The 71,774-nt window shown below is 41.7% G+C and overlaps 3 protein-coding genes across 9 annotated transcripts in view; 1 reads left to right on the forward strand and 2 right to left on the reverse strand.

Annotated features, from left to right (window-relative positions):
* The first annotated feature begins 13,482 nt into the window (after nucleotides 1-13,482).
* LOC130849571 (protein LMBR1L-like) lies at nucleotides 13,483-14,948 on the forward strand. 3 transcript variants are annotated; one of them, XM_057728554.1, is made up of 2 exons: nucleotides 13,483-13,638; nucleotides 13,788-14,948. In XM_057728554.1, exons 1-2 carry the CDS (start codon nucleotides 13,483-13,485, stop codon nucleotides 14,946-14,948), a joined length of 1,317 nt encoding a protein of 438 aa, XP_057584537.1. The 3 variants fall into 3 exon arrangements, with proteins under 3 accessions (XP_057584537.1, XP_057584538.1, XP_057584539.1); XM_057728555.1 differs by lacking the exon at nucleotides 13,483-13,638 and having other exon boundaries at nucleotides 13,863-14,715; nucleotides 14,878-14,948; XM_057728556.1 differs by lacking the exon at nucleotides 13,483-13,638 and having other exon boundaries at nucleotides 14,038-14,112; nucleotides 14,169-14,948.
* A 4,600-nt stretch (nucleotides 14,949-19,548) lies between these two features.
* Nucleotides 19,549-55,468, reverse strand: PPEF2 (protein phosphatase with EF-hand domain 2). Its single transcript, XM_057727737.1, has 18 exons — nucleotides 55,345-55,468; nucleotides 53,834-53,954; nucleotides 53,247-53,384; nucleotides 48,530-48,657; nucleotides 48,321-48,378; nucleotides 47,306-47,481; nucleotides 45,884-45,998; nucleotides 44,229-44,275; nucleotides 43,292-43,458; nucleotides 42,799-42,835; nucleotides 42,563-42,712; nucleotides 29,512-29,898; nucleotides 28,327-28,512; nucleotides 27,101-27,243; nucleotides 24,031-24,137; nucleotides 22,971-23,134; nucleotides 22,149-22,236; nucleotides 19,549-19,796 (listed from the first exon to the last, which is right to left on the reverse strand). Exons 2-18 carry the CDS (start codon nucleotides 53,868-53,870, stop codon nucleotides 19,549-19,551), a joined length of 2,376 nt encoding a protein of 791 aa, XP_057583720.1. The 5' UTR covers nucleotides 53,871-53,954; nucleotides 55,345-55,468.
* Nucleotides 55,469-70,194: 14,726 nt separating this feature from the next.
* NAAA (N-acylethanolamine acid amidase) overlaps nucleotides 70,195-71,774 on the reverse strand; it is a 25,004-nt gene continuing 23,424 nt past the window's right edge. For 2 of the 5 annotated variants that reach the window (XR_009052859.1, XM_057729690.1), the window contains one exon: nucleotides 71,340-71,594. The gene's annotated coding sequence lies outside the window, so the exon portion shown is untranslated. Of the gene's footprint in view, nucleotides 70,470-71,339; nucleotides 71,598-71,774 lie in introns of those variants that run through there. The other 3 variants (XR_009052858.1, XM_057729688.1, XM_057729689.1) reach the window with 2 other exon arrangements.

Below are 71,774 nucleotides of genomic sequence, written 5' to 3' on the forward strand. Positions count from 1 at the left end.
TATGAAAAACTCGCCAAAATATATTGCTTGGTGAAAAAATCAAGGAACAAATTATATAACTTCACATGTGCTTTTAAAAAGATATATTCCTCTAAAAGAATGAAATTAGAACACTTCCTAACACCATACACAAAAATAAACTCAAAATTGATTGAAGACCTAAATGTAAGGCCAGACACTATAAAACTCTTAGAGAAAAACATCGGCAGAACACTCTATGACATAAATCAAAGCAAGATCCTTTTTGACCCACCTCCTAGAATAATGGAAATAAAATAAAAAATAAACAAATGGGACCTAAAGAAACTTAAAAGCTTTTGCACAGCAAAAGAAACCATAAACAAGACAAGAAGACAGCCCTCAGAATGGGAGAAAATATTTGCCAATGAAGCAATGGACAAAGGATTAATCTCCAAAATATACAAGCAGCTCATGCAGCTTAATACCAAAAAAGCAAATAACCCAATCCACAAATGGGCGGAAGACCTAAATAGACATTTCTCCAAAGAAGACATGCAGATGGCTAATGATTACATGAAAAGATGCTCAACATCACCAATCATTGGAGAAATGCAAGTCAAAGCCACAATGAGGTATCACCTCACACTGGTCAGAATGGCCATCATCAAAAAATCTAGAAACAATAAATGCTGGAGAGGGTGCAGAGAAAAGGGAACCCTCCTGCACTGTTGGTGAAAATGTAAATTGGTACAGCCACTATGGAAAACAGTATGGAGGTTCCTCAAAAAACTAAGAATAGAACTACCATATGACCCAGCAATCCCACTCCTGGGCATATACCCAGAGAAAACCATAATCCAAAAAGAAACATGTACCACAATGTTCATTGCAGCACTATTTACAATAACCAGGACATGGAAGCAACCTAAATGTCCATCAACAGATGAATGGATAAAGAAGATGTGGCACATATATACAATGGAATATTACTCAGCCATTAGAAGGAATGAAATTGAGTTATTTGTAGTGAGGTGGATGGACTTAGAGTCTGTCATACAGAGCGAAGTAAGCCAGAAAGAGAAAAACAAATACTGTATGCTAACTCATATATATGGAATGTAAAAAAAATGGTACAGATGAACCAAGTGATAGGGCAAGAATAAAGATGCAGATGTAGAGAATGGACTTGAGGACACAGGGCAGGGGGACAGGCAGGGGGGTGCGAAGGGGAAGCCGGGACTAAGTGAGAGAATAGCATTGACATATATAAACTACCAAATGTAAAACAGATAGCTAGTGGGAAGCTGCTGCATAGCACAGGGAGATTAACTCCATGATGGGTGATGCCTTAGAGGGCTGGGATAGGGAGGGTGGGAAGGAGTCGCAAGAGGGAGGGGATATGGGGATATATGTATAAATACAGCTGATTCACTTTGTTGTACAGCAAAAACTTGCACAACAGTGTAAAACAATTATATTCCAATAAAGAGCTTAAAAAAAAAGCTAGTTTCTCAAATCAATGAGAAAAAAAAAAGATATATTCCCATATGCTTATGCATACATTTAAGCAATTCTGGAAGGATATATACCAACTGTTAACAAAGGTCTCTCTCTAGAAGAATTTTTTCATTTTACACCTATTTATATTCTTTGAATTTTTTTACTGTATATATTACCTTCATAAAAAATATGAAAATATATGTCAGTAGTTGCCATTGAGTTTAGTGGGTTTTGAAAAGACTATATTTATTGCCCAAAGTGAGGATAGTTTGCAGAGTAATATTCAGGAAACCACTTCAGAGGAAAGATTTAGAACATACTGCCGCTGATATTCCAAGGATGACTTTGGATCCTGAATTATCCTCCCTCTTCTCAATTTCAAGGTGAATGATGCCCAACTACTACATTTTCTGCTCTTCAATTCCAGCTCTTGTTGCTCTGCCTGTATCTTTATAAGAAATCCCACCCTTCCTCCACTTACTTGAGTTAACAAGAGCTAGTTCTTTTCAACCAAAACACCCCAGGTAAAACAGATATTTAAAAAAAATGATAGTTTAACTTATTTAGATTCTTAAGCATATAGATGCTGTTATGTTTTCTGACCAAGACTCTAGGAAATATACTATTATATTAACTTGTTCTTAACTGAATCAGCTGAATTATATCTAAGGAGACATTTGTGATTAGTAAGGGCTTATAACCAATTATTCTCAAAATAAAACAAGGAAAGTGAAAAAGAGAGACACTCAGTAACGTTTCTGAGAGAGTAAATGAAAATTATCTGGAGGCCTCACTCTCCACTGTGGTGGAGGTTGCGGGTAGGAATGACAATGCCCACAGGGAAAGAACCATGAGAATTTCATCAGAAGGAGATCAAGGCTGGGACTGGGCGATATGGGATGGAGAGAGGCTTTGACAGCCAGCAGTAGTTCTCAAGTGAAGGGGCATGGACAAGCTGCTTCAGATTTATCTGGGGGAGATTTAACCATCTGTACAGGGCTGAATAATGGCCCTCCCCAAAGGTGTCTAGACCCTAATCACTGGGACCTGTGAATGTGTTATCTTACATGGCAAAAAGGACTTTGCAGGTGTCATTAAGTTAAGATCCTTGAGATGTTGATAGCATCCTGCATTATCCAGACGGGCCCAATGTAATCACAGAGGCCTTTAAAGAAGGAGGAGGGAGCAAAAGAGGAGGTCAGAGTGAGGTGATATGAGAAGAACTCAATGTGCTGTTGGTGGCTTTGAAGACAGAGGAAGGGGCTGTGAGCCAAGGGATGTGAGCAGCCTCTAGAAGCTGGAAAACACAAGGAAACAGATTCTCTCCAAGAGCCTCCAGAAAGGAAGACAGCCTTGCCGAGCCATGTGCTGGATTCCTGACCAACTGAACTGTAAGAGAATAAATTTATGTTGTTTTAAGCCACTATATTGGTAATTTGTTATACTAGCAATAGAAAGTAAATATGCCATCTACAGGTTCTGGGACCCCATCCTAGGTGCTTCTGATCCAGCATTTTTTACAAATCTGATATTTGTCCAGGTTTGGGGAACCCCGCTCAGAATATGCTTTAAATCCATGTAGGAGAATGTATCTAAAGAATGTAAGTCTTTAACACTTTTTGTAGATAAGACTTTTTGGAGATGTCATTTTTCTAAAGCATGTCCAACCAAATACTCCTCCTGATAAAGGAGAATGTGTGACAGAGTGACCAGGAAATCCAGAAATAAAGTTGTGTAATACTCATTTTAAGTGAATTTGATGTGTTAATACTTTGCCAAGTGCTGCCATGTTTGCTATCTACTTCCTGGAACAGTTAATTCCAAATTTATCTCTCAGATAAAGAGATTAATTTTTGGCATTTTTTTGTAATTACAACACTTCTTGTTTCAAAAATTAATACATCCAGCCCGTATTTGGTGAGTATTCCTGTGAACGAGGCACCCCAAACCCTCCTTCCTCCAGGTGCTCCCCTTGGGGCTGGGTCAGAAGTCCAGGCCTTTCCAAGATGCCAGCTGGCCCTTGGTTCTGTGCTCCCACCGAAGAGTGAATTATCCTCACTCTTGGGGTAAACACACAACATGATTGCAGTTTCACCAAAACTGCTGCTTTGCTCAGACACTGTGTTCACATTGTGTCATTAAAGACATTAGAATCTTATTTTTTGTAATGAGAGGCTCCAGCCTGTTTGTCCGTTATAATTTTTGCTCTGATGAAGATCTAAACAAAAAATAGAAACCCTCTAAGGTAGAGGTTTTCAACATGGCCACACATTGGACGTACTTTTTAAAATAATTGTTGATGCCCAGTTTGCACCCCTGGACATTCTGGTTCTGTTGATCCAGAATGGGCCCCAGGTGTCAATTTTTTTTAAAAACGCGTGCCTCCCCAGATGATTCTAATGTGGAGAACCACGTTGTAAGGGACTTTCTGTCTAGGGTGCCTGTCTGCCTCCTTTCCTTTTGAGATCTGAGACACCCGAGAATTCCTGCCAGTGGTTGTAGGGAATCCTCTTGTTGGAGGGGCTGACGGCAGGCACTTCGGCCTCTGCAACATGGTTTCTTCCTGGATGAGAAAGCTGACAGGACAACTCACTCTTTCAAGTAGAGTTAGGGATGCCCAGTGACCTTGTTCTTGTTCCCAGTGGCTTGGGAAATGGGCACATTCCTGCAGACCACGCCAAGTGATAGCCCAAAGACTGAACCTGCATGAACATCTGGCACAAGAAACAGCTGTGAGCAAATGCACTGATTAGGGCCATGTTCATAGCTCTCCAGGGAAGCATACTCTCACTAGCTTACACAGGCACTTTTGGAGAACTGTTGTTTTGGGCCGATGGTTATGTAGCGCACGCAATAGCTTAGAGCGCCCAGCTGTTTCCGTTTGCAGATACGTAGCAGTGACGATTAAACAAAAACTAGAATTCCAATGAATGCTGTCAAGTCCCACACTCGACAGACATGACGAAGCAGTTTTCCATGTGTCCCGTCAGTAAGGTGGTAAATACAGAGGAAATATTTGAAATGCCCTCCAACCAGATTGGGAGGAAGGCAGGCATCCAATGGGTGAAGCAGATGCTCCTTATTTAGGCTGAAGAACCTATCCGTACCCCAACCATAAACATAAATGGGGAAGGAAGGCCTGAGCTGGTATGGGAAGCATTTGCTTGGGAGACTTGGCCTAAAATAAGCAGTCAAAACAGGGAAAAAATGAAGAGGCCCTCAAGTAAGATCTGTCTGCCTATGTAGAGAGGCAGCCCTGATTTGATATAAAGGGTTACAACTCAAGATCAAGGTGCTGTCTGCAGGCAAAGAAGAATTGTGTTTGCTCTGAATACAGTATCATGTTGTTCCTGTGAGGATCACAGAGACAAGGGATATAGAAATGCCTTATGTAAACTGTAAAGTGCAATATGGTTCATTACCCAGAGGACCTTGCTACTCAAAGTATGGTCCGCAAACCAACATCATCAGCCTCACCTAAGAGCTGGCTAGAAATGCTACTGAGAGTGCTTTAAAAATTTTTTTTTGTTTTAAATTGTGATAAAACATACATAACAAAATTTGCCATTTTAACCATTGTTAAAAGCACAGTTCGGTGGCATTAGGTAATTCACATTGTTGTGCAACCTTACTGTCCATCTGCAGAACTTTTCATCTTCCCAAACTGCAACTTGTACCCTGAATACTCAAGGTCTCCAGGTGATTCACATGCACAAAGTTTAAGAAGCACTGGTCTGGCAGATTTCTGGCAGTAGATCTTGTATTAAACTTAATCATAGTTTACTATGCAGTAGATGCTGTGCTAAGCATTCTTTGTCTCAATCCCCTTTATGCTTTATCTCATGTAGTCCTCCCAGCAACTTTATGAAGTATTATCAGGAGCCTCACTGTACAGATAGGGATACATTTAAACATTTTACTCAAGAATGCACAGTGGGGAAGGGGTGGTATCGCTTAGCTTCTGTGGTTCCAGAACATATGCTTTCCTTCTTCTGGACTTCCTTGGTACCCAGAAAGATCCCACCCAGCTGCTTGCATTTGAGAATATGTATTGAGGAAGAAAGATGCCTGGATATGTAAAGCTAAGAAGTAAAATAAGATGCCACAAATTCTGCATCCAGGAAAGAGACTTGGAGAATCTGGGACACTGCTTTCAGGGCATTATTTTACTTTGTTTCTCCAGAAACTTTACTCTCAACCTGATTTTCTTTCCATTCTCAAGCGTTCAATGGATCCTATTTCTCTCTTTTTAGAACCTTCTGGAACAAACTGGAAGGTCAAACTAGAAGTGTTTGTGGGGAATTCCGTGCTGGGTAGACTGATGTGGCTAGGCTCACTGCTCTCCTCCCTCACACCCTGTGGTTTCAGGGCTCAGTGTGACTCAGGGGTGCAAACTCTGGAAGGTCTGACTTGCAATGTGAGTCAGGAACCCTGACCAGTCTCCTTTGTTCATATCTGAAACTGGGACGTTTACAAAACCCCGAAGCTTTTATAATCAGAGAAGATAAATCCCCTGTAAGGAAGAAAAACACAATGGAAAATTCCATAGGAAATCCCTGAAATTGCCTGCCACTTTTGTCAACCACTGGGGAGTCAGGTGAGGCCAGATGGCCACAATTGGTGCACAGTGGGACAAGTCCTTGTCCTTTCTAAGAGTGAACACCTAGAGGGTGTCTCTAGTCATTAAAAGTTGCTTGAAAATTATGTAAACCAAGACCCAGGCTTCTTTGGTTTGTTTTTTAATTTTTATTGGAGTATAACTGACTTCAAATGCTGTGTGTGTTTCTGCTGTACAGCAAAGTGAATCAGTTATACATAACATATGTCCACTCTTTTTTAGATTCTTTTCCCATATAGGTCATTACAGAGTATTGAGACGAGTTCCCTGTGCTACACAGTAGGTCCTTATTAGTTATCTATTTTATATATAGTAGTGTGTATATGTCAATCCCAATCTCTCAACTTATCCCTCCTGACCCCCTTTTCCCCCCGATAACCGTAAGTTTTTCTATATCTGTGACTCTATTTCTGTTTTGTAAGTTCATTTGTACCATTTTTTAAAGACCCAGGCTTCTTAAAGGTTGCTCAGAAATACTCATTGATCAAAAATCGATTAGATGGATGCTTCTCAACCCTGGCCACACAGTGGAATCAATCACTTGTGACGCTCTAAACAAACAAGATCCCTATGCCAAGAGCCACACCCAGAGACTCTGACTTAGTTGGTCTGAGGCTATGCCCAGGCATTGATATTTTTAATGTGTACCCAGGGTTGAGAAACACAGAATGAGACAAAGCCGGTTAATGTGCCATTATCTTTGTATTCACAGTGCCTAACACAGCATCTGGCCCTTCATAAAATGTTTATGAAATATACATGTGAATAAATGAACTAGTGTTACCACATAAACTACTGTTAGCACTCCGGTAGTTTGTCATGGGTTTCAAAATATTCTTTTATTGGCTTCTTTCATTTAAGTCTCCTGATTTCCCTGGAAAATACTGATGTGATGCCCATTTACAGATGAGGAAACTGAGGCTTAATGAGATTAGGTGATTTCCCCTCCCAAATCCCACAAAACTGATAAACGAACTGTGTTTAACTCTTGCCCGCTGCAAAATTTACTGACTGCTGTGGTTCTCATCTGGCTCTAGTTGTGCCCTGAGAAAGTTTCTCTGATTGTTTGCTTTGGCAAGTATGTCATTTATTCCTCCCATCTTAATGCTGATGTCTAATTTTAAACAATGCTTATAGTAAGATTCAAACAAAAAAGTAAAAAGAACAGTATAATTAACTCATGTAATCACCCAGCTTCAACAATGATCAACTCGGGGCCAGTGTGATTTCATCTACACCCTCACGCACTGCTCCTTAGTTTGAAACAAATCCCAGTAAATATTTCAGTATGCCTCTCTAAGGACTTAAAAACAAAAAACCTCAATATCATTATCATGCCTAAAAACTTAACAGTAATTCCTGAATATCATCAAATACCCAGACAGTATTCACACATCTGATTGTCTTTTTTTTTTTTTTTCCCCAGCAGGTTCTTGATTAGGGATCCAAATAAGCTCTATACGTTGCAGTTGCTTGATGTGGCTCTTAACCCTCTTTTAATCTAAGGGTTTCCCCTTCATCTCTTTTTGTTTGACTCCTTATAATTTATTTATTGAAGAAAGCAGGTCATTTGTCATGTAGAGTCCCCAGTCTGGGTTTTGCTGACTGTGAACTCCTGTTGTCTTTTAACAAATTCCTCTGGGCTCTGTAGCACCTCTGTAGATCCAGAAGTTTGATCAGATTGGGGTTGGATTTCCTCCCACCCCCAAACTCCCTCCTAGCTGCTGGACAGGCTTTGCCTGAAGGTAGAAATTTTGGAAGCAAAGTCAATTGTCAGGGTTAGGCAGCGAATACACATAAACTCATGGCCCAGAAGTAAGGCGGGACCTGCATGACTGTGGCCATGGTGTGGCCAGCTTCTGCTGGGAGGATCCCTTTCCCAGATTAGGGTCCAGGTCCAGCCCTGTCTCCCTCGGGTGTCCTGCCTCCACCTGTGCATTTGCATCTCTCCTTTCCTGATCTGCACCGCTTGGCACAGTATGTGGCACTGGCTGACGTTCTGTGGGGACTCTTTCCTCGGAAGTAAGCGTTTCCCTGAGACCGGATAACATCTCTATTACTAGCTAGTTGGTAATGAGGGATCAGCATTTTCTAGCAGCTGCGGTTATGACACAGAGCATTTGCTCAGAGTGACATCTAGTGGCTTTAAAAATATAATGTATTGAGGTGTAGGGGCCCCTGTTTAAAGGAACATCAAACTGTAGTTTGGTTTTAAAGTGTGTATTTTTTAATTACAAAAATATCTCATGATGATGGGATTCACCTGGGAGTCCAGTGGTTAAGACTCTGTGCTCCCAATCCAGGAGGCCTGGGTTTGATCTCTGGTCAGGGAATTAGATCTCACATGCATGCCACAACTAAGAGTTCGTATGCCACAACTAAGAGTTCATATGCCACAACTAAGGAGCCCGCCTGCTGCAATGAAGACCCACCCCAGCCAAATAAATTAAAAAAAAAAAAAGTATCTTGTGATCATAAGAAAAAACCTTAAAGGGTAATGAAGAGTAATAGCCTTGGCAATTAGATTTGCTTCCAGAATTCCACTCAAAACTTTCTTGGTGCACTGTGTGAATAGAAAGTGGAAAGTCTCACATAAACCCACACCCCAGGAATAACCATAGCTAAAGGTCCATAATTCTCTTTAATTCTCTGACTGCATAGTGTTTCATAATTTTTTTTTATTTTTTTTATTTTTTAAATTTATTCATTATTTTTTTGGTGGGGTGCATCAAGTTCAATCATCTGTTCTCTTTTTTTTTTTTTTTTTTGGCACACGGGCTTAGTTGCTCCGCGGCACATGGGATCTTCCTGGAGCTGGGATCGAACCCGTGACCTCTGCATTGGCAGGCGGATTCTTTTTTTTTACTCTTTTTTTTTTTTTTTTTTTTTTCTTGGCGCATGGGCTTAGTTGCTCCGCGGCATGTGGGATCTTCCTGGAGCAGGGCTTGAACCCGTGTCCCCTGCATTGGCAGGTGGATTCTTAACCACTGCGCCACCTAGGAAGCCCCCAAACATCTGTTTTTATACACATATCCCCGTATTCCCTCCCTCCCTCGACTCCCCCCCACCCTCCCTCGAGTCCCCCCATCCTCCCCCTCCCAGTCCTCTAAGGCATCTTCCATCCTCCAGTTGAACACCCTTTGTTATATAACAACTTCCCACTGGCTATCTATTTTACAGTTGGTAGTATATATATGTCTGTGCTACTCTCTCGCTTCGTCTCAGCTTCCCCTCATAATTTTTTTTTACCCCATCCCTCATTAATGGACTGTGGGGTAGATTCTAATTTTTTTGCTATTACAAACAATGCTGCCAAGAAAATCTATGATATATGTGATTTTTGAATCACTTGAGTGTTTCTGAAAATAGTTACCTAGAAGTAGAAATACTGGGTCAAAGAGAATGAGCAAAAATAAATAAAATAAAATTCATGTAAAAAAAAAAAGAGAATGAGCATTTTTGGGCACCAATTTACACCTCTACAGGCAATGTGCAAGGGTACATTTCATGTGCTCACAACATCAGCATATTATCATTTACATAAAAATTTGCATGGCTTGTTTTTATCTTTCTGTTAAAAAAAAACAAGGGATTTTTTTCATTGCCATGTTGCCATGACTAGGTTGGGTTCTGTGTGATAACAGTTTTTTCTGACTGTTAATCTTCCTAGAAACATTTCATGCTGAATTTGTATCCTAGTGGTCGATTCCATCCTAGAAACAAGGAAATTTTTGACCCTTATTAATATTCATTAACTCAAGTGATATTTGTGGAGTGTCTGGCCGGTTGCTGGAGACACAGTGTGAATAAGACATGAAACCTGCCCTGTGTTACTAGGGAGCCGGTGGAGCTGGCACATAAGCCAGAGTCACTGTGAGTGTGCAAGTTGGGCTTTAGTGGAAGGAATCCAAGGAAAGCTGGATTTAGAAGATGGGTCCCTGGAAGGCCTCACACAGGAGAAGGCATCTGAGCTGGGTCTTGAAGGATGAGGCAAGGCCAACAGGTGGGGAGAGTTGGGTGGACGTGTGCAGTTCAGGATCAGGGAACCAGTGTGTGAAAGGTAGGGCATACGTGGGGGAACCATAGGAAGGTCCAAGTGGCTAGAAAGTGTTTGGAAGAAGCTCATATTTGAGACTGTAGAGATGGGCACAGGCTGGACCATAGAGTTTGGACTTTGTCTGCAAGTCTTATGTTTCTCAAACTCTAGACTGTCTTATTTTATTATTATTTTTTAATGTTTTGACCGTGCTTGCAGCATGTGGGATCTTAGTTTCCTGACCAGGGATCAAATCCACACCCCCTGCATTGGAAGCACAGACTTTTAACCGCTGGACCTCCAGGGAAGTCCCTGGACTCTCTTATTTTAAAAGAAAATATTACCTCAATGCTGTAACTGAAAAATCAATATCCTTTGCCATAAGTGTAAGATACCATAAAAACAACTTTAGTAAAAAAAAAAAAATCCAAGTGAGTACATTTGAAATAGTTTAAAATTAAAATAAAATAATAATGAATCTAATGGTTATAAAAAATGTGCCCCTAAAATTCATTTCATCTGGGAAAAAATAATTTATCATCAGTCAGTAATTAAAGAGATTCAGCTGTGTCCTTTCGTTTCGGACCAAGATGACGGTTCTGTCAAGACAATTCTGTGTTTCTGATTTTGTGTGAATTAGCCCCCGGGATCTCACCACACCTGTGTGGGTCTTTATCACCACCCCCCCACCCCGCCGCCTCATAAAGAGCAGGATGGCAGGGAGCGCAGATGACCTCTCAGATCCCGTAGCTGGGAATCGAAATCCATGTCTTCTGACTCCAGACCCTCACACCAGGCCCATGCTTGGTACAAGGGAAAACTTTCTAACACTTACATCTCTCTGAAAACAGAACTCGGCTGCCTTTCGGAGCAGTGACCTCCTGCCTGGAGCATTCCAGCACACACCTACCTGGGAAGTGGTCTTGAGGCTGTACTTAGTGTCCAGAGATGAATACATTTATGACTGTCTTAATCATTAAATACAGATTACAGGAGGTTTTGAGTTCTGTAGAAGTAAACATTCAAATTTACAGCAATGATTGTTAGAGATGTATGGAACCCTAATTATAACTGCATGGGAGTTATATGTCCAGCAGCAGTAGTAATTGCTTAGAAAACAAACCTCCAAAATATTTATTTGTAGCTTGAAGATGTCAAAAATCCCACAATAGAAAAAGACTATTAGTATATCCTTAGAAAACAGTGTTTCTGAGAAGTATGAGCCCTTCCAGACACTATCCTTTGTTGATTAACACAGCGAAACTTAAATTCCTGGGATTGTCAATGTCTTGGGTTATCTATTGCTAGATAACCAATTATCCCAAAAGTCAGTGGCTTTAAAAAACAATAACTACTTATATTTCACCGTTCTGTGGATTAACTGAGCTCAACTTGTTTCTGCTGCTCCTCATGTTATCAGCTGCAGCTACCATTAGCTGGCCTGGAATATTCAGCAAACCTAATTTTGTTCAATTATAGGTAGGTTCCTGGTGGTCTTTGCCTGTATAGTATTGACAGCATGAAAAGTTTATTGATATGGTTTCAAATTCCCTGTTTATACTAACCTTTAAGAACTACCATTTGTCAAGTTTTGGTATAGTATCAAAGAATATCCACAATTATCTGAAAAGGCTATTAAAATACTCCATCCTTTTTCAGCTATCAGTAGTTATCTGTATGATGCTAGATTTTTTTCCTATATTTCAGCCAACAAAACATATCTTGGCAGATTGACTGCAGAAGCATATATGAGAAGCCAGCTGTCTTCAATTAAGCCAGACATTAAAGAGATTTGCAAATATGTAAAAATGCCACTCTTTTCACTAAATTTTGTTTGTTTGGGGGTAAATAATTAATCTTTAAATGTTATTTATTAATTTGGTTTTGATAAAGTACTGTGGTTAAGTAAGATGTCACCACTGGGGGAAGCTGGGTGATGGAAACCTGGGATCTCTTTGCATTATTTTTCAAATTCTTGTGAGTCTATAATTACTGCAAAAGTTTAAAAATATGTTATTTGTGTTAACATATAAGTATAGTTTTTAACATGATTAATAAGCATCTAAAATATTTCTCAGTTTCAATTTCTAATACAGTAAACATCAACAGTTATAACTCACATAACTAAAAGCTTTTTGGAATCTTCAATAACTTTTAACAGCGTAAAAGGATCCTGTGATCAAAAACTTTGAGAATCACTGCAGTGTAAGTAAGGGAGGAAGTGGGGAGACTGGTGAGAAATAATATGGCTTAGACTAGGGAGGCAGCAATGGAGGAGTAAGAAGGTGTCCAATTTTGGATGTGTTTTGAAGGTAGAGTCAACAAGATTTGCTGAAGGATCGGATGTGGGAAACAAGAGAAACAGGTGTTTGTTTTTAATAAATTTATTTATTTGTTTATTTATTTGTGTATTTATTTTATTTTATTGGCTGTGTTGGGTCTTTTTTTGCTGTGCACGGGCTTTTTTTAGTTGCGGTGCGCGGGGGCTACTCTTCGTTGTGGTGCGCGGGCTCCTCATTGCCGTGGCTTCTCTTGTTGGGGAGCACGGGCTCTAGGCGCGTGGGCTTCAGTAGTTGCAGCACATGGGCTCAATAGTTTTGGCTCACAGGCTCTAAAGCGCAGGCTCAATAGTTGTGGTGCATTGGCTTAGTTGCTCGGTGGCATGTGGGATCTTCCTGGGGCAGGGATCGAACCCATGTCCCCTGCATTGGCAGGTGGATTCTCAACCACTGCGCCACCTAGGAAGCCTGTTTTGTTTTGTTTTTTTGCATAAGAAACAGGTAGAATGAAACTGACATTTAATCAGATAGGAAAGATAGTAAGAGGAATAGATTTTGGGGGGAATATAAGGAGCTTATTTTAAAAATGTAAAGTTTTGAGATGCCCATTAAATATCCAAGTGGAGAAGTATGTTTTTAATATGATTATATCAGGCTTTCTTGGATCTGTTAATACTACTTGGGGTTATTTGGAAGTTTCCTCATTTAAATCTAAAAATGTTACGTTTCTGAGTTGGCCTCTTTGGCCTCTCATATTTACAGTTATACCAGAACAAATAGCAGTTAATGTCTTACCAAATAATCACCCTTCACTATTGCAGGGTAAACCAATTAGATAGGCAGTATTGGAGCCTGGCTGCACGTTAGAATCACCTGTGAGCATTTACAACACTCTGATAGCATGGCCTCTTCCTCAGATTTTGATTTCATTGTTCTGGAGTGGGGCCACAGGCAGCCTATGTTTTAAAAGCTCCCCAGACCAGGAAAGGCTCCTTCCCTGGGTCCGGGTGCTTGGCGGCGGTGGTTTCATCCCCGCCGGTCCTCCCCGGGCCCGGAGACACCCCCGCCCCAGTCATGCTGAACAGAGTATGGCAGCATCTGACTACGAAGTGCTATCCGTGCGAGAGCAGCTAGTCCACGAGAGGGTCCGCGAGTGCATTATCTCAACACTTCTGTTTGCGACACTCTACATCCTCTGCCACATCGTCCTGACCCGCTTCAAGAAGCCTGCCGAGTCCACCACAGTGGGTGATGAAGATGCCACAGTAAACAAGACTGCGCTCGAGCTGTGCACCTTCACCTTGGCAGTTGCCCTGGGTGCTGTCCTGCTCCTGCGCTTCTCCATCATCAGCGACGAGGTGCTGCTCTCACTGCCGCGGACTACCACATCCAGTGGCTCAATGGTTCCCTCATCCATGGCCTCTGGAACCTCGTTTTCCTCTTCTCCGACTTGTCCCTCATCTTCCGCATGCCCTCTGCATACTTCCTCACTGAGTCTGAGGGCTTTGCTGGCTCCAGAAAGGGTGTCCTGGCCCGGGTCTACGAGACGGTGGTGATGCCGATGCTTCTCACTCTGCTGGTCCTGGGCGTGGTGTGGGTGGCGGCAGCCATCGTGGGCACCAAGGCCAGCAGGGAGTCTCTCTATGACTTCTGGGAGTACTGCCTCCCCTACCTCTATTCCTGCATCTCCTTCCTCGGGGTCCTGCTGCTCCTGGTGGGTACTCCGCTAGGTCTCGCCCGCATGTTCTCGGTCACTGGGAAGCTGCTGGTCAAGCCCCGGCTACTGGAGGACCTGGAGGAGCAGCTGCACTGCTCAGCCTTTGAGGAGGCAGCTTTGACTTGCAGGATTTGCAGTCCCACCTCCTGCTGGCCTCCCTTGGACATGGAATTGCTGCACAGACAGGTCCTAGCTCTGCAGACACAGAGGGTCCTGCTGGAGAAGCGGCAGAACGCTTCAGCCTGGCAGTGGAGCCTGGGCTACCCCCTGGCCATGCTGTGCTTGCTGATACTGATGGGCCTGTCTGTGCTCACTGTGGCCATCCACATGCTGGAGCTGCTCATCGATGAGGCTGCCATGCCCCGGGGCATGCAGGGTGCCTCCCTGGGCCAGGTCTCCTTCTCCAAGCTGGGCTCCTTTGGTGCCATCATTCAGATCGTACTCATCTTTTACCTGATGGTATCCTCGGTTGTAGGATTCTACAGCTCTCCACCCTTCCAGGGACTGCGGCCCAGGTGGCGTGATACAGCCATGACGCAGATAATTGGGAACTGTGTCTGTTTTCTGGTCCTAAGCTCAGCACTTCCTGTCTTCTCTCGAACCCTGGGGCTCACTCGCTTTGACCTTCTGGGTGACTTCGGACGGTTCAACTGGCTGGGCAATTTCTACATCGTGTTCCTCTACAATGCAGTCTTCGAGGGCCTCACCACCCTCTGTTTGGTGAAGACCTTCACCGCAGCTGTGCGGGTAGAGCTGATCCAGGCCTTTGGGCTGGACAGACTGCCATTGCCGGTCTCCGGTTTCCCCCGGGCATCCAGGAAGACCCAGCACCGGTGACCTCCAGCTGGGGTGGAAGGGAGAAAACTGGACACTGCCATCTGCTGCCCAGGCCTGGAGGGGTGCCCAGGGGTGGGTGGACCTCAGGACCTGGAATCTGAGAGGGTGGGTGGCAGAGGGGAGCGGAGCCGTTGCACTGTTGCATAATCTGAGCCAGAGTTTGGGACCAGGCCCCCTGCTTTTCCAGATTAACTGTGGGTCCCAGCATGGGATGGGGCTGGGTGACTGGGTCTGGCTTCTGGTCCCAAATTCGTTTACACGTCAGTCTGCCTCACTGCTGTTCCCGGCCATGCCTGTAGCCATGTTTACATGGCTTGATGTGCAGTAGGCTGGGGTGGGGGCAGGGGAGGGACTGAGCTGGAGGCAGATGTGGGAGGCAGATTGTCTCCCTTGCCTCTGGCCCAGCAGAGCCTAAGCACTGTGCTATCCTGGTTGGGTTATGGACCACTGGAGAGACGAGGGCATAGGGAGGAAGAGGCCACAGCCATCAGCAATAAAGTTGATCCCAGGGTTAAAAAAATAATTTAAAAATAAATAAATAAAAGCCCCCCAGATGATTTGAATGAGCCATTAAGGCTAAATCACTGGATGAGAGTCATGATTTTGCTATTTCTTCCTAGCACAATTTAAAAACTCCTTTTAAAAAAAATTATTTATTTTTTTTGCCTGTGTCGGCTCTTAGTTGCGGCACATGGGATCTTTTGTTGTGGTGCATAGGCTTCTCTCTAGTTGTGGTGCACGGGCACCCCACAGCATGTGGGATCTTAGTTCCCTGACCAGGGATTGAACCCATGTCCCCTGTATTACAAGGTGGATTCTTAATTACTGGACCACCAAGGAAGTCCCTAAAAATTCCTTTTAAATTAAAACTCCCTTGACGCCAACCCCCTATTAATTCACTATGCTAATTGATAAGGGGAATTTTCTCTGAGCCTTGAGTGTCCAAATGGGACTTGCCCACAGGACACAGACCCTGAAAGGTGTAAACGGCAAACAGTGAGGGCCCCTGAAGAAGGAGCCAGAGCAACTGCTTCCCAGGTAACTGATTCGAGTGAGCAGAAGGGCCTGATGTGAACCTGTGACTATGCTATCTAGACTCAAGAAAGGAACTCGGAGTTCAGCCATTGACCCTCCAAGCTTCCACTACGACCAGCCAATCCTGAATTAACAAGCCAAGGACGTGTTTAGACGGACCCATCATGTTACCTTGTGAGGCTCTGTGGCTCTTGCCTTTATAAACCCCACCCTTGCCTTTGGTTGGAGAGATGGTCTTCATGGGCTGCTGTCCGCAATGATTCCATTAACCCCCCAGGGCTCAAACTCATCATCCTCTTGGATTTATTTTGAAACCTGAGTCCTTGTTTACCTTTAATCACAAAGAAGGCAGGTGGTGAGGGTGTGTGTGTGTGTGGGTGTGTGTAAACAGCACATAGTTTATTTGGTGGAACAGCATTCCTGGGTATGCCTGTGAGGGTGTTTCTGGATGAGGTTGACATTTGAATCAGTAGACTGAGTGCAGCCGGTTGCCCTCCCCAGTGTGGGTGAGCCTCATCCAATTCGTTGAAGCCCTGACTAGAATAAAAGGCTGAGCAAGAAAAAATTCTTTCTCTGCTTGACAGCCTTTAAGCTGGGACATCGGTCTTCTCCCACCTTCAGACTCAGACTGGAACCACACCGTTAACTCTGGGGTCTCCAGCTTGCTGACTGCAGATCTTGTGACTTCTCAGCTTCCATAATCATGTGAGCCTTACAGGAAGTCTTTCTATAGACTAATCTAACACTTGACAAAGTAATCCCATTCCTGGGAGTCTAGCCTAAGAGAATGTATAATTCAAAAGATTTTTATGAAACAAGCTATATGCACGAAGTTATTAACCATAGTGTTATTTATAATAATGAAAAACTGGAAACAGTACACATGTTTAACAATTGGAGAATAGCTGAATAGATTATATTGCATCTATTTGAAATTATGCAGCCGTTAAATGAATAATCATGAAGAGCAGCAACACAGATGTGAATTTATAAAACAAAAGCAGAACATTAAATTATATACACATTATAGCTCTAACAAGAAACAGTAAATAATGAAAAGAATCCATATGTTTGAGTCATGGGATTACACAATTTTTCACAACTTTGCTTTACCAATAAGACATTATAAAACAGTAAATAAAAGATATGCAATGAAAACAATGGAGAGGTTGCATTATCAGTGCCTCTTAACTGGGATAGACTTCAGAATTTTAAAATACTTATGCCTGGGTCCTACCTTGCGAAAATTCTGAGATGGGGCTAGGGCTCCTATGTATTTAAAAATAACACACACACTCTAACCTCATCCCCCATCCCCAAATACACAGGTGATTATTTTTTGTATTGAAGTATAGTTGATTTATAATATTGTGCTCATTTCTGCTGTACAGCAAAGTAACTCAGTTATACACATTTATACATTCTTTTTTTATATTCTTTTCCATTACGGTTTATCCCAGGATATTGAATATAGTTCTCTGCTATACAGTAGGACCTTGTTGTTTATCAATTCTATATGTAATAGTTTGCATCTGCTAATCCCAAACTCCCAGTCCATCTCTCCCCTGCCCTCCCATCCCCTTGGCAACTGCAAATCTGATCTCTATGTCTGTGAGTCTGTTTCTGTTTCATAGATAGGTTCATTTGTGCCATATTTTAGATTCTACGTATAAGTGATATCATATGGTATTTGTCTTTCTCTTTCTGACTTACTTCACTTAGTATGATAATCTCTAGTTGCATCCATGTTGCTGAAAATGGCATTATTTTGTTCTTTTTTAACAGCTGAGTAGTATTCCATTGTATACATGTACCACATCTTCTTTATCCAGTCATCTGTTGATGGACATTTAGTTTGTTTCCATGTCTTGGCTATTGTGAATAGTGCTGCTATGAACATATGGGTGCATATATCTTTTTGAATTATAGTTTTGTCTGGATATATGCCCAGGAGTGGGATTGCTGGATCATATGGTAGCTCTATTTTTAGTTTTCTGAGGAACCTCCATACTGTTTTCCATAGTGGCTGCACCAACAGTGTAGGAGGATTCCCTTTTCTCCACACCCTCTCCATCATTTGTTATTTGTACCACTTGATAAAGAAACTGTCTTTTTCTCATTTTATATTCTTTCCTCCTTTGTCCAACTGACAGTAGGTGTGCAGGTTTATTTTTGAGCTCTCTATTCTGTCCCACTGATCTACATATCTGTTTTGTGCCAGTACCACACTGTTTTGATTACTGTAGATTTGTTTGAAGTCTGGGAGGCTTATGCCTCCTGCTTTGTTCTTTATCCTTAGGATTGCTTTAGCAATTCTGAGTCTTTCATGGTTCCATATGAATTTTAGGATTATTTGTTCTAGTTCTGTGAAAAATGTCATGGGTAATTTGATAGGGATCACATTAAATCTGCAGATTGCTTTGGGTAGTATGGCCATTTTAACAATATTAATTCTTCCAATCCAAGAGCATGGGATATCTTCCCATTTCTTTTAATCATCTTTAATTTCCTTTATTAATGTTTTATAGTTCTCAGCATGTAAGTCTTTCATCTCCTTGGTCAGGTCTATTCCTAAGGTTGTTTTTTTGTTTTTTTTTTTTTGGTGTGATTTTAAAAGGTATTGTTTTTTTTCACATTCCCTTTCTGATATTTCATTGCTGGTGTAAAGAAGTGCAACCGATTTCTGTATGTTAATCTTGTATCCTGCTACCTTGCTGAATTCATTTATCAGTTCTAGTAGTTTTTGTGTGGTCTTTAGGGTTTTCTATGTATGGTATCATGTCATCTACATATAAGGACAATTTTACCTCTTCCCTTACAATTTGGATACCTTTTATTTCTTTTTCTTGTCTGATTGTTTTGACTTTGACTTCCAATACTGTGTTGAATAGAAGTGGTAAGAGTGGACATCCTTCTCTCATTCCAGATTTTAGCAGTAAGTCTTTCAGCTTTTCACCATTGAGTATTATATTGGCTGTGGGTTTGTCATAAATAGCTTTTATTATGTTGAGATATGTTCCTGCTATACCCACTTTGGTAAGAGCTTTTATCATGAATGAATGTTGAATTTTGTCAGATGCTTTTTCTGTATCTATTGAGATGATTATGTGATTTTTGTCCTTTGTTGATGTGGTGTATCACATTGATTGATTTGCATATGTTGAACCAACCTTGTGAATTTGGGATGAATCCCACTTGTCATGGTGTATGATTTTTTTAATGTGTTGTTGGATTCAGTTTGATAATATTTTTTTGAGAATGTTTGCATCTATATTCATCAAAGATATCAGCCTGTTTATTTTCTCTTTGGTGGTATCTATCTGGTTTTGGTATCAGGGTGCTGGTGGCTTCATAGAATGTATTTAGGAGTGTTCCTTCCTTTTAATCTTTTGGAAAAGTTTGAGAAGGATCAGTAAAAGTTCTTTGTATGTTTGGTAGAATTCACCTGAATACACAGATTGGTAGGCAAATTCTCAGCATAAAGTTCCACAAAGCTATGGAGAATAAGGAGATATTCCCACAATGAGCTTACGATGCACCTTGGATGATGGGGACCAGACTGGCCTTAGTGTGCACCTGGGCTGCTGCAGTTACTAGTGTTTGTGGCTTGCAGGCAATCTGAGGCATCACTCTTTGAGCAGGATTGCTCCACAAGGCGGAATGCCTCCAGGAACTCATTGATGTCAATGTGGCCATCCTTGTTGAAGTCAATGCTCCGGGCAAGGTCACAGATGCAGTCATCTGCGATGTCAATGTTCATATGAGAGCTGAATAGCTTCCAAGTCTGCCTGAACTCGTCCAGTGAGATGAACCCTTACCAGAGAGAGCAAGTCACTTTAGTGAGTCAGTCTAGTTTTCAGCGCTCATTTCCTCTGACATTCTTACAAGGATACCCGCTCCTTACTGTTAAACAAAGACACCCAAGGCCTAGTATCCACTTTAAACTCCCAAGAGGATTGCACTAAACCACTTGATGAGTGGTTCTGGGCTGGGAGCAATTTTGCTCCTCTCCTTATAGGGACATTTAGAAACGTTTTGAGACATTTTTGATTGTCATGACTGGGGTGGGGGTAGGGTGTTACTGCATCTAGTAGGTAAAGGCCAGGGATGCTACTTAACATCTTAAAATGTACAAGATGAGCCCCAAAACAAAGAATTACTCAGGCAAAATGTAAGTAGTGTCATTGCTGAGAAACCCTGCATTAAATCATCCCAAACATATGCTAATTTAATCTGCTTATAAAAAACCTTTGGACCTGTACATCTAAGGTTAGCTGACTCTTTTTCTTCTTTTTTTTTGGCCACACCACATCGCTTGTAGGACCTTAGTTCCTGACCGGGGATCAAACTCGTGCCTTCTGCAGTGAAAGCATGGAGTTCTAACCACTGGCCCGCCAGAGAATTCCCTCAGTTGACTTTTTACAAGAGGTCTGAGACCATTCAACAGGTGAAGAATAATTTTTTCAACAAATGGAGATATCCACATGCAAAAAATGAAGCTAGTCCCCCTACCTTGCACTGCAAATAAAAATTAACTCAAAATGGATCAAAAAAGACCCAACTGTAAGAGCTAAAACTGTAAAACTCTTGGAAGAATACAAAAGTGTAAACTTTATGACCTTCGGTTACTAACTTTCTTAGATATGACACCAAAAACACAAACAACAAAAGAAAAAACATAAGTTGGACTTTTCTTTAAATTAAAATTTTTTGCGCATCGGAAAACACTACCAAAAAAGTAGGGATAACCTGTAAAATCAGAGAAAATATTTGCAAATCATAGATCTGATAACAGCCTAATATCCAGAATATATAAAGAGCTCATACAACTCAACAATAAAAAGAAAACCCAATTAAAAGAGGGCAAAGGATTTGAATAGACATTTCTCCAAAGAAGATATACAAATTTCTAATAAGCACATGAAAGATGCTCAACATCGTTAGTTATTAAGGAAATACAAATTAAAACCACAATGAGATGTTTCACACCTACTAGGATGGCTATAAAAAAATTTTTTTAATGGAAGATAAGTGTTGGTGAGAATGTGGAGAAATTGGAACCCTCATACACTGTCAGTAGGAATGTAAAATTGTATACCCACTGTGGAAAAACAGTTTGGCAGTTCCCCAAAAAGTTAAACATCGTTTTACCATATGGTCCAGCAATTGCAGTCCTGGGAATACATCCAAGAGAATTGAAAACATATGTTCACACACAAAGTTGTATATGAATGTTCATAACAACATTATTCATAACAGCCAAAAAGTGGAAAAAATCCAAATGTCTATCAACTGATGAATGGATAAACAAAATGTGATATATTCATACAGTGGAATATTATCCAGCTATAAAAAGAAATAAACTGATACATGCTACAACATGGGTGAACCTTGAAAACATGCTAAGTGAAAGAAACCACACACCAAAGGCCATGTATTATACAAGCCTATTTGTATGATATGTCCAGAATAGGCAAATTCATGGTTGCCAGGGCCGAGTGGAGAAGGGACAGGGAATGGGAAGTGACTGCTAATGGGTATGTGTTTCTTCTTTGGGTGATGAAAATGTTCTAAAGTTAGATAGTGAAGACAGTTACACAAGCTTGTGAATACACTAAAAAAGCGTGGAGCTGCACATTTTAAATGGATAAAGTATGTGAATTATATCTCAAAAAAAGTCATAATATTTGAAAAGGCCTTTGGAACAATGAGGAAACAGGGTCAGGGCATACAGGACCTCCCTGTACATTTTTTTGTAACTCCGTGTGAATCTATAATTATTTTAAAATTTAAAATTAAAAAAAAATAATACTTTGGGAGTAAGATTGCAAAAGCCCTCCTGTTCTCGGCATTCTTCATTCCTTTGTGGCTGTCTTTGATAGAATGGATAAGGGATATCACAGCTGTTGTCATTCTTCCTATAAGTTCTCATTCGGTTTGTCTGCATTCTTCTCTGCTCAGCCCTCTTCTATAGGGCCAGCTCATGTCGCCCAAATACTGCCCTAGTCTCCGCCCGTTTATAAGCACTGCCGCTCATTTTCCTCCGAAAGTGCTTGAGTAGAAAGCTAAATAATCAGGGAGGAAAAAAAAATCTGGAAGGAGACTGAAAGGTGGGAGGTAAAATACTTGCTGTGTCAGAAGTGACAGGATAATGAGTGCCTTTACCTGAATGATCACTGTCTATGATCCTAAAAATGGTCTCCAGGTTGGATCGGTTTCGATACAGTGTTTCCAGCAAACTTGACTGTATGTTCTGCAAGAAAAAACTCATTTTCCTTCCACCTCTTATGTTTAGGCTTCTCCTGATAGATAATTAACACACAAGCAACTCTGACAGTAAGACTCTTGAAAGAACCTGAAGCTGTTTTATAATCCCTCCACCCCAACCCCCTTCAGCCTACTAAATAATCTGATGGTTTAAGAAGTACCTAGCCCATGACGAAAATATTCTAAAATTGACCATGGTGATGGTTGCACATATCTGCAAATATACGGAAAACCATTGAACTCTGCCCTTTACATGGGTGAACTGCATGCTGTGTGAATTATATTGCAATAAAGCTTTTTTTTTTTTTTAAATACATAGCCCAGGGCCTATTACACGTAAGTATTTACTGAACAAATACTTTTTGAAATAGGGAAAGGAGCATTGTTTCAAGGAAGTCAGGCAGACCTGGGTCTGAGTTCCAGTTCTACCGCTTAGAAACTCTATTATCCTAGGCAGGCTATCTAACCCCTGTGAGCAGTGTTCTCTTGGGGATGCTGGTGCTGATTATACCTACCTCTCGGAGGCAGTTTTGAGGAAGAACTGAGGCAACATTTGTAGGTCACTTAACCCAAGTTTGACACATAGAAACTCAACAAATAGCTGTTTCCATTCATCTTCCCTTTGGGGTTCTCACTGTTTGGTTGTTCCTGACTCAAAGTTCTCCATAAGGGGCCGCATGGTCCACAATATGCCTTCATCCACCCTGTTCACACCCTCACCTCGTGGCTCAGCTGCTCTTTGGCCAAGTTGTCCAGCCAGGACTTGTACTCCAGCTTGTTATCTGCCGAGCTGCTCACCAGCTGCGGCCTCAGCATCCGCCAGGGCAGTCCTAGATGCAGCACAGACTCCACGGCGGCTGCCCAGTCACTCAGGGTGATGCGACCTACAGGAGAGAGCTAACTTGTCGACACATCACCTGTAGAGCTTGTGTCCTGACGTTCTTCTGACTGTCTGCTGGTAATAGAAGTAATGGGTACTGTCACCGTTTTTGTTGGTTACGGTAGAGTTGGCTGGAAAGTAGCGTTGCCAGATAAAATACAGGATACCCAGTAGATCTGATTTTCAGACAGGCTACAGAGTATAAGTATGTCCCAAATAGTGCATGGGACATACTTATATTTAAAAACTGTTTGTTGTCTATAATTAAATGTAATTAGGCATTCTGTTTTTATTTGCCAAGTCTATTTGGCAATACTACTGGAAGTCACACAAGACTTGTGTAAATATCATAAAACACTGTGTGTGTGTGTGTACACACACATGTATACATGCAATTGGTTATTCTATGTGTATGAAAAGATAGTCCTATGATATTATGACTGTTACTGCTATTTTTTAAATAGTCAATGTCCATTAGACATTCCACTGAGTTGAGAAAAGACAAAATTTCCAGCTTGGATAATAGAACACGGAGCAGATAAGCACACCCTTAACAACAAGAAACCAAATCATTGATCCTTTGTTAGTCTTGGACCCACTCTTGTAACCTGTCCCCCTGTTGCTTTTTGCTTATTTATGGCCTTATCACCCTTCCCTTGACTCCACTTCTTTTCACCATCTTTGTTTATATTTAGCAAAGTTTACATTCTATTAAAAGCTTAGAATTTAAAAATTTAGAAAAGATAGCTAGGATGTTAAGTTGAATAAAATGGAGGAAGTAGTCAGAGAGGTCTTCTGGTCAATTCAGTCCTTAAACAAATATTTATTTGCTAATTACTGTGAGACAGGTTTTTTGGCCAACTCCCTTCCTCTATGAATAGTTTACTTGATTCGTCTTACCAGTTTTATCTTCATCATACTTCTTAAATTCAATAAGAAGATTTGAGGAATGGGCAAATAACTTTTCCCGCAGGGCTCTCAGAGCTGACTCCTCCACTCTGCTAATCCTGGGACAGGAGATGAAAAGAAACATTTAAAAAAATTAGTATAGAAGAAATAGTCATGGGTTTTTACTACATTTCTCCTTTCTTTTTCTTAATGTTTCAGCCTCCCAAGAGCTCCATCTCTCATTTCTGCCCAGTGCCCTCCTGCTTTTCCCTGCTGTGCACAAACAGGTTTGGTCTGGGAAATGCTGCTGTCCTTCCCAGTGTAGGACAGTGGTTAGAGCAGACATTCTAGAGAAGCTCCACCTCTGTGGTAAAGTTATCTAATTACACTGTACCTCATTTTTTCCATCTGCAAAATAGTGACAAAAATGGCACTTAACTCATAGGATTATTGTGAAGATTAAATAAGTAAATTCATGTAAAGCACTTAGAAGAAAGCCTGGCACATAGAAAGCACTCATCAAATGGTATCTATCATAATCATATGCGTTCCTTGTAATTTATTATTATGTTAAACAGTCACAAGGCAGGATTAATGAACAGCAAAATAACACTAATTTAATTTTCTTATTCTTACTGGGTCAACAGAGTAATACTGGGCACAGTACTTGGCCCAAAATAACTAATAAATATTGATAAATATCTGTTCAATAAATACCTGTAGTTGAATGAAACAAGAATATAATAAGAGATAAAAGGTAAATATATACTTTGTCCGGTCTCATTGAGGAAGCAGTCATTCTATAAATGATGACCAGATAACCTATCTTTAGAAGTGCTAAAAACAAACAAACAAAAAACCCATTTTAATCATGTTTGATCAAAGTCTTCCTTGAAGTTTAAGGTACTTAGCATAATAGTCCCATAGGCCCCCAAAAATATGAGCTGCCTAAAATTCATCTCAAATTTCATGAGTATGTCAGTGTATATACTTTTTTTTGGAGAGTCTGTTGTTCTATCATAGGCTAAGAGAAGTATGGGACCCCCTAAAAGTTTAAGAACCACTGGTTGGCAAAGCATTTAAACTATTTCTGGTAAACTGTACTCGTTGATGGCTGTCATGCAAGGATGGAGTATAGCAGTATCCTTGAGAGCTGTCTGGATGCACAAGGCTCTCTGTCTCTACATCAAGCAGCACATATTGAGCTCTGCATGGATCATCTGATTAATCCTCCAACACCCACTGAGGTAGGTACGAGTATTATGCCTATTACAGTGTATGTAACCAGCTAATAAATGATGGGGCCAGGAATCAGTCTTGACAGGTGGACTCCAGGCTGGCTAAACTATAATCATGAGATGTAGATTTAAACCAAAAGCAAATGGATTTTGAATGAGGGTTCCTCTAGGAAAAACACATGATCTTGAGTTGATGGACAATGAGACATTTGGTCAGAGACATTTTCCCCCTTAGGTCTCCACTGTGGTCCAGATGGTTGAAATTGTTAGACAAGTGACTTGTGCATAAATTAGCAGATGTTGTACCTGCTTTAAGTCAATCAATGAATATTTTAAAAAGCTGAGTGTTCTTTAATTATGGTATTAAAACATGTTATTTATAGGATTCCCCACAGTGGCTCCTCTTGTAGTGGCAACACCCAAATCACATGGAATCATGGCATTCGAGGTGCCTGGGGCCCACCCCTGGAGATTCTGATTTGGGAGGGCTGGAATGAGGCTCCAATAGCTGATTTTTTATAAAGCTCTGGAGATGATTCTGCTGCATAGCAGCTTTAACAATCATCTGATGAGTTCAAATTTTCATGTAATACTTCTTTCTGAGTGATCCTGGCTCTGATTGTGTAAAACTTGAGTGTTTAATAACTTGAGTATTTAATAACTCAAGAGTGATTTAAAGTAATGCACATAAAAAATTTTTTTTTAAATTTATTTTTGGCTGCGTTGGGTCTTTGTTGCTGCGTGCGGGCTTTTCTCAAGTTGCAGAGAGCAGGGGCTACTCTTGGTTGTGGTGTGCTGGCTTATTGTGGTGGTCTCTGTTGTGGATCACAGACTCGAGGTGTGTGGGCTTCAGTAGTTGTGGTGCACGGGCCTAGGTGCTCTGCGGCATGTGGGATCTTCCTGGACCAGATTTTTAACCACTGTGCCCCCAGGGAAGTCCAAATAATGCACTTTTATAGCACTCACACAGGCAGATGCTAAATATTCCTGTGTTCTTTTCCCATTAGATTTCTGCTGACATTGTTTTGATATCTAATTTAGTTTGATAATTAAAAGAAGCTTGTTCAGCAGCACTACAGCTGTGTCTTTCAGCAGCTTATATACTCCAGGGCCAGCTTCTCAGTGGGCAGTGGTATAGAGTTGTTAAGTATGTGGGTTCTGAAATAAGCCTGTCTGGGTCAAGGCTTACTTTCATCACTTACTAGCTGTGTGACCAGTGGCCACTGATTTAACCTCTGTTCCCTAATGATCTCATCTATAAAACTGAAATTAGTAACACTGTGTATTTCAAAAGCTCATTGTGAAACAATATATAAATTCTTTATAATAACAGTGTGTAGTAAGCTCTCAACTAAGATTAGAACTCAAGAGTTATCTCAACAGAAGCCATTTAAGTAATACTATATGCTCCCTTCCCAGGAAGAAAGGGACACTGTTACCAAATGTGTGCACTGAAATCCATCTGCCAAATCCCCAGATGGTGAAAGAAACTTTGTCTGTGGTTGACCAAGTATCACAAACATTTCAAGGATGAAAGAAAAAGGAAGAGTGACCCTGGAAAGATTTAGTGGCCTGGTATATAGATTTCACCCAAGATATACCCACTGAGAATAATTTCTTCAGGAAGCAAATTTGTCACTTCCATTAATGATGGGTAGGTAGAGATTTTAGAGTGTATGGAGGAGAAAGAAGAGGCCCTGTTTTAATGTCTATTTTGGTCCTACTGCCGACATAGCTAAATTTTGAATTGACTTAGAATTTGGATAAATGTAATGACATTTGCACTTCAAAGCTTCCAGTCACTATAATTCTGTCTTCGAAAATCATTCATTGAAAAGTCTTGCCTTTGCCTCATGGTAAGCGTGTGGGTTGCCTTGTTAGTTTGAAACTGCACGATGTGTGGGGTCAAGGCTGGCCCCAGTTTGACATAGGCTCCTCTGTTACTGCCAACTTCGTAGTAGTTGGAGGCAGAAAAGATGGTTAACACCTAAATCAAAACAGAAGAGAGACGGGCATTCAGGTACACTGAAGAACTCTTCACCCTCAATCCTATAGGCCCCAACCCAATTTCGGAGGCGGCTCTTCCTTTTTGATCTCATCTAGGTTTTTTTTTGTTTTTTGTTTTTTTTTTAACATTAATGCTAGTAGGGCAGGAGTTATGACTCAAGGAGTAAACACTCAAATTCTGATAGGACATCCACAACATATTTTCTTCACACTTTTATCCCTTAAAAAATAGCAGGGGTCATAGAAAACACTTCATTGGGTTCAACTCAGAGGCAAGCTAGGTCTGATAAATGGGGCTGGTTGTTACATTTAGCAGACAAATCAGTTATTAAAGCTGGTGTGAAGCTTCAGAGCAGAGTTCCCTAAGGAGTGTTGGCCTCCTGAGATGCTCTGTGAAAAAAAGCTTCCACTGTCAAAACATTGGGAAATGCTAGACACTGTATCCCTTCTTGGAGATTTACAATGAATATTAGGAAATTAAAGGCTCTCAGAAGTCCTGCAATAAAGAAACTTATACAACTGTTTAACATTCCTATTAAACATTTCTTACATGAGTTGATGTCAAACTTTTTCCCCCAGCATGGAAACCTGTATTTCTCCTGTAGTGATGGTATTAGGCTAAGCAAACATCGTATGATTTGGAGATGCCCAAAGAGTTAGCCAGGATAATTTGCTCCTGAGGAGACAGACAATCCTGAATCCCTGCCTGGGGCGCAGTGCAGAGATCCTGGTACCCTATAGTGTAGTTTGAGACCTGTGACAGTGAGCTGTGTGACAAAGAATAGAGATGTGGCTGGGAAAACACTGGGCATATTTCCATCCATGAAATGGGACCATATCTGCTCCTTACTCTCATCTCAGGGTATTGGTAAGTGGTGGCCTCAATCAAATTTTGAGTTTTAAAGAGGCTACAAAAGTCAAGGATAAATGACTGTAAATGAGCTAGTTGCTCTCAGCAAGTGGATAACAAACACAAGGCACAGCCGACAGAGAGAAGAAGCCTCAAGCCTGAGCTCACCCATGCCCTGGAGGGGCGACAGGGACCCTGCCTGTGCCTGCCCACCTTGCGGCTGTGGCAGAATTCATAGCCTTCAGGTTTGCACTCATGTGAGCGGATTAGGAACCGCAGATTGTATTTCTGTAGCAACTGCTCTGTCACATTAGGCCCAAAATAACAGCCGCCTCCTCGAACGGTGTTGGCCTTGCAGCCCTCCTGAGCCATGGGGTCACTCCACAGTATATCCACCACCTGGAGAGAAAAGGCATATTTGCAAAAGGAGAGACTTGCATTTTAAAGTTTCAGTTCTAAGTTGATGCTGAGGTCCAGATCGATAACTCAGGGAGAATGTAACCCAAACTCACCATCTGTCTCTTGGAAGTTTCTAGCCTGAGTCACCTGCGGTTCCTCATCTTTCTCACCACCCTCCATCCAATCAGCAAGTTCTGCTAGTTTTAGCTCTTAAGTAATTCTGAATTCTCTCCTTTTCTTTATTGAATGAGGCATAAGAAGCTGCCATTTTTTTATAGGTCAAAAATGGCTGAACACCAATGAGTTCACATAGCCCTGTGAACACGAGGACACAAGGTCACCAGCAGCAGCATCTCCCACCTGGATTACAGGTCTCCCTGCCACAGTCTCGCCCTGGTGAAACAGCCCCACCTTGGGCTGCCAGAGTCATCTATTTTGGCAAGCACCGCACATGCCTACTCAGTATCCATTCTCCCCTGTCCTTGCTACCAGAACTCTTACTGGGGTATGTGGCATGGCAACGTGCCTGGCTAAATACTTGCTTTCCCACTCTCCCTTGCAGCAAGGGGTGGCCATGTGATGCAGTTCTGAAGATTTTGGAAAAGGCTTTAGTTGCCTGAAAACAGAGGACAGAGCTGCTGATGTAGCCCTTTTGGCCTTGAGCCACAGCAGCCATCTGATATATATGTCAGTTATATGTAAAATAGCATCCAATAAATTGTGGCTTACCTTCTTACCCCAATGATGCTAGGTCACTAAACCAAGTGTACTCAGACAATAGAGCCCACCTGCTACGTCTTCCCATCCTTTTTAAAACAAAGTATGTCATTGGGCTAATACCAATATCTTTCTGGGGTGTTCTAACCGCAGGGAGGGAGAGGAAGAGGGGCAAAAAAAACCCACTCTGAATTTACATGGAAGGAGGAGATTTGTTCGTGGTTTTTTTTTTAAATCCTTGCAGCTTCCTGAGTCGCAGGGAGCAGCGCCGGCCGCACCCACCTGCCTCCGCTCCTCCTGAGTGGGCTCCAGCTGCTCCTCGGCTTCCGAGTCCGCTTCTGACGCCAAGGGCGAGGGCTCCTCCTTCTCGCTGATCACCGGGAAGCCCGCTTGCTGCCGGCACCTCTCCAGCTCCAGGTCCACGGAGCGCCGCACCCGCCGGGAGAGCTCCTTGGGGTCCAGGGGGACGCTGCAGGGGACGCTGGAGGAGCGCCCGGCTCTGTGGGCCTTCTGGGTGCTGGGGCGGAGCGGCGAGGTGGGCAGAGAGCGGCTTTGGGGGAGAAACCACGGGGAGGGTCTCCCGGTAGAGCTCGTCTGGTTGGCTTTTCCCTTCTCCTCCGCCTGTTTCTTATTCTCCTTTCTCGTTTTGCAGCTCATGGTGGAAACAATCTAAAAATGTCCAGAAAAGATACAGATGCTTCAGTGAGCCCGTTGATCCTTTTTGAGCAGCCCTTTGGCATCAAGTCGGTGCTTCCCACATTGCGCTTCAGGGATTGTCCCGGGGGTTACAAGGTCAGCAGAGCTGGGAGTAAACCTTTAGAAGCTTTTATAGCAATTTGATATTGCTAACATTCAAGCATATGATCAGTGGGCTTATTTCTTGTTTGTTTGTATTTCATTTTTCTAAAAATTCACATTTATTGTATTTTTACAAAAGTATTGATCTGTGACAAATTAGAAGTTTATGAAACCTCATCCACCACAGATAACTGGAGAAATGCTAACCTAGGTCATTGTTTCTAGGAACCTAGTGAGTTTTAGACAAGGATGGGAAAGGGCACCTCTCAGGAAGGTGAGCCCTTATTGACTTTCCTGTTGTTCCACAGATGCAAAAACAGAGGAGAAGCAATGCAGCCTATGGTTGAGAAATGTTGGAATGGGAAAAACATGGATGCTTGCTTGGGAGAGGGACGGGGAGGGGAAGGGACCTAATCGGGAAGATAACTCTTCTTGCCAAAGGGACTGAATGTGGTCCCTCTAACTGCCTCAGAGTCATCATGGTACTGGGACCGAGCCGACAATGTAGAGGACACAAGCAGGAAGAATTCTGATCGTGGGAAGAGAGGGCTCAGGCCACAGAGCAGAGCCAGGGCTTCCAGCCAAAGGAGAGAGCAGCCATTCCCGAGGTGCCTGAGGTCCACAAGGATATCAAGATAAAGGTCTGGTTCACAAGGGGAGTTCTATGCAAGTGCATAATCAAGGAGCGAGAACTTTCTGCAAACAGATCTGACTGTGGTACCAGAAAGCCACATCCTGGTGTGGACTGATAGCAGGTGGGAGCAAAGATGGACACTCAGAGTGGCTCGGCAGTACCTGATGTTTGAAGACGGACCCAGATGGAAGAGAATAGAACAGAGGTTATTCTCTAACATTGGACAAGCACTAATTACTTCCTAGGCAGTTCCAGCCCTGGGCATAGAAAGTGAAAGTCCACAAAATGTGAACAGGCTCATAACCACCTCCACCTCGCCTTGTTGCCAACTCACAGTGAGGGCCAGTCCATCAGTCCCACCCTTACGATCCGCAGGTAACTTTATAAAGGATGTTATCTGTCACAAGAGGCATCGCTAACTTTTATTCTTAAGGGGAATAATAGTGTTACTATGTATTAAGCCTTTTCCAAATAGGTGCTATCCTTGGCCCTTTACATGAATTCATTGATTAGCCCTCACACCCCTATGAGACAGCATCCTCACTTACAGTACAGGTAAGAAAACTGAGGCACAGAGATACTAAGACTGCAGCAGAACTGAATCTGGATATCTGACTCCAGAGCCCCTGCTTCTCCGACTTTCTGAAACTGTGAGTAATCATTAGTTAAATCCATTTCACTTATAACCTGCCCTTACTAATCAAGGTCCTTTCAATTGTTGCTACAGAAGACTTGAATGTCCTCCAAGCAGCACGTAGCCTAAATGTTTGTCTGAGTTGTTTTCTCGGAACTTGGAATCAGCTGTGTCTAGTTAGAGCTGAGCTGATTAAGAATGCATGGGGCTACTAGCTTTCAAACAGGCATGCGTGAGGGTCCTATTAGTGCCCTTTTGAAAGTGCAGAGCGTGTGTAGCCTGGTTACGCCGGCGCAGAACCACGATTACCGCACCTTTTTCTAATCACCTTTCCCCACACTCCTCATACCTCAGATGCCCTGCTACTTTCTCCCATAAATACCCTGAGCCCCTTGCCTTCAAGGAGGTGGATTTGAGATTTGTTCTCCATCTCCTCACTTGGTTGCCTTGTGAGTAAACCCTCTCTTTGCTGTAAACCTCAGCGTCTCAGTGTTTTGGCTGCTATACTAGGGCAAAAGGAACCTGGTTCAGTAACAAATATGGCAAACCAGCCAGGAGATAAGTCCAGACAGACCTTTTGCCCATGGTTGGTCAGCCGGTTGCTGGTATTGAGAGCCTCTGGGTGATTCCAAGCAGCTCCCTTGTCTGTTTTTTCCAGGGACCATCCCCTGGTTTCCCTAGTGAGGTGCTGCTGACATCAAGTGCTTAGTTTTGCAGCAGTGAGACAGTTCTGAGGATTTGGGGTTGGAAGACATCTTTTGGGTGAGTAACCACGTTAGAGAAATGCACCTGTGCCTAGGTTGTTTGGCAGTTCTGACCTCCATACCTAGGTTAAAGGCCTGGGGCTCTGGTGTTTAGTTTTGTCTTGGTCTTGTTTTGTCCATGTCCATCTATGTCTGATTGTCTTAAATTGTTAAGAATTGGCAGCTGGGGATTCTACGTCTTGGTGACCGTAGCAAGGACCCTTGGAAACGCTTCATTGCTGTGACCACCTGGAAACAAAGCCCATTCAAAAGGGGAAATGTTAATCCAGTTCCCCCTTGCAGCCCTCTAGGCTGCATTCTCCAAAACTGGGAGACGTTCAGTTATGAATCCATGGAAAGCATTTTTGGTTTTTTGGGTTTTGTTTTTGGTAACACTGCACGGCCACAATATCCTTAAGACTCTGGAGCAAAATGGTCTGAATGGATCCTTAAGTTACAATTTTGCAACTAGATTTTGTAAATGGGAAGAAAAATAGGATGAAATCATTTATGTATAGTCTTTTATGTTATCGTATTGGAATATTGGTATGTTATTGTAAGATTATGGTACAACAGGAAGGGAAGGCAAAGAAACCTGTTTTGCTTGATTCTAATGAAAAGGATGATGACTTGCTGTTAATTCAGTTGAGCCCCTCCCTTATGTGATGGTGCTGCTGCTCTTTCATTGCCAGTGCCTGAGTCACAGCCTCAGGTTCATCCCTACCCCCGCCCCCATCAGATCCAGAAATAGGAACGGTCTCGCCCTCTCACACTGCATACTGCCCAGGGTACTCAGTTTGGCCAGGGAGCTACCCAAGCTCAGCTGGGGCAATATCCATTAAGGTAAGCCCCATTGGGGGTGTGGATGCTGAGGCCGGGCAGCCAATGGGTTGATCTGGGTCCACTCCCCCTTTTCAACTTTAGATGTATTTAATTAGAAGAATATGCCAACTTTAGAGAGATGACCCAAAGAGAATGAAAAATCTTTTTTCATCAATTTTTGCAACCCACAACCCAACCTGGGCAGATGTTCAAAATATGTTAAATACCCCCCTCATTTCAGAAGAACTGGACAACTAGAATGGTGCTGGATAAAGCTAGGGAGGAGGCAGACTGGCTTCAAACAGAAACCCTTGGCAACCAGGTATGGGATGCAGCAAGCGTAGCTGTACCAACAGTGGATCCTAATTGGGGTGTGAATACTGGGGTTAGCCCAAAACTTGAACATTATTGAGATTTCATTCTTGCAGGATTGTGAAGAGGGGTACCAAAACAACTTTTATTGGTCAGAGTGCCCCTGATATAAAGAAGGAAGTGCAAAAGGTGGAAGGGGCTTTAGGGATGTCTATATCTCAACTTGTTCACATTGCCTTTAAAGTTTTTACTGGCAGAGACCAGGTTCAGGAGAAAAGGGAACAACAGATAAGGAAACAACAGGCCATTCTGCTGGAGGTTGCCTTAACACAGGGAAGAGCTGGACCAACTTGAGGACCCCCACAAGGGACTCAGAAAAAGTTAGGAGGCCCCAAGCTTCCACTTGAATGGAACATCCCATAGTGGGACCCCTCCAGTCTGCATATTGTAAACAGGAGAGACACTGTAAAAGAGTGTCCCATCCTAAATAAGGCTTTTGAAGAAGGTAAACAAGTGGCACACCAGATGCCTGAACTGAGAATGAGTGACCAAGAATGATGGGGCTCAGGGGTTCTTTTAAATCCCGTCAGAAATCCATCAGTATCTCTCCTACAGAGTCCGTGGTGATGCTGGTGATGGGTCTTGGATTTTCTGACCGATATGGGGCCACTCAGTTTTGTTTTGTTTTGTTTTTAGTTGGAATATAATTGCTTTACAATGTTTTATTAGCTTCCACTGTACAACAAAGTGAATCGGCTATATGTATACATACATCCCCTCCCTCTGGGACCTCCCTCCCACTGTCCACCCCCATCCCACCCATCTAGGTCATCACAGAGTGCTGAGCTGAGCTCCCTGTGCTATACAGCAGGTTCCCGCTAGCTATTTTACACATGGTAGTGTTCATATGTCAATCCTGATCTCCCAATTCGTGCCACCCTTCCCCACCTGTGTCCACATGCCTGTTCTCTACGTCTGCATCTCTATTCCTGTCCTGAAAATAGGTTCATCTGTACCATTTTTCTAGATTCCACATATATGCATTAATATGTGATATTTGTTTTTCTCTTTCTGACATACTTCACTCTGTATGACAGACTCTAGGTCCATCCACACTTCTACGATTTCTGTGTATTAATTTTGTATCCTGTAATTTTACCAAATTCATTAATTACCTCTAGTAGTTTTCTGGTGGCATCTTTAGGATTTTCTATGTATAGTATCATGTCATCTGCAAACAGTGACAGTTTTATGTCTTCTTTTCCAATTTGTATTCCTTTTCTTTCTTTCTCTTCTCTTCCTTTTATTTCTTTCTCTTGTTCCTGATCTTAGAGGAAATGCTTTCAGTTTTTCATCATTGAGAATGACATTTGCTATAGGTTTGTCATATAATGGCCTTTATCATGTTGAGGTAGGTTCCCTCTATGCCCACTTTCTGGAGGGTTTTTTTTTTTTTTATCATAAATGGGTACTGAATTTTGTCAAAAGCTTTTTCTGTATCGAGATGATCATATGTTTTTTATTGTTTAATTTGTTAATATGGTGTATCACATTGATTTGTATATATTGAAGAATCTTTGCATTCCCACTTGATCATGATGTATGATCCTCTTAATGTGTTGTTGAATTCTGTTTGCTAGTATTTTGTTGAGGATTTTTGCACCTATGTTCATTAGTGATATTGGTCTGTAATTTTCTTTTTTTGTGATATTGTTGGTTTTGGTATCAGGGTAATGGTGGCCTCATAGAACAAGTTTGGGAGTGTTCCTCCCTCTGCAATTTTTTGGAAGAGTTTGAGAAGTGTATGTGTTAGCTCTTCTCTAAATTTTTGATAGAATTTGCTTGTGAAGTCATCTGGTCCTGGACTTTTGTTTGCTGGAAGATTTTTAATTATAGTTTCAATTTCATTACTTGTGATTAGTCTGTTTATATTTTCTAATTCTTCCTGGTGCAGTCTTGGAAAGTTGTATGTTCCAAGAATTTGTCCATTTCTTCCAGGTTGTCCATTTTATTGGCATATAGTTGCTTATAGTAGTCTCTTATGGTCCTTTGTATTTCTGTGGTATCAGTTGTGATTTCTCCTTTTTCATTTCTAATTTTATTGATTTGAGTCATCTCCTTTTTTTCTTGATGAGTCTGGCTAAAGGTTTATCAATTTTGTTTATCTTCTCAAAGAACGAACTTTTAGTTTTATTGATCTTTGCTATTGTTTCCTTAATTTCTATTTCATTTATTTCTGTTCTAATCTTTATGCTTTTTTTCCTTCTACTAACTTTAGGTTTTCTTTGTTCTTTCTCTAGTTGCTTTAGGTGTGAGGTTAGATTGTTTATTTGAAATTTGTCTTGTTTCTTGAGGTTAGATTGAATTGCTATGTACTTCCCTCTTAGAACTACTTTTGCTATGTCCCATAGGTTTTGGGTCATCATGTTTTCATTGTAATTTCTTTCTTTTTTTTTTTAATTTCCTCTTTGATTTCCTCAGTGATCTCTTGGTTATTTAGCAGAGCACTGTTTAGCTGCCATGTGTTTGGGTTTTTTTTTTTTACAGTTTTTTTCCTATAATTGAGTTCTAAGCTCATAGTGTTGTGGCCAGAAAAGATGCTTGATATGATTTCAGTTTTCTTAAGTTCTCCAAAACTTGATTTGTGACCCAAGATGTGATCTATCCTGGAGAATGTTCCATGTGCACTTGAGAAGAAAGTGTATTCTGTTGCTTTCAGGTGGAATGTTCTATAAATATCAATTAAATCTATCTGATCTATTGTGTTATTTAAAGCTCGTGTTTCCTTATTTTCTGTCTGGATGATCTGTCCATTGGTGTAAGTGGGTGTGCTAAAGTCCCCCACTATTATTGTATTATTGTCGATTTCCCCTTTTATGGCTGTTAGCATTTGCCTTATGTATTGAGGTGCTCCTATGTTGGGTGCGTATATTTACAATAGTTATATCTTCTTGGATTGATTACTTGATCATTATGTAGTGTCCTTCTTTATCTCTTGTAAGTCTTTAAAGTTTATTTTATCTGATATGAATATCACTACTACAGCTTTCTTTTGATTTCCATTTGCTTGGAATATCTTTTTCCATCCCCTCACTTTTAGTCTGTATGTGTTCCTAGGTCTGAAGTGGATCTCTTGTAGACAGCATATATATGGGTTTTATTTTTGTATCCATTCAGTCAGTCTGTCTCTTGGAGCATTTAATCCATTTACATTCAAGGTAATTATCAATATGTATGTTCCTATTACCATTTTAATTGTTTCGGGTTTGTTTTTGTGGGTTTTTTTCTTCTCTTGTGTTTCCTGCCTAGAGAAGTTCCTTTAGCATTTGTTATAAAGCTGGTTTGGTGGTGCTGAAATCTCTTAGCCCTTGCTTGTCTATAAAGCTTTTGATTTCTCCATCAAATCTGAATGAGATCCTTGCTGGGTAGATTAATCTTGGTTGTAGGTTTTTCCCTTTCATCACTTTAAATATATCCTGCCACTCCCTTCTGGCCTGCAGAGTTTCTGCTGAAAAATCAGCTGATAAACTTATGGGGATTCTCTTGTATGCTGTTGCTTTTCCCTTGCTGCTTTTAATATTTTTTCCTTGAATTTAATTTTTGTTCATTTGATTAATATGTGTCTCGGTGTGTTTCTCCCAGGGTTTATCCTGTATGGGAGTCTCTGCACTTCCTGGACTTGGGTGGTATTTCCTTTCCCTTGTTAGGGAAGTTTTTGACTATAAATGTCTTCAAATATTTTCTCAGACCCTTTCTCTTTCTCTTCTTCTTCTGGGACCCCTATAATGTGAATGTTGGTGCATTTAATGTTGTTGCAGAGGTCTCTGAGACTGTCCTCAGTTCTTTTCATTCTTTTTTCTTTATTCTGCTCCTCAGCAGTTATTTCCACCATTCTGTCTTCCAGCTCACTTATTCGTTCCTCTGCCTCAGTTATTCTGCTATTGATTTCTTCTAGTATATTCTTCATTTCAGTTACTGTATTGTTTATCATTGTTTGTTTGTTCTTTAGTTCTTCTAGGTCTTTGTTACACATTTCTTGTATTTTCTCGATCTGTGCCTCCATTCTATTTCTGAGATTTTGGATCATTTTTACTATCATTACTCTGAATTCTTTTTCAGGTGGGTTGCCTATTTCCTGATCATTTGTTTGGTCTTGTGGGTTTTTACCTTGCTCCTTTGTCTGTAACATATTTTTTTGCCATCTCATTTTTTTTGATGGGTGGGGCTGTGTTCCTGTCTTGCTGGTTGTTTGGCCTGAGGCTTCTAGCACTGGAGTTTGCATGCAGTTGGGTAGAACCAGGTCTTGGTGCCAAGATGAGGGCCTCTGGGAGACCTCACTCAGATTAATATTCCCTAGGGTCTGAGATTCTCTGTTAGTCCAGTGGTTTGGACTTGGTGCTCCCACCACAGGAGCTTAGGCCTGACCCCTTGCCTGGTCATTAGGGGATTCTTCTCATCTCCTTAAGTGTCCAAGGTCCCCCACTAGTGCCTGGTAGGTGCCCTAGTTGTGAGGAAACGTGAACTCTGAGTCCTCCTACTCTGCCATTTTGACTCTGCCCCATTCACTTGGTTTTAAATACCCAGCTTTCTAAACTTTCTTCTGAGACTGTGTTTTAGCAACTGGGGTGTCTGGAGAAGTCTTGAAAGTCTTTTCTCCTGCTGCTAGACTGTCAGATGGAGAAAACCCATCTGAAGTATAGCTTTCTATACATGCCTGAGTGCCCCATTCCCCTTCTGGGATGAGGTTTACTAACTAAACTTATTGCCGAGGTTACCTTTTGTATCTGGACAATGGGCATTAAAGTACCACCAGAGCAGGCCTGTGCATTGCAAGCTCTATTCCTCTGACCCTAAAGAGGACAGCTAGCAACCATTCTGAAAGAGATACTGCAGGAGGTGAGTCTGGAGGTATGGGCAGATGAAAGGCCAGGGAGAGCAAAGATGGCTAAGCCTAAGACAGGTTAGGCATCACTCTGGAGCAAAATTTCCAAACTTAGAGCAGTACTTATTAAAGGAGCAGACAAAGTGTGGAATTCAAACCTTTCTACTGGCCTTCCTTGAACATGATGTAATACACCCCTGCCATCACCACCTTATAATACTCCAATTTTATGGTCCAAAAACCAGGCACAGATAAGTATCTGTTTGTACTCAACTTAAGAGCAATTAATCAAATTGTAGAAGATATTCATCCAGTAGTCCTAACCCATACACTCTGCTCACTACTTTGTCCAGAGATTTTTGTTGGTTTACTGCATTAGAGTTGAAGGATTCCCTTTTTCTGTATACCCATGAGTTTTGAATTCCAAGAGTTGTTAGCTTTTGAATAGTAAGATCTAGATACAAGAGTTAGACTACAGTATCGTTGGATAGTACTTCCTCAAGGATTTAAAATTTCCCCAAAAGGGACTTTTCTGGCAGTCCAGTGGTTAAGACTCAGCTCTTCCACTGCAGGGGGTGTAGGTTCAATCCCTGGTCAGGGAACTAAGATCCTGCATGACACACGGCATGGCCAAAAAAAATAAAGGAAAAAAAATTCCCCCACAGTATTTGGAGAAATCCCGGCAAAAGATCTGAGGGATCTTCAACTAATTGAGGGAGCCTCGATGCAGTATGTGGATGGTATTCTGATTGCTAGTAAAGCAAAGGACACCTCAGACCAGAACATGGTTTTGACTTTGAACTTTTTGGTTGAATTAGGCTATAAGGTGTCCAAGAAGAAGGCACACATTTTCTGCCCTCTATTAAATATTTGGGTTTTGAACTCTCACAAGTATAGAGAGACTTGCCCCCTGACAGAGGAAGCTCTAGTCAGGGTTGCCATTCCCACTACCAAGAGACAACTGCAGGGATGCCTAGGAAGGGCTGGGTTCTGCCTCATTTGGATCCCCAACTTTGGACTCATTCCAGAACTCCTTTAGGAAGCTCTTAAAGGAGGAGAAGTGAATTTCTAGACTGGACTAGGGAAATGTCATAAGGTATTCCAGGTTATCAAGGAAAAACTACTAACTGCCCTGGCTTTAGGTCTTCCAGATATCATCAGAAAGCCCTCTGACTTATTTGTTCATGAGAGACAAAGAATCAACCTTGGAATCCTGACTCGGAACCTGGGCAGCATAAGGAGGCCTACTGCATATTTCTCGAAAGCAATTAGATACAGTTACTAAGGGATGGCCAGTTTGACATTGGGCTGTGGTAGCTACCTGTGATCTTTTACAAGCGGCAGAAAAAGTTATGCTAAAACAACCTACCACAACGCATACCCCTCACTGTGTACTCTCCTCCTAGAACAGAAGGGAGGATATTTGTTAACTTCAGGAAGATGAGGGAAGTACCAGGTTATACTCTTGGATAACCCTAATGTTCCTCTGAAAGCAGTCTCCACCTTGAATCCTGCTACTTTGCTGCCAACTGATACTGAAAAGCCTGTGCGTGATTGTGTTGAGATGATTGGACAGGTCTATTCCAGCCGCCCAGGCCTGACGGACTGGCCATTAGAGGCCCCGGACCTTGAGATGTTCACAGATCGAGGCAGCTTTATGGACTAGGAACAGTGCAGAGCTGGGTACATGGTGGTGAACTCATCAAAAGACACTGGAAGCAGAAGCCCGTCCCCCAGGTACCTCTGCACAAAAGGCAGAACTTACAGCCCTGACGAGAGTCCTCCATCTAGGTAAGGATAAGAGACTAACTGTTTTCACTGATTCTAAAATATGCTTTCTTGGTGGTCCGTGCCCGTGGGGCCATTTGGAGAGAGAGAGGATGTTAACTGCAGGGAAGAAGGAAATTAAACCCGCCAAAGAAATTTTAACCTTATTAGAAGCTGTCATGGAGCCAAAAAGAATGAATGTCCACTGCCCAGGACATCAGGAATCAGATTGTCTGCTCCAGGGAATAATTGGGCAGATCAAGCAGCAAAGCTAGCAGCCAGGACTAAATCACCTAGAATCCCCAACGCTGGCCCAGATCCCTGATGTGGGTCTGACAAGGTGCTATCCAAAGTATTTCCCTGAAGACTTAAGGCCACTGAATGGGGATCTGATTGGAGTCCTGTCCATCCTCAGGATGCTGACCCTAGGAAGGGTGAATTTATAATAGACAGAGCAAGGTGCTTGTACCTGAACACCTTATGAAAGATGTAATACATTACATGCACCAGAATACCCACTGTGGGAGAGATGCCACCCTCTAGTGGATTCAGAAATTCATTACAGGACCACCTATGCAAAGGACAGTTCAAAATGTGATACAGAAATGCATGGTATGTGCTAAAAATAATCCTAAAACTGGGCTAATGCCATTAATCACAGGAGTTCAGACTCAAGGTGCTGGACTGAGAAAGTGTCAGTGACTTCACTGTGATGCCAAGAGCCACTGGAAACCTTAGATACTTATTAGTATCTGTGGACACTTTACTGGTTGGGTAGAAGCATTTCCTTGCTGGTCTGGAAAAGCCTGAGGTTGTTAAAGCTCTCCTGAAGGAAATAATTCCTAGGTTTGGGTTATCCATGTCCATGCAAAGTAACAATGGAGGGACCTTTATAGCAAGAACAACTCAAGAAGTATTTAGAGTCTTAAACATGTTTCTTGGGGACCCGAATCTACTTGCAAACCAGAAAAGAGGAATCGTACTCTTAAAAAGACCATAACAAAAGTTTGTCAGGAGGTTAATTTAACCTGGGATAAAGCCTCACCATTTGCCCTGCTTTGAGTGAAGGTAGCCCCTAGAAGCAGGCTCCGGTCGAGCCAACTATGAAATGTTGTACGAGAGACCCTGCCATTGTTCCAGGTATGGTTTGAGATGCAGAAGGAACTCAAGGAGCGCAGACACTGTCAAGTATGTAGAATCACTGGAAGCTACTCTAACTGCTTTATATAAATTTGCTTCTAGCACGTTAATATTTTCCCACAGATGTTCGCCTGTGCCACTTCTGTCCTGAAGACTGGGTCCTGCTGAAATCTTGGAAGAATAAACATCCAGAAGACCAGGTCTGTCCTTGCTGTTGGACCTTATGAGGTGCTACCCATTCCCTGGTGAAGCTGAAGGGAATTAAGCCATGGATCCATCACACTTGAGTTAAGCTGGTCCCACAGAGATCAATGGATTCACCACATCCTGCCTACAGGAATGTACTACGTTCTGACCAATGGGATGGGAGCAGAAGAGATGTATGCAGCTTCTTCACTGTGTCTTTAAAGGGTAGGAATGTTGTTCTTCCCTTCATTCCTCTATTGCATTGCTTAGAACACAGATGTGGTGGCAAGCCATCTTGGGCTGTGTAGATGAGGGCATGGGGATGACACCCTGAGGATGGCAGAGTAACAAGATCTAAGAAGCCTTGTCCCTGGACAACCTAGTAAACAAAGCTGGCATACAGCCAAGAAGTGCATGTTCTAGATTCAAACCCAGGTCTGTCTGACTCCAAGGCCACGCTCTTTCATTTAAATCTCATATAACATAGACTTTTATAATTAGAGTTGCCTAAAGTAGACTGGCTTGTGTATAATGAGTTCTCTGTCTTTGGAACTGCTCAGGCTAATGTTCTCAAGGATGTCATAGCTGGGACTCCTGTGTGGATGGGAGTTGGAGGAGAGAGGCTATAAGAAGATACCATTCAAGTGTAAGAGTCTATGATTAAAAGGAAACAGAATCTTTTTTTTTTTTTTTGGCCACACCATGCAGCTTGTGAGATCTCAGTTCCCAGACCAGGGATTGAACCCAGACCACGGCAGTGAAAGCACCAAATCCTAAACACTAGACCACTAGGGAACTCCCTAAAATCTTTGCTTTCTAGTTGTCCACTTCCAAAATGAAACAGAAAATAGAGACCTAGTCTTATTGGGGTATAATGTATTCTGTCTTTCATTCTCACCCTCCCCCTGCTGGTTATTGTAAGTTCCTTTAAGGCAGGTACCATCTCTGGTTATTTTTGTGTTTTGGCTAGCACTTTCCTTGCATATAGTAAGCTCTTAAAACATGGTTGCTGAGTTTAACTGCAATTAATCTTTGTATCTGCCGACAGCATCCTCCCTGCATGAAGCAGGCCCTCAGTACACCTGTGAGTTCACTTGAAGGTGATCTGAATGACCAAGGAAATGGAGGCACATCGGGCGGCAGTGACTGAGGGGCAGTGACGGGGGTTACCTAGATCAGGGATGGCAAACAGATGGCACTCCCCACGATCATGTCCGTGGCAAACATTAATTGATCACAGCTCACTTGCTCCAGCTGTGGATTCCTGATCCTCCGTTCAAAGATTTAATGGTTTCTCTTAACAGCCCTGATTAGTCAACTGCAGTCAGCATGGCGCAAGATGACATTTGTTTTATGTTGGCAGTGACACCTGGCACTATAGTGAAATCTGCATTGTTTTAGCACTCAGCCGGTACCTTGTGCCTGTCTAGTTTAGCCAAGAGCTCCAAGTCAGTCATGTCTGACACTCCACCATGAAGAATCAGGACTTTCTCATCAACCAGAGTGGCCAGTGGAAGCCAGCAGAACACATCTTGCAGTAGTTTTAGTATTTTTTTGCCATGTATCTGAAAAAAAAATTAATATGATTGTTTCAAATAATTCACTCAACTTACCTGAACTAAGAGAAACTTTTACTTTTAAAGGCAGCTACCTTATATTTATTCATCACTTCCTTGGTGAAACCATATCTAGAGTTAGAAGCAGAAACAGATATTAAGTTTAATGACGATTGCATTTTTTATAAAAATGTGTATTCTATATGCATCTACTTAAATATATGGAAAAGACAGTGAGGAATAATTGCCAGAATGTTTAAAATTATAATATTATCTGTGGGTAGAGATATGGGATATTTTAATTTTCTTTTGCTTATCTATATTTTCTACTTTTTCTATACTGAACCCTTCTTGTTTATATGACAAAGTATATGGATATGTGAAAACAAATGTAATGGTTTTATTAGAACAGTAGGATGATGTGTACATTTTTTAAAAATCTTTTAAAATGGTCTATGTTGTGTATTCCACTGTATAAAATTGGAAGACTACTTTAAAAAGGCAGCTAACAAATAAGAAGCTCTGGCAAAATAACTTTACAATTGCAACAAGTAAAGATCAAATCCCCAAGCATGTCTTGGTTTGTACCGTAGGTTCACCATGTGGTCCTCATGGTTTCCTCTGTTGAGATGGAACTCTTTTGGGTAAACCAACATGAAGGCAAAAAGAATCATCAGAATCTCTACTGAATCCTTCCCTCGATCCACAAAGTCGCCGTTGAACACGTAGGCCCGCTCTGGTGATGGGAGGCCGTTCTTCCCAACAAGGAGACAAATACAAGGAGAGGCAGTGGAAGGAAGGGAATAGGAAACTGGGTCAAGCCAACGTGCATTTGACCATCACATCAGGCCTGAAAGCCAATTCTGTGCCGTCTGGCTCTCTTCCAAACATGAGATGTCAGTAAAAGATGGAAATATTGGAACTATTTTCTATTGGTCTTATGTTTCCTTTCTAGCCAGGCTGAGGTGGTGACATGCTCATCAAAATAAATGTGTTACCCAAAGCCACAGTGTTGCCAGGTGGTGTGTGCAAAGCGCACTGAACTTATAATTCCAAGGCCTGTTTTTAAATTCTGGCCACTCTGTCTTTAGCAATAATAATAGCGCCATAGATTTCTCAGGATTTAACAAGACAATACATCAGAAAATGCTTTGCGTTAATTACATTAATAGAATATTTATATACCTTATTATATGCTCTGTATTTGATAACTAAAAATAGATATGAAAATAGCTTTTGATTGCTTTGATAATAAACAATTTTCTCTTTAGTAATTGATTTTCTTTGTTCCAAATAATGATTCTTTCTCTTTATTAACCCCAGATTTTGTATTTTTAAAACAGTTTGGAAAAATACACTAGGATATAATACAGTGATGACTTTTACATTATGCATTTGCTACACAGTAACAAACAGTATTTTAAAATATTTTAAGATCCAAGTAATACTTAAGCATTTCTTTAGTAGGTACTGTATTTGAACTTCCAAATTAAACCTCAGACAAACATAATTTGAACATTCATACCTTATAAAATATGAATATTAAGTCATCCAACTGGCCGTGTAAATCTCCTAACAAAGACAGAAAAAAATCAGTTTTGATTGGTCTTCACCATTGTTTCTAATTTTTACTATAAAAAGGAAAATACCCATTATATACCTAAAACTAATGCAATATTATGTCAGTTATATCTCAATTTAAAAGGAAAATTCCCAGGAAAACCTGACAAACTTGTTACTCATTTTTCCATATATAAGAGAGGGATAAATGCTAACCTCTCGGGCTTCCTAGGTGGCGCAGTGGCTGAGAATCTGCCTGCCAAAGCAGGGGACACGGGTTCGATCTCTGCTCCAGGAAGATCCCACATGCTACAGAGCAACTAAGCCCATGCGCCACAGCTATTGAGCCTGTGCTTTAGAGCCCGTGAGCCACAACTATTGAGCCCAAGTGCTGCAACTACTGAAGCCCACGTGCCTAGAGCCCGTGCTCTGCAACAAGAGAAGCCATGGCAATGAGGAGCCTGCGCACCACAACGAAGAGTAGCCCCCACTCACCGCAACTAAAAAGAAAGCCCGCGCACAGCAAAAAAAGACCCAACACAGCCAATAAAATACATAAATAAATAAAAAAAAATACTAACCTCTCTTCTTACAGGGATAGTTAATATTGAAAGCAGAAAGCATAGTATTTCTTCTGTGTGATTATCATAAACAGTAAGTGACTTACATTTTTACTGAAGCAAAGATGGGACAGAATAGTGTAGGGTTGAAAACCTGGATAAGAACCAGAGAGATTTTTGCCCCATCTAAAGTAAGAAGCTGCTACTCACTTATGAGTCAGTGTTACAAGATTTTAAGAAGTTGAACATCTGGATTTTAATATGAAACCCTCCAATTTTCAAATGTTTGAAACTGTTAGAAATTTAAGAACAGTTTGGGGCAGACAAGACATATCGCAGGCTGCCAGTTTACAATCCCTGATGTATCACAGTCTCCCCTAAGTTCAGGTGTGGGGCGTTGGTCTATAATAGTTACTAAAACATCACTGAAGGGACTTCCCTGGCAGTACAGTGGTTAAGACTTTGCCTTCCAATGCAGGGAGTGCGGGTTTGATCCCTGATTGGGGAGCTGGGATCCCACATGCCTCATGGCCAAAAAACCAAAACATAAAGCAAAAGTAATATTGTAACAAATTCAGTGAAAACAAAAAAAAATCCATATAAAAAAAAAATCTTTAAAAAAAAAACCTCATTGAAAACATAAGGAGATAGAGAAGATTGTCATCCATAGGATTTCTCTCTGGCAGAAGAATAAATGTGGATAGAAGGAATATTGCTAGGCATTCAGGCCTGTTCAAGTACAATAACTGTCTTCTAACAAGGGAAGGTCTGGTTACCTGCTGGGATTTTGTTCTGAGTGGAGAGCATGAGTTTGAGGCCATATCTGAATCTCTTGGAAAAATAAAGCAGAGGCTGGGCCCTTTCGCCCCACAGCTCTCCTTCACGGCACCACCCCCACCTTACATAACTGTGGAGTAAATATGTAAACGTAACCAGTGTGAAGGCATGAACCTGGCCTGCCTACATGGCCATCGGGTCCCCCTCAGCCCTCCTGCTCTTCCCCCCCCGTCACAGGCAGAGATTTCTGGCTCGTGAAAAGCCGTTTCCCACTGGCTCTCACCACACACTGTGATTTCCTCGCTGTAACAAGTGGAGACCCGGTTGATGTTTGGCAGTTGTACCAGATGTTTCCTGGCTTCGTGCAGAAGATTCAAGACATAGCGAGCGTGGAGCCTCTACTAGGAGGAAGGGGAGGGAGGGGCAAAACGACACGTTTGTGAGGGAAGATGGGCCTCACCTTTACTGCTTACTGACCCCAAGACCGCAAAAGTGACCCTAGAAAACTGCTCCTGGGAGCCTACGCACAGATCCTTTCTTTTTCACCCATCTTCTGCCCTTGTTTGTGCTTTCCATCATCCCCCCCAAATACTGAACCTGTGTCCTCTTTCCTACCTACTCTATGTAACCCTTCCTTGCCTTGAGCTTGGGAGAAACACATGATTGTCTCAACAAAGTATGAATAAGTGCCTGTATATCAATGGTATTAGTGATCCTGACATTACTGGGAAGATCATCCCAGCTCTTCCTGCAGTGAATTATCTTCAAATGAAAAAGGGGAAGGATGGGAATCTGTCATAAGGGCCAGAATCTGACCACTTCTCACCACCTCCACCTCTACCACCAGGGTTTCAAGCCACTATCATCTTTTGCCTGGACTATTGCAGTAGTCTCTTGACTGGCCTCTTTGCTTCAGCTCTTGCTCCCTACACTATGAAGCAAGCAGAATGATTATTTTAAAAGGAAAGCAGGATTATATAGTTTCTGTGCTCACGGTCTCCCTCTGTCTTTCAGAAGAATGAAAGTCCACCCTACCCACCTCTCTGCCTCCATCACCTAATAGCTGTTCCCCGGTTCCCTCCTCTCCAGCCACAATGGCCTTCCTGATGTCGCTGAGCAGTCCAGGCAAAGTCCTGCCTCAGGGCCTTTCCATTTGTTCCCTCTGCCTAGAACGCTTTCCCCAGACGTCCATATAGCACACTCCCTCACCACCTTTGACCTTTGCTCAAAAATCACCTTTTCAGTGACATCTTCCCAGACCACTCTGTAAAACTACCATCTCTGCCACCTAGAACTTAGCTTATGCTTTGACATAGCTCTGTCACCTAATATATTACAGATATAAATATTATTCATTTGTTATTTATTATGTCTCCCCACTAAAATGTCAGCCCCATGACGGCGGAGATCTGTGTCTGTCTTGTTCACTGTTCAGTGCCTAGAACAGTGCCTGCACATAGAAGTACTCAATAGTCATCTGTGGAATGAATGAACAAAGAGATTACATGACTAGAAGGAGGGGTTTTCAATACATAAAAACTGGCTGGTCAACCACAAGGTTCTGGCTAAGAAAAGGGCAAGTGGATCTCTCTGATGGATCCCTGACACACACACCCTAAATCCAGGGCCATTCCTTTTGCAACCTACTCTATGTCTACACATTCCTTGGAATTGGCAGTGACCCAGGTCCCCCGGGGAAGCTTACTTGTTTCAGTCTGAACGCTTCCACCAGGGCAGTTGCATGGTTGGGAAGGAGTGGGAAGGACAGGTGTGGTCCTGTGTAACTGTCTGGTACTTTGATGGATTCATAGTCACTGCAATTCTCCATCTCAGACTCCTGGAGGGATCTCTCCTCAGTGAACATGCGGTTCAGGAAGTCCCCTGGTGAGGACAGAAAGGGTGGGCCAGCTTATGATCAGACTTGCAGGCCTGGGCAACACAGGATTCATTCTCTGGACCACACTTGAAGTGGGACCTAGCCAGTCTGGCATCAGCTCCAACACAGGAGAGGAGAAAGTAAAGGGCAAAGTGATGACAAATGAGGATGGGCGGGAGAAAGGTTATGTTATTATGTCAGTTCCATTCTACTTTTATTTTAAAAGGCTGACTTAGAAAGTACAGAAATTTACAAGCCTAGGTTGGTAAACAGGAGGAAAGCGAAAACTGGTGGGAAAAAAGTTCACAGGCATTTCTGGTGTACTTAGTGCGGCAGATGCCTCAGACTTGCAGGCATTTAATTTCCAGATGCTGCCCCTGCCTCTCTGCCTGAAGGCTTTGTCCCTGGATCTGCAGAGAGCCCTGCTTGGCAGGCCAGAAATGCATCGGCCCCTCCCAGCAGCCTTCTTCCAGTGACTCTCAGGAGTTGACATATAGAGCCCAATTCCCTCTGCCTTCAGGTGGGATACTCCCTAGGCTGTGTTTTGCACTGTTTCCCAGGCAAACGGCAGGTTTAGTAACCCACCCTTTACTGCCTGCCTCCCCTTTCCTGAATCCCTTCCCCACTCCCTCCCTCCCAGTGTTTCCCGTATTTACCAAATAAACTTGCACTCAAACCCTTGTCTCCAGGTGTGCCTCGAGGAGAACCATTTATTTGTCGGCCTCCTCGCTCATTCCCTGGCTGTCACCAGATGCACGTTTTCCCTCCCTGTGCACCCCTCACCTCACCCCCATGTCTCTGACCCTGAGACAGGAGCCCGTGCTGTGGGGCAGTCCATACTCACTCTCGCTGTGACTGCTAGGGGTGAAGTGGTCCACAAGGTAGCTGAAGAAATCGTGGAGCTGCAGAAAAACCCAAGAAGACGTGGCTTTAGAGACAGAAAGGGAACCCAGGAGTGGTCCAGAGCCGCTGCACCTTCTTGGCACCTGGGCCTTGCTGCCCGGGGGCTGGAAGGCGGGGCTGGAGGTGGCCCCATCCCACATCACATCACACCTTGACCTGGTCCTGCTGCCCCGCATACTCTATAGACTGGAAGATGCTCCAGGTGCAGTGCCGCCTCATCTCCAGGCGGGCCATGTAGCGCCGGTACCACCTCTGGATCAGGGCCGCCGCCTTGAGGGCTGTGACACAGAAGGAGAAGCAAGCCTGTGAGCTGGGACTCCCTGGGCCTGGAGGGGAGGTGGGGGTGCCTCTCCCGCTGTAACACGGGGACAAGATGGTGAGGAAAGCACTATATCTTGCCAGCAGTAGGAAGGATTTGCCTCACCGCTGACAGGGGTGCTCTTCTCCCCATTCCCGCCCCCGTCCCTCCTCCACTCCTACCTATTAGTTATACTAAAACCACGGGAGGGTGATTGGAATTTCCTCTTTTTGATGAAAACATTTATATGTGTAGAGATGCAAAGGCGGGATCCTGAGAAGGAGATGTAAACTGGGGAGGCTGCAAGGTCGCAGCATCCTTGAAGAGTAGGATGATGTAGATACTACTCGGCCATAAAAAAAGAGTGACATTTGCCACGTGCAGCAACATGGATGGACTTGGAGGGCACTGTGCTCAGTGAAATAAGTCAGAGAAAAGTAAATACTGTGTGATAGCACTTATATATGGAATCTAAAACATATCAATACAACAAACTAGTGAGTATCACAAAAAAGAAGCAGACTGACAGATCTTGAGAACAAACTAGTGGTTACCAGTGAGGAGAGGGCAGGGGGGAGGGGCAAGATAGAGGATGGGGAATAAGAGGTGCAAACTATTAGGTATACAATAAGCCACAAGGATATATTGTACAACACAGGAAATATAGGCAATATTTTGTAATTACTGTAAATGGAAAGTAACCTTTAAAAATTATATTGGGCTTCCTAGGTGGCACAGTGGTTGAGAATCCGCCTGCCAATGCAGGGGACACGGGCTCAATCCCTGCTCCAGGAAGATCCCACATGCTGCGGAGCAACTAAGCCTGTGTGCCACAACTATTGAGCCTGCGCTTTAGTGCCCGTGAGCCACAACTATTGAGCCCATGTGCTGCAACTACGGAAGCCCACGTGCCTAGAGCCCGTGCTCTGCAACAAGAGAGAGCCTGCGCACCACAACGAAGAGTAGCCCCCACTCACCACAACTAAAAAGAAAGCCCACGCACAGCAAAAAAAGACCCAACACAGCCAATAATAAATAAACAAACAAATAAATGAATAAACAGTAAACAAATAAAAATAAATAAATAAAAATTGTATTAAAAAAAGAGTGAAGTGATGCAGGGGTCAGAGGGTGGGAGGACATTTTGATACTGTAACAACAGACAGGATGTCAGGAGTCTCCTTCTGGGCCTGCAACTGCCCTGACCGTCTATGTAGTCTCAGGCAAGTCACCCTTCTGGGCCTCAGTGTCCTCATCTGGAAAAAGAGATGAACTAGATGATAACTGGGGAGAAGTAACACACACACACAATTACTACATACTATCATGCCAGGTGGTGGTCAGAGCTTGCTATCCCCAAATTCCTCCTATCCCTGCAAGTTTGTGTCCCTATCACAATACACCCAGCATGGTGCTGACTATCCAATCCGAAGGGCAGCCTTTGGGCGTCTCCTTTTGCCAGGACCTGTGCTGGGTGACCATGTACCGCAGGATAGCATGAGTAGGTTGAACTCTTCCTATGAGCTCTAGAACCTGCAGTCAAGTACTGCTGCCAGAGAAGAGGACAGCTGTCCACATGGGCAACTAGATTCCCCTTAAGCTCCTGGGCTGGAATGTGCTGCCAGGGATGAATGGAGCCTTTGTGGATAAAGCTGGATTACAAAAGAAACCCGGCAGGTTCACGCAGGTCAACCTCGTGAACAGTACACAGATTGATTTAATATATTTAGCTTGCATTAGAGAGCTAATGGAATTCTTACTGATCCCTAAGAGGAGATACAACGGCAAATGGGAAAAGATAACTTGAGAGGAATTTAAGCAAAGCTGAATTTGGTTTTCTGTGAGGAAAAAAATGTCATACACTAAGTATCTCCCAAAGGCACTTCCAAAAGAATAAGCGATAAAGATCGAATTCTGTAAATCCCTGTTTACAGAATTGAACGCCCAGAAATTTACAGAAATGAAACTCCCTGAGTAGGCGGTAAGTACCTAAAGTAACAACTCATGGGAGACACAGACATCTGCACCTCACCCTAGACCTATAGTATCAGAATCTCTACAGGGAACCCAGAAACCTGCAGTTTTAATAAGCTCCACGGGTGACGCTGACTGGTGCTGAAGTGCTAGCATCATGTGGGATATCACGACCATCCGGTTTCTGCGAGAATGTCGTTTGTAATGCCTCCCCTCGAGCGCTGTCTGGCAAGTGCTGCCGACTAGACATGCTTGCATCCTCAGTACCACTCTGCCTACTCAGGGCAGGGAGACCAGGAATTGTCTCTGTTTCTCCCTTTTTTTCCCCTCCCTCCCAATCCTCTGTCTAGGGCCTGGGTTACCTTTCGTTGAGATGGGAGCTGTGAGGTGTAGCACAGTTTAAGGACCTCTACCCCATCCTCCCTTCCTATCAGTGCAATACGACATGCTTGGGCTCCTCTTCCTCAGCCTTGTGCAGACTAAATCCTATGGTAAAAGTTACAAATACATCTGGCTGTTAAAATTCCACATTAAGGACAAGGCAACCATGTAGGGAGACAGAGGCCAAGGTGAAGAGCCGTCTTAGAAGCAGAACCTCCAGCCTCAGCTGCCCTGAGGATTATAGACAAACCATCCAGCTGGGCTCTTTGCAAATTCATGACCCACAAAATCATGAGCAGAATAAAATGGTTGTCGTAAGCCACTCAGTTTAGGGATCATTTGCTGTGTAGCACTAGATAATTGGGATGGGAATTGTAGAACTGTTTTACAAAATTATTAAACAAATTTAATCAAAATAAAAAAATCAATCTCTAAAACCCAAAAGTAAAAGTTAAGCAAGTGAATCTAACCTTTTGTAAGTGGATAGCATAACCATACAGGAAAAGCATAACCACACAGAAAGGAGTTCTCTCAAATGACTTGAAAATTCAGTAGTTTGTATATCCCTAGTGGATATACCCAAAGGACAAAAAGAACTACGAAGAAATCTTAAGAGTAATCATATTGTCATAATAGTATTGTTATCATTTTTCTGAAACTTATTTATATACTACAGGACAAAGTAAATAATACCACATCAGTATCATTAGAGGAAAAAGGCTTTTTTTAGTAAAGAAAAAGGAGATATAAGCATAATATTATATCAAAGTTGTTAAGTAAAAATATTGTGATCATAAATATAAATTAGTCATTAAAATAATACATACTTAATGGATCTGGTCACTGAAAAGATGTAGGAGATAATGACCAACCTGGTAGCAAACACCCCAAACCCTGGAGAAATAGCTATTTCTGATCTGGAGCCAAAAATATGCAAGATGAGCCTGGGACGTATTGCCAAGCCAGAAAGGAAGCCATGAGCTTATAAAGGTACTTAGGCTCATATAAACGAGATGCTTCCCTTGCTTCCTCCTACATCTCTGGCTGCCTCTCCTTGGCCTCCTTTGCTGCCTCATCCTCTTTAACCTGATGCTTAAGTACTGGAGTCCCTCATGGCTCTGTCTAGGTCCCGGTCTCTGACCTGTCTTTACTCTCACTTTACGCTACTTCAGTGACCCCCATGGCTTCCACAATCACCTGTACTCTGATGCCTTCCAAATGCATGTATCTCCACCAACATCTCCAAAATCCAGGTCTGAATATGCAACTGCCTACTCAGTACATCCACCTACATGTTGCATGGGCACCTCAGGCTCAGCGTGTATAAACTCAACACCTTCCTTCTGCTCAAGCTTGGTTCTTCTCCATTTATCTTTATGCCAGAAACTGACATTATCATCTACCCAGGTTTTCCAGCTAGGAATCTGGAGGTCATTCTTGATTCATCCTTTTCCTCAACCCCACACATGTAATCAGGTGGATCCTGTCAACTCCACCTCCTAAATATTGTTGGAATTTACCCTCTTCTCTCCACCTCTACTGCCACCAACTCTGGACCAAGGCATTATCACCTCTTGTTTAGATGACTTTAATAGCTTCTAAATTGTTCTTCCTTCTACTCTTCTACTCAGCCCCCCAGCCCCCACTCCGCCTCAATCCCTTCTTCATGGAAGCCAGAAGGGTCTTTTCTGTATGTGATACTCTAGAACTTCCTGTTTTGAATTCTTCAATGGTTCTTCCCGCCTTTAGGATAAAGTTTAAAATCCTACAAGCTCCTGAGTGAGGCGGGCTCCACACACCTCAGCAGCCTCAAGCCATGCCACCCTCCATCTCATTCACTTCAGACCGTTCAGTTCCTTGAATATGTCTCTCTTCTTGTTACTTCACCACCTTTGTACCCTCTACCTAGAATGCTCTTTCATCCCCTTTTTGCCCAATCTTATTTCATTCACTTGTAACGATGTAGTTTGGGATAAACCCCAATGGACAACACTGACTCCTTGAGTAAATTTTAATTCTACTCAATATAGTTCATCAAGTTCCAAGACATTCAGCTGAGTATCCTGGTGATCATATCACACGAAGAAGAAGCCAATTTTCAAGAGTCAGCTTGAGGACAAATGTAATGATTTCCTGGCAACCCTGAGACGCCCCTCCCCATGCAGTGTAGGCTTTGGGGTACTCACAGTTAGTATGGAGATGGGAAGCACATACCTTTCTCTGCATTCTGGAAAGCAAAATGATGTTGGGTTGAGGTGCCACTTCCCATAGCGTAAGTGCAATGTTTCTGCTGGACGCAGATAGCAGGTCCAAGGGAGAGCGAACTGTTTGCTGACAAAAGGAAGGAGGAACCTGCAGTAGGGAGATTTGGGCAGAATATTAGTTCAGGTAGACCAAATTGTCTACAAACCTTGGCTCCCACACCATAAAAAAACAAAAGGTGAGCCTATCATGTGATAGCACCCTCACCTCCCCAGCCTCATTGCATGAGACGTTCCTCCCCTGAAAATTCCCTCCACGTGTTATCTCTCCCCTATGTTTTCAACCTTTCTACTAGCTTTTCCTTTTCCGTCTGAAAACACACTGAAGTCTCTTCTCAGAGCAATTCATCACCATCATCATCCTTTGACCTCCTATATCTGTCAAGCTATAACCCAACCTCTCTTTTCTTCTCATCCAGATTTCTCTCAAGTAGAAAGAATTTCTCTTTAATTCCTCTTAACACCATGTTTTTCATCCTCACTATTGACCAAAAGTTTTCATGCTGATGTTCCCAATGCCTTCACCCTTTCAGCCCTGACCTTGCCAGACGAGCAAGGCCATGGTCTCAGAAGTCATGATTTAAATTCTACTGCTTGGGTTTCCGCGATGCCACTCTTTCGTTGCTTCTATCTCTTATTGACAAAAAGTGAATCAGTCCATCTAAGAAAGAATTGGAAAATTTTATTCAAGCCAAATTTAAGGATTATAACCCAGGAAGAGCGCTTCAGAAAGCTCTGAGAACTTTTCCATCAGTTAGAAATCAAGGCACAGGTATATACGTTTTTTTGAGACAGAGGGCTGTACATCAGATGATGTATTATTGGCAGTTTACACAATCCAGATCTGCAAGTACAAAGTGGTGGATCATGTGACCCCTTACAGAAGCGAGAAGGAATGTTCTCTTTGAGCAGTTGTCGTGTGGATGCTGGGAGAATGTTGCTCTTTATGGCTGAGCGGGTATTCCTGCTGGTGGGGGGCGTCTGGTTGATGCATAATGCAGACACACAGGGCACAGCAGCGGGGGAGAGAGGAGACTGGGGGCAGAAAAAATTTTATGTTTAAATTCTTGTCTTGCCATAAAATATGAATTTTATTTCATACTTTATTTATTCTCTCTCCTTCTTGAGCTCATTTTTCTCCATCCAGCCCTTAAATGTCTATTTTATTTGTATTCTAGTATCAAATGTCTGCTCTCCTCACTCTATACATGCTCCCTGAATGACTGAATCAACTCATATTTTCAGCTAGCACTTCCTCCCTCTTAAATCTCCATCTCCATCTCAGACTAACTCTAAACCTCAGCCCCGCAAACCCAGCTTCCTGCTAAACTTTGGGGTGCCTCAGACTCCATGTAGCGCAAATAGAACTCATCTTCCCCAAAATCTCCTCCTCCAGCCTCATCTCTCTTTTCTCCTTTCTTCAACTCTACTTCTTGACCTCCATGACTTCCGTGTTTTTGCTCTTACCCGGAATGTTCTTCCTAGCCCACCCTTGTCTAACTTTACTCATTCCTTAAAGCCTACTTCAGGCATCACGTTCCTTAAAGAAGCCAATTTGACATGCCCCTTCTCTGAACCCCTGAATATCCTAGTCACAACTCTGATGAAATAAAATTTACATTTCAAGGCAGGACAAGAAAAACTAAACACAAAATCCTCTCTGTGTTTGTTTGTGCCTCCTCCTTCCCTCCCTAAGGTGGGAGTGCCTGCTGAACCGTAAAGATTAAATTTTTCTGAATCGTAAAGATTATTTTTTTTCTTTTTTCTTATGTTAACAATGTAACTTCTTAAAAGAATAGTGCTCTTTCCCAGCTCTGTAGGGGTCATGGCAACATGCTTACGTGGGACAATGTATCCTGGATGAACTTTATGTGAAACATGAGTGAGTCATTTTGATGTACAATTCTTTGTCTCCGAAATGTATATGACTGTGCCTTGACTTCTAACAAGTGGAACAGCTCTTAGAGCTTTCTGAGAAGCTGATTCCTGGGTTAACTGACTTTTCCTTGACATTTTCTTGGGGTAGCCAGCAAAATATCAGAGACACCCACCAGAGGACACCTGGAATCTCTCCCAAACCAGTGCTTGGTACCAGCATGGGCACTTTGAGCCCCATCCACGTCTTAGTATTCCTCAGGTGATTTGGTAAGTTCTCCTGATATCCAGACGTCTGCTTTAAATGACGGCCTGAATTTTATTCAAGCTGTTTCTCTTGGGGCTTGGAGTCCTGAGGGGATACTGGTATATTTCCTAGGCAGGGACGTAAGGGGAAATTCCGAGGCAGACACCTAGGAGGAACTTTGAAGTAAACTGGATTGGCCGTCCTTTTTTAAAAATGTGGCTTAAATTGGAAAGATTATGTATATATGGTCTGAACAAACTGTTGCTGGTGAAATGAGAGACTGAGCCTGCTCAGCTCCGGAGAAAAGGGACTTTGCTCCTTCCAGCCATTATGTGTCCTCAGGTGACTGAGAACCTAGCGAAAGTGTTTGAGAATCAATCCTCATGCCATGCATTTGTCCTAGAGGAGATCCCACTACAATCATTGAGTAAATTCTGCTCACTGGGGGGCACAATAAGGCTGATCACCTAGCGCACTGGGCACCCATGGCAATTTTAGACTGCTGGAGGGAGAAACCCAGACACATAGGAGAGTTGAACAGACCCAAGGGTAGGTAGACTCAGAAGCTAGACTCAGAAGGAGCACATGTTGGCTCCATCACACTGCCCTCAGAAAGCTTTGCAGATCATATCCGAATTAGGCTACCAAAAGAAGAGTGCGAAACATGCCTCAAAGGTGGAGCAGCTCCCATATGTGCACCCACTCCTGGAACCCCAGCTGGCTTCATGTGCAATTGAAACAAAGTCCATGCTTGCAAGCATTTATCTTAACTCTTTTTTTTTTTTTTTTGGCACACAGGCTTAGTTGCTCCGTGGCATGTGGGATCTTCCTGGAGCAGGGATCGAACCCATGTCCTCTGCATTGGCAGGAGGATTCTCAACCACTGTGCCACCTAGGAAGCCCTATCTTAACTTTTAAATGGCTAGGATAGAACTCTTTTGACATTCCAAAACTGTAGAGAAAGCCAGCTTGATAAAACATCTTTTCAAAATTCTGACCCTGAGAGAACAAAAGTATTTCTAGCAGAAGCTTAGAGTTATAACTCTTATCATGTCCTTGAAATGTAAACACAGCCCACATTGCCTGAGACTATAGCCTTGGCTCAATTAGTAGAACTTAAAACTGAAAGGGGAAAAAAAAAAAGGGAAGGAGAAGCTTTTTAAAACTCAAGCAAGAAAACTGAGAGATCTCTGTCTGTGTCTATCTTGATGTATGTATGTCTGTGTGTATGTAATAAATACAATATAACCCTACCTCCAGATGGTGTTATCAAAATTCATTTGTAAAAGAGTTCTATTTAATTGACTTAAAAGTAAGTGCTTACAAATCAAATATTTCTATATGTAACTTTAACCCAAATTTTTAAAGGATCACGTGACCTAGGATTAATCTTTACTGGAAAAAAGTTTAAACTGATAGTTTAATTAACATAGACATGTCTTTAGAGTCATCAGGTACAATATTTTTATTGTACATAGGATTACTGAAAGTCAATAAGCTCATTTATCTATGTTATGAACTTTGTCCACAAGAAAATTAATGGTCTGATGATATTTTCATAAGTAATGAAATAGAGATAAATGGGATAAAAGCTTCTGGGTAAACTATTTAAGAATAATTATGTTTTATGGTATGTCTACCTAAAAACAGTTTCTCCAGATTTTTGGCAACTGCAACTTTAGAGTTCTGATAAATTAAGTTAAATGATGGAAATTCATTGAATATCTAGATCATTTTTTTCTCTAGATCATTTTTAATAAGATAAAATACTGAAATATTAATTGCTAAAGGAGTCTATGTTTACTTACTTTCGACCTCTTATTACAGCAAAACTAAATATGTGAGAATATTAATAAATATTTTGTGCTTTATTGAAAGATTATACTATAAAATGGCATATATTTCTAGAACTTAATTCTAAACTTGAAAAAAGAGTTTTATGCATGGTCAAGACTGACAGATTAGATTGAATTTAATTAAATAAGTGAATTTTAATATTAAGTGTGAAAAAGTATAAAGTTAGAATTTTATTTTTTTCTCTGTTAAGTTCCCTTTGAAATGTTAATCTGCTTTTAATAATAGATTGTGAAGTTTCTTTACCAATGACTTTCTGAACTTGCCTTTGAAATCTTTTATTTTCACTTTGGTTAAGTGAATAAATATTGTTTCCAAGTGACTTATGATCCTACTTGGCCAAACATTTAAAACCTTTTGATATCTTTGACAAACTTTTTCAAGTCAAATTCTATAAATTTATTTATTTATTGGCTGTGTTGGGTCTTCATTGCTGCGTGCGGACTTTCTCTAGTTGCAGAGAGCGGAGGCTAATCTTCATTGTGGTGCGCAGGCTTCTCATTGCAGTGGCTTCTCTTGTGCAGCACGGGCTCTAGGTGCTCAGGCTTCAGTAGTTGTGGCACATGGGCTCAAAAGCTGTGGCTCACAGGCTCTAGAGTGCAGGCTCAGTCGTTGCGGTGCACGGGCTTAGCAGCTCCGCAGCATGTGGGATCTTCCCAGAGCAGGGCTCGAACCTGTGTTCCCTGCACTGGCAGGCTGATTCTTAACCACTGCTCCACCAGGGAAGCCCTCAAATCAAATTCTAAATGAAGTTCTTTTGACCTCTAACTAACTCTGGGATGCTTCAGAGGGCCCCTGAACAACTCAGAGAGAGATATTAAACTAATTAGGTTTATTTGGTCTGTTAAATTATGTGGGAAATATTGTCAAATGAGTAATGATAAACCTTCTTAAGTTATAGTCTATGCATAAACATTATTAATGTAAATGTTCTAGATATTATGTGGAGTTCCTAAAATTTGAAATGTCCTGATATGTTGTCAGTCATAATTCTAGTTATTATGTTAAAATTTCATGTCACAGAAATGGCCAAATTTCCTTGACAATTGCATTGTTATCAGGCCTTTAAATTTAACCATGCTTTTTAAGTCTTTTGTCATTTATAGATAGCTATTGTCTTACTCTGACACTTTTAGAAAAATGCTTGTAGATGACTTGCTTTTATGCCCCCAAACTAAATTAGACTCAGTAGGAAAAGGATTTCTACATTGGGCTATTTCAGCAAGGGCTCTCTTATGTAAGGCTTCTGAAGAAATGGTAATGGGGTCTCCTTTAACTATTTATGTCCCACACTCAGTTGGGTCTCTTCTAACCTTTTACCACACTTAGCACTATTCTGTAGGCTGACTAACTTCTTACGAGGTATTGTTGCTTTTCGCACCTAACACTATCTTGGTTCTATTATATGTAATAACATTAACCCCGCTACTCTGCTTCCAGCACTACAGGAAGAAAACAAGCAAACTGCATTGTGTTAACAGATTATCTTTGGCTCCCACGAATGACTTACAAGAATTGATAAGACTGATCTATTTGATTTACAAATCGGTCTTACTTAAGGGATGAACAGGGATATGCAATAACATCCACAGTGGACATAACTGAAAGCTCTTATTTACCAGAAACAAAGTCAGCACAACAAGCTGAACTAATTGTCTTAACCTAAGGTTGCCACCTAGCTAAAGACCAGATAACAAATGTTTACACTGACAGTTGCTATGCTTTTGGAGTGGCACACAATTTTGGAATGCTATGGAAACAATGAGGTTTTTAACCTCTTCAGGACAACCTATTAAAAAAAAAAGGGGGGGGAACCCTAGTGCTCCAGTGGTTAGAACTCGGCACATGCACTGCCGGGGCCTGGGTTCAGTCCCTGGTCAGGGAACTAAGATCCCACAAGCTGCGTGGTGCAGCCGAAAAAAAAAAAAGAAAAAGAAAAAGAAAACAGGTTGCAGAGTTGTTAATCGTAATGCAACTGCCAAAACAGTTAGCAATTATTAAAACACCAGAGCATTTCAAATCTGACCCTGTGGAAGCCAAAGGAAATCAGCTTGCTGATGCAGCTTTAAACACTCATTTTGCCCAGCCTCGAGAATGTCCACTGCTCTCTAGTAACCCTGCTGATGAAATAAAAGATTTCTTTCTACAGGCTCAGGAAACCAACACTAAAGAAGAGAAACAGACATAGGAACAAAAAGGGGGAATTTGGACCCCATAACACAAATATGGTTTAGAACTGATAAAAAAACAAAAGAAAAAAAACCTTACAGTGTCTATTGAAGCACAATTGCCATTACTCCAGCATATACATTCATTAACCCATTGGGCATCCGAGAAAATGGTTTTATGGAAAAAACAATACTTGGAAACTTTCACCCATGCCATCAAAAAAATATATATTACATTATTGACAGGGTCTTACTGAGACACTTAAAAAAACTGGTAACTAACCACCTTTACAGCAATCTTCTAGGAGATGAAAACCTTCAGGATAATGGATTACAACATAAAGGTTTTGCTTATTGGAAAGGACATCAAATAAAAGATTCTTTGCAGCCATGATAGCAAGGACCTTATCAGGTACTATTAACTAATCCATGTGCAGCCAAACTGAAAGACATTAATTCATGGATTCACATCTCTCATTTTAAAAAGTCCCCTCCACTTGAGTGGACTTTGAGCCCTGTTTCTAGCACCTGGCTTCAACTAACTAATTCAGCCATCACCAAACTAGGATGAGAAGACAACAGTAGCAGACAGCTAACCCAAGAGTCTGCACCAGTCCTGTAAGACCCATCTTATTAGTTCAATTATAGTGTGTACAAATATCTATCTCTCTATCAAAATTTAAAGTTATTGTTTTACTTCTAGTTATCCTTCTGCCCCAGTGTTTAACATGGAAGGAAAATTCTTTAGTAAAGTTGTCACAAAGTATAGTTACTGAAGGCAGTTTTGCCGATTATTGGATCTGTCATCAAATTCCTCCGTCAATAAAAGGCTGATACAGGCCCCTCATAATTCTTGTCACTGACTTTGTCACTTGTCAACTTCCAGATGTTCCTATAATCTATAAAATGTTTCCCTGTCAGCATATACCTCCATATTTGTTTACTACATTTGTTTACTCAATTCTGAAGTTTCTATAATGGGAAAGTGATGTTGCAAAACTGAAGGGCTCTTGATTTTTAAAACTGCTTTGCAGTGAGAAACTTGTTCTATAATCCAGACTGAACGTTATGCTTTCATAACACATTAGTCTGCTAATATAACTCTCTAATGACTCATATATAAAATCAAATTTCTGAATGGAAAAATCCCTTTTCTAGTCTAAACGAAATTCTGGGGAACTGGTTAAGCCCTGGGGGTTCATGGCTTAAATCTTTGCTTCTGACTGCTATTGTTATTGGCTATATAGATTGTGTTTTGTGCTCTGTGTCATTTATAGAGTAATAATCTCTTGTACCTCTCAATGTATGTTCAAAACGCCAACTAAAGTAACGATGTCTAAATGAAACTGTTGAAACTACTGATGATATCTATAGTTCAATATAAAACAATGGGCATGCACAATGCACATACAGGCAAAATTGACATAAATTCCTATTGCACAACCTAGAATTGACTATCAGTCCTTGCCAAGCACTCTATTAGTCATTTTGATGTACGATCCTTTGTCTCCAAAATATATATGAATGTGCCTTCAGCTTCTAACAGGCAGAACAGTTCTCAGAGCTTTCTGAGAATCTGCTTCCTGGGTTATAATCCTCAGTTTGTTTCAAACAAAATTCCCTTTTTTTCCCTTCTTGATAGTTAATCGAATTTTTGTCAACATTTTCATCACTGCAATACCATATTACAGTTTTCTATTTTGTGTCTCTCTACCATTAGACTGTGAGTTCCTTGAGAGCAAAGACTGTGTGCAAGCAAATTCATCATTTTATCTCCAGGACTTAGCACAGTACCTGACACAGAGTGGAGATTCATTAAATAGTAATTGAATAAACTTCATGCCAGATTTATTTTTACACAATGTAGATGAATCTTTCTCTAGCTCTTTTTCAGGAAGCATTGTGAAATGTACTGACTAAATTTGAGAGTGGATTCCACATCTATATTTTTCCCCTCCCTTAATTCTACCCCATTCTCTTTCCTCTATTTTTGAAGCTTATTGTATCGAGGATTGTCAAAGAGTTGATATCTTTTCCCTTGCAAATCAAAATGAAAGGCTCACCTTGCTTATGTTGGTTAACATAATAAATAATCACCATCATCAAAAAATCTACAAACAATAAATGCTGGAGATGGTGTGGAGAAAAGGAAAAAGGGAACCCTCTTGCACTGTTGGTGGGAATGTAAATTGATACAGCCACTATGGAGAACAGTACGGAGGTTCCATAAAAAACTAAAAATAGAATTACCATGTGACCCAGCAATCCCACTCCTGGGCACATGCCTGGAGAAAATCATAATTAAAAAAGACACATGCACCCCAGTGTTCACTGCAGCACTATTTACAATATCCAGGTCATGGAAGCAACCTACATGTCCATCGACAGATGAGTGGATAAAGAAGATGTGGTCTGTATATACACTGGAATATTACTCAGCCATAAAAAGGCATGAAATTGGGTCATTTGTAGAGATGTGGATGGACCTAGAGACTGTCACACAGCGTGAAGTAAGTCAGAAAGAGAAGAACAAATATCTTATATTAACACATATGTGGAATCTAGAAAAATGGTACAGATGAACCAGTTTGCAAAGCAGAAATAGAGACACAAATGTAGAGAACAAACATATGGACGCCAAGGGGGGAAAGGAGAGGTGGGATGAATTGGGAGATTGGGATTGACACTATATTGACTATATATTGACATATATACACTGATATGTATAAAATAATAACTAATGAGAACTTGCTGTATAGCACAGGGAACTCTGCTTCACTTTGCTGTACAGTAAAAACTAACACAACATTGTAAAACAACTATATCCCAATAAAAAATAATAATCAAAGAAAAAAAGCACTATATCTTTTTTTTTTTAATCCACAAAATGGTTCCCAGATATAAGGGATGTTATGAAAGAAGAATCTGAGTATGGGGTAAAGTGAGAAGCCATCATGACCAAACCAACCAAACTCCCCCAGATACCTGCAGTTTTAGAGATGGAAGGGACTTTAGCAATGATTGAGTCCACCAATGACTCACAGCTTGCTTTGATCATTGGTAACTTACCTAGAGAGTTCTGCTGTGTTTGGGTTTTGGAAGTGCACAGAATAGAAAGGAGTAAAATAATTCTCAGGGCAAAAACTGAAAAGGTGAAAACTGCATAAGATCAAAAACAAAAAATGAGCTTGATATGGCCTCGGAGTGTTGAATCAGCACCTTTTGGTAACGAATAACTGCTTCTCTGGCCGCTGATTCCCCAAGTGAGCCACCTTCTCGGGTAACTGGCACATTTACTGCACGGGTGAGAGTCCTAGTCCCTCTAGGATTTGACTTAGTATCATCCATATCTGATATTATCATTTTTTTTCAATGTAGGTGATTATTTATCTGCCCACTAAGTGAACCCAAGAAGTGGAAGATTCATCATCCAGGACTTGAAGATCTCAAAACACATAGGAAAGACCCTCCCTGCGTAAATGGATGAGATAACAAAGGAGCCTTCTCTGACCCTGTCCCCAGGCCAAACCTGTATCTGTTTCCCATGTGAAACATAAGTTTGTTGCCCTCATGGTCTCACCCATTTCTGTACTTCAGGCTAGAAAGAAAGCTCTTACCTTGTTTGGTTTTTTTTACAATGAGCCACCAGGAGGCAGAAACCTCTTTAACACACAGGTGTGATCCCCATCGTGTCTCCAGAGTTGGCTGAGGGATCCCAGGCTGATCTGATTTCTTCCAGATCTAGAGTCCGATAACTTCGGTGCAGGCCTAGTCCTGCATGCCTTCCCGGAGAGAGCCAGTGAGGATATCCACAGCCCAGCCCAAGCACTCAGGGCTCCCCGGCTTCCGGCTTCCGGCAGCAGGCAGCCCGGACAGATTAGGCCTCAAGGAGGATCTGAAGGGGGAGCTTGCTCCGTTGGGGTGTTTCCCTCACACTCAGGCCCAGCTCCTGGAGACCCGTTTCTCTACTGTGCACTCCTGCCCCCCTCCCCACTTCTGTCTTCTTACTCTCCCGGATTAGAAGGCTATGTTTCTCAAGCCACATCTGAGACAGCTGAGCTCCTTAACCTAGAAACAGAAGAGTGCTGACGAGACAGATGGGCCTGGGGGCTCCAGCGCTCAAGGGGTCCCAGCTGGAGCCCCGCGAGAGGCCGAGGCCTTCTTCCTTGTGGCTGTTTTTCTCTGTTTGCAAAACTTGATTGAAACATCCTGCCTTCTCTTGCTTTTGCCTACTATGGACATTTTTTTCCCTTAGGTTACAACCTAAACTATTAATTTGTTAAAATAGTAATCCCTATTCCCAGAAAACTTGCCTTTTCAATAACTCTACGATGCTTATGTGTGTGCTGGTAGGTGATAAATATCCCATGGGAATTTGCAAAAAAATTTATATTCTGTTTACTTACCTGTATTTTGTAGGTCAAGCTTGTTAATTGTTGTTCCAGTCCTCTCTGTCCTTATTTCTTCTTCCTGATCTGCTCATTTTTGAAAGAAATGTTTTAAAGATTTCTATGGTAAGTACAGGTTTAGCAATTTATCTTTCTATTTCTGAATCTTTTCGTGACACATTTTGAAGCTATGCAATTAGATATTAGATTGAACTATATGACATTGACATTGGAAATTATATAATATATGAAGGTTTATAGCTATTTTCTTGGTAGAAGATGACTTATCAAAATATCACCCTGCCCTTTTAAATCCTTTTTGCCTTGAATTCGCTTATGTCTGATATTTTCACATAGGCTTACTTGTTGTTAATGGTTAACAGCTAAGATACTGATATTTTCCCTAAATTGACTAAAAGTTAAAAGACTGATAAAATCCTGTATTATTGCGAGTATGAGAAAAAGAGCCCTCTCCTTTACACTACTGGTGGGAATGTATATTGTTTTACCTTTTTGGAATTAAACTAGATTAAATTTTAATTGAGGTTTATTAAATTATGTATTTAATTTATTAAATTATAAATTTGTAACATGTAAACCCTTAGGTCCAGAAATCCCACTTTTAAGTATCTTATAAAACTATATACCCACACAAAAAGTGGTAAGGATTTTCACTACCACATTGTTCATGATCATGAAAAATTGGAAACAACTTAAAAGTTTATAAATTGCAGAATGGTTAGATAAATTGTACATACAGGAGAATAGTAGGTAGTCATTAAAAAAAAAGCAGATCAATATCCTCTGTCATGAAAAGATCTTCATATTTTGTGTATGTGAAAAAGGCAACCTGCTGAAATATATATAATCTAACCTCAATTTGGAAGAAAAAAATTATATTGTATAGTGAAATGTTTTCTAGTTTCATTATTGATACTTTGGCATCTTGGGGCTTTGCTGACCAGAGAGGGACCGCCTCTCCTAGGGTCAGCTGATTCCTAGAGATAGCAAAGGGCTGTGAGAGCGATTTTCATATGCAAACCAACGAATCCAGACCCACACCCTCAACTGCCTCCTTTATCGGCTTTTACACTCAGGGCCGCTATTCCCACAGCCCTATCCACCCAAGACCAGTATCAGACAACAAGGGGCAGCTCCTACGTGCTGGAGCCAATGAAATTATCCAAACCAGCCAGTTTTAGACCTGTTTAGCCTGTTACCCTGTGTCAGAAGACATTCATTTCCTCAAAAATCACAAAAAGGCTCTTGCACACAGTTCCCCCATCTCTCTCTGCATGCGACCAACCAAGCTCAGAGTTCTCTCCTGTAGCCCTGCAGAGCAGCTGTGGTGTACCTCCCTCCTTTTGGGAACTGTGAGTGATCAGCTACTCTTTCAGTGGAAATCCTGATCTGTTGGCCTCACCATACCTGAATAAAAATAAAATCTACATGTTAAAACATAAATGCATAAAAAGTCTCACTGAATACAGACAGAAGTATCTCTAGGGGTTGCTGCTGGGGAGAGTGCTAGCTCTGAGTGGGGAGGAGAGGCATGGATTACACTATGGACTGTCTGGTTTACTTATTATTTTTTTTAATAATTTTTTTTTTTTTGGTCACACCACACAGCTTGCAGTATCTTAATTCCCCAACCAGGGATTGAACCTGGGCCCCTAGCAGTGGACACACAGAGTCCTAACCACTGGACTGCCAGGGAATTCCCTGTCTGGTTTATTTTTATAATAGGTATATGTTACTTGTATACTTTAAAAGATAGGACATTTTATAATATGGATTTTTTTAAAGGGGTTTATCTGCATACTTTGTTTTTGGCTGCGCTGGGTCTTCGTTGCTGTGCACGGTCTTTCTCTAGTTGCAGTGGTGGGGGTACTCTTCCTTGCAGTGAGCAGGCTTCTCAGTGCAGTGGATTCTCTTGTTGCGGAGTACAGGCTCTAGGCGAGTGGGCTTCAGTACTTGCAGCACGTGGGCCCAGGAGTTGTGGCACATGGGCTTAGTTGCTCCGCAGCATGTGGTATCTTCCCAGACCAGGGATAGAAACTGTGTCCCCTGCATTGGTAGGTGGATTCTTAACCACTACACCACCAGGGAAGTCCCAAGATAGAACATTTTAAAAAATCAGCTCTCTCCATCTCCTATACAATCACCATAGGCCAAGCCTTCTTACTTTTTAAATTTTTTATCAAAACAATTCTTTTGTTGTTTTGTTTTGTTTTGTGTGACAAGAACACTTAATATGAGCTCTATCCTCTTGAAAAATTTAAGTGTACAATACAGTATTAAGTGGGCACAGTATTGTACAATAGGCCTCTAGAATTTATTCATCTTGCAGAACTGAAACTTTATCCCTCTTAACTAGCAACTTCCCCTTTCCCCTTCTTCCTAGCCCATAGCTTCTATGACTGATTATTTTAGATATCTTACAATGGAGGGAAAAGCTTTCCTTGGCCCTTTTACGGTTCTTGGCTGGGTGTGAAAATTAAGCTGACAAAAATGGATTACTGGGAGGGACGTATACAAAGTTATTTAATGTAAGTTTCACATGACATGGGAACCTTCATAAGAGAATGAAGATCCAAAGCAACAGTTAGACCTGAGTATTTTATGCTGGGTTTGCTGACGAGTGGGCAGTGCTGGAGGAACATGTGAGGGAATTGTAGTAAACTGGGAGAAACTTAGCACATGAGCGTTTTATGGTCTGTTTCAGGGAAGAAGAGCAAGGAGGGGAGGAGGGCAGAGTGATCTTCTGCCATTTTTCAAACTCCTTCAGCTTAAAATATTCAATATATCAAGATGCCATATTTTGGGGTCGCATGTCCTAAACCCCATCAACTCATTTAAGTGGAATCATGCAGTATTTTTCCCTTCTGTGACTGGCTTATTTCACTCAGCATAATGTCTTCAAGGGGTAGCCACGTTATCACATATGGCAGGACTTCCTTCTTTTAGCTAACCCACACCCACACAAACCACTAGACATAAAATAAGCTACGTATGTATTGTACAACATGGGGGATATAGCCAATATTTTATAACTATAAATGGTGTATAACCTTTAAAAATTGTGAATCACTATGTTGTACACCTAAAACATATAATATTGTAAATCAACTATACTTTAACAAATAAAAAAGTGATGACTAAAAAAAAAATCCAAATTTATCCCTCAAAGCCTTTCCCCAGAATTAATCAATACCCTATAAATAAAGAGGGCTTACAGGGAATCAGACCAATCACAGAGGATCATAAAGCCCAGAGGCTTATAATCCCTTGTATCAGTCCCTGCAGTACCCCTATTTCACCCATCAGGAAACCCAATGGCCATGGATAGAGATTTGCCCAAGACCTCCACACTATAAACAATATTGTTATCCCCCTTCACCTTGTTCCCAGCCCTCACCCCTACTGAAAGTAAGCTTTTCACTGTGATTGATTTGCATAGTGCCTTCTTAGGCATCCCCATGGATAAGGCCCATCAATATCTCTTTGCCTTTAATTGGGAAGGACAACAATACACCTGAACAGCAATGGCCCAGGGTTTAACTAAACCTTATTCTTATTTCTCACAAACCCTAAAAGCTTATTTAGATGGTGTAAAATTTCCTAGAGGCTCTAATCTATCTCAATATGTACATGACTTGCTTCTCTGCTCCCCGTCCCAGGCCTCCTTACAGGAAGACGGCATCCACCTGTCAAAGCTTTTAGCCTCAAAGAGACATAGTGTCTCTAAGGAGAAGCTACAGTTTATTCAAACTCAAGTTTGCTTTTTAGGACATCTGATTTCAGAACAAGGACTACACATAGATCCAGGAAGGCTCCACGGCATCCTGAATTTCCCAAAGCCCAAAACTAAAAGCCAGTTATATGGCTTTCTTGGGTTAGCTGGCTATTGTCATAACAGGGTTCCAAATTTTCCTCTCATGGTCCAGCCCCTAGATAGATAGATAGATAGATGATAGATAGATAGATAGATAGATAGACAGATAGACAGACAGATAGATATAGATAGATAGGTAGATATCTTGGTGAAAAACACTAAGCCTGATCCTATTATTGGGGAAGATCAGCATGATCTAGGTTTTAAAATCCTGAAGGAAAGCTTAATGAAACCCTCTGCCCTTGGACACTCTAAATATCAACTCCCCTTTTTCCTTTAAGTCTATGAAAAGGAAGGAAATGCCCTCAGAGTCCTTATTTAGAAACACAGAGATCACCATCACCAATAGGGTATCACAGTCAGCAGTTAGACCTTGCAGTGCAAGGATACCCCCTTGCCTCTGAGCCATTCCTGCCCCTGTCCTTTTAGTAAAGAAATAGTCATGAGTTCCTCTCTGACCATCTTTGTTCTTCATGCTGTTGAAAGCTCTTCTGAATTCCAACCATACCCAACATCTTTCAGCAAGATGTCTTACTCCCTATGAAATCCTCCTGCTGACTGCAGCCCTATCACTCTTGCTCTCTGTAATATCCCTAACCTTGCCACCCTTCCTTTCTCCTCTATGGGCCAAACCCCTCATGACTACTTAACTTTGACAGACCATCTCTTGACTCCCCGTTATGACTTGCAAGAAATCCCTTTAACAGATGTTGATTCTTCATGGTTTATTGATGGTTCTTATTTAAAAGATGAAAATGGTACATATTATGCTAGGTATGCAATTGCAGCTTCTTTTGAAGTTATCAAGACAGCATCATTGCCTTTTAGCTACCTTGGCACAATAGGCTGACTCACACGCTCTTACTCAAGCCTATATTTCAGTCATGGGCAAATATAGGCTTGTATAGGCTATAAATATTTATACAGACAGTAGATATTCCTTTGGAGTAGCCCATGACTTTGGAATGTTATGGAAACAGCAAGATTTCCTTACCTCTAATGCAGATAAAATTTAAAATGGCCCATATATTCAAGATTTTTTAGATGCTATACTTCCACCAGCCACTATGGCTATTATTAAAGTTCTGGGCATTCTAAACTTGACTCCCCGGAAGCTAAAGGCAACCACCTCACTGAATGCTCCACTAAAAATGTTGCTCTCACAGGAACCAACAACCAAACCTCTATCGTGGTCCAAAAAGATGTTCCCCAAATGACAATCTAGACAAATTGACTAGCGATACCCAACAACTGGCCCCAGAAAAACAATATTGGAAATCTAATTACTGTTGGTTTGATAAAAACAAAAAGCTCTGGTTTGGGCCAAATGATGATCCAGTCCTTCCGGAGACTCTAAAATTCTATTATTGACTACAATTGACCCTTAAACAACACAGGTTTGAACTGCAAGGGTCCACTTTTACGTGGATTTTCTTCAATAAATACATACTGCAGTACTACACAATCTGAACTTGGCTGATGCAGAATCTTGGATACGGAGGGCCGACTGTAAAGTTATAAGGAGGTGTTCAACTGTAGAGGAGGATCAGTGCCCTAACCCCTGCGTTGTTCAAGGGTCAACTGTACTGTATATGCATTGAATCATTGATCTACTGATAAAATGATAAACTTTATGAATCAATACTGGTGGGAAAATATTAATAAAGCTACTAAAAGTACCTACTTTATTTGCCACACCCATCCAAAATACAATCCTGGGAAACCTATCTGCACCACCCAGAACACTTAAATTACCCAATAGATCATTTGAGTTTTGGCAAACCGATTTCCTACAGCTTCCCCCATCTGTGCATATAAATATGTTTTGGCAATGGCTGTATGTTTTCTCACTGAACCAAAGCGTTCCCTTGTAGATAGGCCACTGTCTCTTCTGTGGCTAAAATTCTATTAGAAAAGATTATCCCTACCCAGCAAACCCCACCTGGAACTTCATAGCAACTGGGGAATTAACTTCACCAGCCAGGTGCTTGGACAATCTGTGCTGTCTGGCCAGTCTACACTTTCCCTGTGCTTATCAGCCAAAATCCCCAGGGCCAATCAAACGCATGAATGGCACCATTAAGACTCTATTGGCAAAATTTGTAGAGACTCTTAAATACCCTGGCCAAAGTCACTGCCATTGGCCCTTCTAAATCTTGGGTCAATCTACCCCTTTTGCAACCCATCAACTCTCACCTTTTGAGATAATCACAGGATGCCCAATGCCCCTATCTCCTGCTTCTTTTGATCTACAGCTAACAAAAGGGTATACACGCTAATATTTTAAAGACCTACTTGTTTCTGTTGAAAATTACAATGATTTAGCAGAACAATCTTTTCAAGCATGCTCTTGGGAGACAAAGGTCTTCAGCATCATCCCTTATAACCTAGAGATTTCATCTCTTGGAAGAGACATCTTCAAAAAGACATCTTCAAAAAGACATCCCTCCAACCTTGCTGGAAGGGCCCTTACCAACTGTTGCTAACAAACCTGCGTGCTGCCAAGATCCAGGGAACAGACTCTTGGATCCACGTAGCACATCTAAAGAAAGCACAAAACCCTGAGTGGATCTGCATACCAACTGGTGACCTAAAAGTAAAGATTTCCAGGAATTGATGACAGCTGAAGGAGACAGCTTTCCGAAGATGACCAGACCAAGGCTGTATATCTTTTCCCCATTTTTTCTTCCTTTATTTTCTCTCTTTCTTTCTTGGAAAGACAATGTTCTTATCTGCATTTCTCGATTTGCTGCAAAAGAGGGAAACATCTGATGGTTGGATTTGCCGTGAGAAACTCCAGTCTGTACCCGACAGCAGTGACTCTCTAGTCCATCCTGTGGCCAATTTTTCATTTGTCCCTATTGCCACCACTAATTTCACTCCACTTTCCCTCAACGTTAGCTACAGAGTGAAGCTTCTGTCAACATCCCTCCCCACACCCTGTTTCTTCCTGAACACCCCCACCAACTATAGCACCGATAGCACCATTCCTGATAAAATTACAACACTACTGCAACCACCCCACTCGCAACCCTTACTTTTACAATCTTTGTCCAAAAAACAACTTACACCCAAGTACCCTGATCATGTTAGAGAATGGTCTTTTTGGCTTGGAGGAATCCTTCTAGAATGCTCTCAAAACATCACTGACTCCTGTTTGACTAATGCCAGATGCTCCATTCCTACAAATTCACTAACAATGACACTTCAGCTGGAATCCTTTGTGCTCATCTGGTTTCATCTTTGTTTGTGAAGGATGGCATCATCCCTGGGCTTATAAATGTCTGGATAGTTGGCGAATGGGTGGACAATGCTCGTTAGGATATCTAGTTGTTCCACTGTCCATTCATAACTGATCTGAAACCGATCACCGGGCCAACCCCTTAAGCCTACATCAAAGAACCTAAGGTTAACAGCCCGACAGGGTCCATGACTCTAGGTTTGCCTCCTTGGCAGATCTTTCCTCCTTTCTTGGTTTGGAGTACACATCAATGAGCACACGATTAGAAATCTATTACCCTAGGTAACACAGCTGTCTCCACCCCTAAACCAATAGCTGCCCAACAGCAGGCTTAGATTCTGTCAACTTTAGTAATAAAAGAGCCAGTTATTTTGCCAGCAAATCAAGTTTATTTGGGAATAACCACAGGAATTACAATTCGGGATGTGCAAACTATGGTAGACCATAGGCAAATCCAGAGAACAAGAAAGAGGAGTTTGCTTTCATAGGAAAAAGAAGGGAGTTGGGAGGGGTTTTAATAATGAAAGAGTTCACTGGAGGAAGCTAGGAGTCCAAAGTATGAAGACTTCTCATTGGTCGGGCAGCTACAGTCTGATTGGTTGGGCTGTCATCAGATGCAGAGTTTTCTTCTTCCTGCTGGATAGTAGAGTAGGCGACACCTTACTGTCTGAGATGTAGGGGTATATCTCTTCCCATTTGGAGTAATCAATGATGCACTGGTCGGGGGGCTCCCCCTACAGGTCTGTCTCGGCTCCAATTTTAGCTGTAGTTTCTTTAATTAATTCCACAATTTCTTGGCTAAGGTGGTATTAG

This window comes from Hippopotamus amphibius, chromosome 3 (assembly GCF_030028045.1).
Source record: "Hippopotamus amphibius kiboko isolate mHipAmp2 chromosome 3, mHipAmp2.hap2, whole genome shotgun sequence".
Taxonomy (NCBI): Eukaryota; Metazoa; Chordata; class Mammalia; order Artiodactyla; family Hippopotamidae; genus Hippopotamus; species Hippopotamus amphibius.

Coding starts and splice junctions, on each gene's coding strand:
- LOC130849571 (XM_057728554.1), top strand. CDS start 13,483: ATGGCAGCATCTGACTACGAAGTGCTATCCGTGCGAGAGCAGCTAGTC. Junction 13,639..13,787: donor AGCCTGCCGAGTCCACCACA/GTGGGTGATGAA, acceptor TACCACATCCAG/TGGCTCAATGGTTCCCTCAT.
- PPEF2 (XM_057727737.1), bottom strand. CDS start 53,870: ATGACTTCTGAGACCATGGCCTTGCTCGTCTGGCAAG. Junction 42,836..43,291: donor GACCACATGGTGAACCTACG/GTACAAACCAAG, acceptor TTCTAACTCTAG/ATATGGTTTCACCAAGGAAG. Junction 19,797..22,148: donor CATAGACAGTGATCATTCAG/GTAAAGGCACTC, acceptor CTCTCTGGTAAG/GGTTCATCTCACTGGACGAG.